Source organism: Oxyura jamaicensis, chromosome 3, assembly GCF_011077185.1.
Source record: "Oxyura jamaicensis isolate SHBP4307 breed ruddy duck chromosome 3, BPBGC_Ojam_1.0, whole genome shotgun sequence".
Lineage (NCBI taxonomy): Eukaryota > Metazoa > Chordata > Aves > Anseriformes > Anatidae > Oxyura > Oxyura jamaicensis.
Window position 1 is genome coordinate 8,541,536 of NC_048895.1, and position 71,346 is coordinate 8,612,881.

The following is a 71,346-nucleotide window of genomic DNA, read 5'->3' on the forward strand; positions in this document are numbered from 1 at the left end:
GGGTCCTCTAATTTGAAATCCAGAACTGACAAACTGTGCCTGAACTCACACATCTATTAGGCTCCCAAGTAATGCATAAGGCTGTTCTTCGGTCATTCTTTCCCTTAGCCAAGGCACATACAAGCAATCTGGATTGAAAAACAAATTACTTCAGCTACCTATGTACAAATGTCTTCAAAACATAAGCAAACATAAGCATACAGAAAAATGACTGGTGCGCTCCAGGTTTCCGTGTCTCTCTGTTGCTTCATATTTACCATATAAGCTCTTTGGAGGAAAGCCTTTATAAAGCCAGTATTTGAAGTGTCTGAGTGTTCAACAATAAGAACTTTAGCCCATGGGCAATTAAGATGCCTACTGCTATGTAGGCTCTCCTTCTGTTAGATAACTCTGAAAAACCCTCTCTCAATAAATAACCCCGGCTTTGTATTTATAGCTGCTGCAAAAGAAAGGACTTTGCTCGTCAGTTCAGTCAGCTGTTCTCTCCAACAATACCTGCCTTTCAGAGATACTCAGACTTCTGAGAGCCTTCTAGTCCAAGAGCTCTGTTAGGTTAAGACAGCTGAGTGCTAATCCCATTTATTCAAAAATCGGTCTTCATTTCAAACAAACAGGGCCTAAGAAACCGACAGACTCACCTTTCTCTTGCTTTGTTTCATTAGGAAGGTTACAACACAGAGACTCACTGCCCTTCTCTGCTGGTCTCAAGGAGCTCTCAACAAAAAGCAGAGACTGAAAACATTTTATCGTTCATCATTTTAGTGATATAACATGTAGGTAACCTGGTAATGTGCTCAATAATACTGAATTCAATGAACTAGGAAATGCTATTCTAAAACCGGGCTTTCAAGTTCAAAATGCTTAAGCTTTGGGGGTTAGAAATTGTAAATGAGGGCAGTTGAACCATGCTGCCACATGTGCCCACGCTCCTGCTGTGCTCCAGCCACGCTGGCACTGTGTGGTCTTTGTTCCTTCATGTTATGGAGGGCAACAGAAGGAACAAGGTGGCGATTGTGACAAATAACCCAGGCTTGAAAAACTTTGAAGCATTTGCATTAAGCACCGAAAAGGATAGAAAAATGAGCCCGCATCAACAGAAGCTCTGTGTGGGTTTCCTGTTCTCTCCTGGTTTATGCAAGCTAAGTTGTGGGTCCCAGCCGTTAACTCTTCAGGTAACACAAACACAGCACTGTGCTCGAGCACCTTCTGCAGTGCTCAGCTCACCTCCCGTTTTGCCACCTGCTGCTGCGAGGATAAAGCTCTGCGGCTGGGGCTCTCCCTCCCCGATACACCTTGCTTGATGGATGAAAATGGCAAGACACTGCTTTAAAGACGGCGTCCTCAGTTTCATTTTGGGCCTATGTGTAAGTAAGGCTGTGCAAAAGCCTCTGCAGAGGAAGCCAGAAGCAGAATGTCAAAAGCAGGAGCTACTTAAGTCATCTACGTCTAGTCACCCCTTCCCATTCATGTGAGATCACATCCTATAATGACTTTCTTCAAAGGAATTAACTCTTCCGAACTGCCTGGGCTTTAGTTCCCCTTGGGAGATTGGCTCTTCCACAACCTAAACTATCTCATTAGCAGTAATTCCTTAGATACAGCTTAAGCTGATGCGTTTTTAGCTTCATTCCATTATTCCCAAGATACTGCGAAGAAGCCATAACTAAATATTTAATTCCTCTTTTCAACATTTAAGCCCTGCAAATATTTCTAGATTTGCATCTCCTTATCTATTCCAGCAGTCATAACGCATGAAGTACACATTTAGCTCAATATTTTTTGAATCAATGATTCCAGTCAGTTTTGTTAAGCTTTTCCAACATAATTCAGATAATGAGCTTCTAGAAACTGAACTTAAAAAGGCACCGACACAGGCTCACCGGGGGAAGCACAGTACGCAGCTTCTGTTTGGCCACGTGAGGTATGTGCGAGCAAGAGCTGAACTCTGATCACACTCAGAAGTTCAAATTCATCCGCTTGCTGAAGAACTTCCAAGATTAACCATCGAGGAAAAGGTCTCAGAAAGAAAAGAGAAAAACAAGTCACAAGCCACTGATGTCCAAAGACCATGTACTTTAATATAGGTGGGAAGTTCTGAAGAAACAAAACACTGGAGTGCTGACATTTGTTACTGCTTGCACCCCTAAGTCTCAGCTTGCTTCCGCAGTGCTGACATCTTTTATTGTGGAAAAGCCTAATGAGAGTCCAACAAGTTTTTCTCGAATATCCTGACCTGTGGCATCCCAATTCCCAGCCAACGATCATCCTTGCTGTTGGCGTCTCTCTTTGGCATTAGCTTCTCCTCTTAGCAAAGACCACTCTCTGGTTAGACCCCTCTCTATCCAACACATTTCACCACCCCTTAGGAAACACGTGTCGTTTGCTATTTAAGCTCTTGAAGAGAGCAACTGTTCTGTTTTACCCTTGCAAAGTTCTCCCTGTACTACTAAGACATCTTTGGCATTTCCACCCCCAACACTCACAGCTGCTGCTTCTTCCATTCCTACAGGGCCAGGGCTGAACTCTGCACATAATACTTACTACCCTTAAGCCGAAAATAATAATAATAATAATAAAAAAAAACACCTTAAACCACAACCATATCCCATGCTACTATATTGATTATAAGACTTCTGCCACCTCCTTCTAAGTTTTGCCACTGACAACCTGAACGTTCTGTAAGCTCTCTACTCTCTTCTCTATTTTAACTTTTTCTAGTCCTTACAAGTTTGAGGCAATGCTCTGCTATGAGCAAACTATGATTTCTAAATTTATTTGCTTCAACAGCAAATTCTCCATCATTTCCCCTATTTTCAAAAGGTCTGCTTGCAGCCTTATAACACACCTTACTACATCCTGTCCTCAAGCATAATTCCCTTAGCTGACACATAAAGGAGCCCCACAATACCAGCACCTCTGTTTCCCAGCAATCTCTGTTAACTCAATTGCATGTTGATTCCAAAATGACAGACCGCAGTAACAGTCACAAGCTACCATTGCTGAGACCTCCATCATCTTTGAGGGCATTTTTACATAGCTATAGATTTCTATGCCACCATTTACAGATGCCCGAAGAACTTGCGTTCTCTCCACATTAACCCCACCTGGGAACCTGACCGTACCCACCAGGTATCATCAAGCCACCGCCAGTCGTTACCCATCTGTTAAGTGCATCTTCATTTGGGTCAGTTAAAAGGCAGCAATTATGAGGGACAGAAGATGTGTACACTGTCATGCTGATGCTCGTTTCTCTGGTTCTCCGGTTCTCCCATGACTATGGGACCTATCCTGAAAAGATGAACATGACCATGCTGTAGAATAAAGCTATTTCTTCTGTTTGCTTCTCTTGAAAAGGTGAGATAATACATAGAAAATAAAAACTTGTCTTTAAATGCTGTACAAAACCACTGATTTTTTTCAAGTTCTCTTAGTATCAACTTTACCTGAGCTTTTACAAGAACTCAGATTTCAGCCTACCCCATTATGCACTGGTCCAACACTCTCAATGCAAATAGCATACTGATGATGGTCTAAGCACACACACCAGTTATTTTCAGGGAGAAAAGTGTCTCTACTCTGGCAGCCTTCCCAAAGGAAAAATCTGCTGGAGGTCCTTAAATGGGCTCAAGATTTTGGATGTTAAAAATGGCAAGGTGAAAAGTCACATTCAGAACAGTCAGTTTGTCTTGCCAACCTAGCATGAAAGTAGATTTTTACTGAATTCAGGCTCCCCCACTGATAAAGGATGAGGCAAGAGAGAGGTACGCTCACTCTAGGCACGCCAGAGCCTCACCTACTCTTGTAGATCTTTCAACTTATTTTTATAATAGGGAAATTGTACATGATAATAAGTCACAAGCACCATTATTAAAAAAAACAGAAGTTCAAAGAGTTAACATAAGAAATAGCGAACTGCTTGCTGACACATGGCTTATCCTCATTGGTATTGTAGTTTAAAAAGCGATAGTTTTGCACCATTTGGCCATATTTAAGCTCTGAGTTACACTTCTCCTATCGCTCTGGTGCCTCTTACAAACCACAACTGGTGATCAATGCTCAGAAACAGACCCAGCAAAATTTCACCAGGCACTTCAGAGACAAACATAGTACGTAACTGTTGGTGTCGTTCCTTGTAATCATTTCAGCTTTTCTTACTCTGCCTGCTATACTGATATTTTACATATAAAGATGGAGCATTTCGATAAAATAAATTCATGAAAATGAAAAATACCCACAGTAACATGTATTTTAGCCACAGCAATTTGTTAAGAGACACCAATGCATTCCTCTCTTCCCTGCATTAGAAATCCTGTAATATATTTTCCATTTATACGTTGTGCGTCTCAAGCATGGATAGCTAAGAAGAACTTTCACACTCCCAATAATCTCCCACATAAATCACTCTGAAACATAAGGAATACAAATTACAATTTCTGCTGGCTCTTAGTTGTTTACTTGTTTATCACTGCTGCCACTAAAAACACTCTAGTCATGTGTTCCTTGTAAAATGAAGCCCCTTATTTTATATCTTTGTCCTTTGTAGTGCTATATTAATATGAGCTGTTGAAAACTCTGCTAGTGATAGGCTTGGATTGTGCAAGCAGTTATTTTTAAAAGATAATAAAATGTTGGTCCTATAAATCCCAAGGTACTCATACTCCAGTCCCAAAGCTGAAGAGTTACTTAGACTTAACTGAGAGGCGTAAAAATGTAAAACCAAGAGGGACAACCTTATGTGTAATGGCTAATATGCAACTACAGCCTACACGACTAAATTATCAGTATTGGCTTGGCTTTTAATCCAAACAAATCCCAGAGTCACACAAAAGCCGTCTATAAGCAGTAAAGCATTTTCTGCATCTCACCACTATCAAACACTGAAGCTGTTCATCCTCGTGCAGTAACTGTGAGCGACTGCACACCCAAGTAGATCACCATGGCTGCTGACCACACATTTCTGCCAGCCTCATCAGTCACTTCAGGATGGAGAGCAAATCTCAGGAGAGCTAAAAATTGATCACTTTGAAAAATCAAATTGGAAATCTTATTCCATTATATTAGAAATAATAACAGAGCTGGGGGAAAGTCTACAAAGGTCATTTAAATAAATGTTTAAAAACATTGACAGCAGAACCACAGAATGGTTTGGGATGGAAGGGACCTCAAAGCCCATCCAGTCCCAACCCCCCTGCCATGGGCAGGGATGCCTCCCACCAGACCAGGTTGCCCAAAGCCCCATCCAGCCTGGCCTTGAACACCTCCAGGGATGGGGCAGCCACAGCTCCTCTGGGCAACCTGAGCCAGTGCCTCACCAACCACAGAGTAAAGAATTTCTTCTTTATATCTAATCTAAATCTACCCTTTTTAGTTTAAAGCCACTCCCCCATTGTCATATCCCTACACCCCCCGACAATGAGTCCCTCCCCAGCTTTCCTGTAGCCCCCTTTAGGCACTGGAAGGCTACTGTAAGGTCTGCCCGCAGCCTTCTCTTCTCCAGGCTGAGCAACTCCAGCTCCCTCAGCCCGTCTACATAGGAGAGATGCTCCAGACCCCCGAGCATCCTTGTGGATAAGCACAGAGGAGGAAGAACTTGCTGCAGTGCAAAGCCAGGGAAGGCTGCATATGACCTCTACTTAATTGAATAAACTAAATAAATTTGATAATTAATTTATGCAAATGCAAGAAACAGATAAAAAGCATAAAAAAAGGTTTGTTTTCCTCCATTACTTCATGAATTGAAAGCCAAACACAACAGAGCTGTCAGGTACAAGAAACTGAGGGCCATAAGTAATATCAACTTGATTCTTTCAGATACCATTCCCTTTATTAAATATCAAAACATCTCTTATTTAGTCAGCGTATTCTAGGCGATTTTATTTGATACCCCCCCCAAAAAAAAAAATATAAAGGTGGTTTTCGTGGATACTAATTTAATTCTTGTTTTCACACAAATAAAGCTTGATGTAAAATGGAGCTAAGAAGAGATCATCCCCTCGTTCTTCTTAAAAGACTCTAAACAGTTGAATGTAAGGCAACCTATTCATTTGAACTGTGCAGATACGGCACATAGAACAGAGATGGAATTACATTAAACTTAATAGGATGCCAAATTCAGAAGACAATGATTAGTAACTGGTAGCCCAAAGAAGTGTGCACAGTAAACAACCAGAAAAGTGCCTTCTCTATAATCCCATTATTACGGATAATGGCCATTCTGACAGAATCTCAATGAGATTCTCATTTTTTGAGACCATGTACAGGACCCTCCAGTCAGGTCCTCCAAATTACAGGACAATAAACAAATATTTCTAATGATAGGCTTAAAAAAAATGAACCTGTGAAATAATGACCAAAATCATAAAGTCTCCAGAGCAAAATGCACCAACACCCCAAGTTCAGCTCCCTGCAGATTTCTACTCTATGAAGAAAACATAGCCTTAAAACCAGCTGACAGGTTTTTACACATTTTATAGAATTATTAAAATGTCAGCACAAACTGAAAGGCTGTCACTGCAATTGCATATTAAATTAGGAAAAGCAAAGATTAGATGGAGACTCACAAAGTGACTGAACTTTCTAAGCTCATGCTCACAACTAGCTTCAAAGCAGTAACTGTAAAGTAATTAGACAGCACTTTTATTACATTATCCAGAGATACAGTCAAAAACCTTTGGGGTAACCTCTGTGTAATCAATTCGGGATATTAACTGTTTATAGTAGAATGGTCGAGGGCTTTGACAATGACGCTGAAATGTACAAACTCCTTCCGGGTCAAGCCAAAGAAAGAGAACAACAAATATAAGTCACGGGAGAAGGGAGAAGGGAAAGGAAGAAAAAAAAAAAAAAAAAAAAAAAAAAAGGATCAAAGCTTGTCATCTAAGCCATGGCACTGCAAGCAATCCCAAAACAACCCCCGCCCTGCCACATGATTCATTCCAAGATCCGTGTTCATGACTTATTACACAATTAGCAGTGGTATGACACCATACAGTGCAATTGCTCCATAATGCAGGAGCCTGAACAACTGTTCATTAACTCGGTCTTCTCTAATTAAAAATGACTCATGAAATAAGCTGCATTATATGACTAAGCTTAGAACAAACCAAAGCAAATTTACAGACACACATGAAATCAAATTTAACTCTATGCAGGATCATGTTAAAGATTTTGGAAGCAAGCACTGCAGAATGAACACCCAGCTGGGAAGTCCCTTTGAGCTGTCAGCAAGGCCCTTCCTCTAGGAAATCCTGCCGTGCTTACAGCAATGACCCATACAGCCAAGCGTACCTAGGAGAAGACACAAAGGAACCCAAGAAGAAAAATATGATGGCTGTCCCTGTTTTGTGGTTCACAATACCTTCCTTACTGCAGCAGGAGACAGCAGTGGGCACCCAGCTTACAGCACGTGTTGGCAGTACCTCGAGCACGTCAATTCAACACTGCCTGAAGATGAGCACCACCGGCACCGCTCCCGTTTGCCAGAGCCATCTGCTGTGCCACTCGGTGCCACGCGGAACAGCAACCGTGCATCCAAAAGTCGGGGATTAGGAGCAACATCCCTGGCACTGAATCCAGCCTCCTGATACGTACCATAAACATCAAGCCTGTACAAGTCAAGGTTTGAGCAACTTTAACAGGAAGGCTCTCCACTGCTTATTTCCACAGTCAGAGAAAACTTCCTAGAAACTTTCAGAAAAAAGCTTCTTCTTCATGGCTCACTCACTGCCACTCTGCACACGGTGTCAAAGACCACCTTCTTGGCTTGCTGCTTTGACCACAGCAGTCCCCAACCTGCCCCGCTCTTCGGCTCTTTCTTTTCCATCACACCATGGACTAACTTCACCAGTTTCTAGGTATGCTCTGGTGTAGTCCCATTCCAGCTGTCCTCCCGCGTGCCATCTGGACAGCAGGGCCCCTGTAACGTTCTCCTGCCACGACACTTGCTGACTTCCACTCGCATGGCATCAGCGTGCTTCCAGTGCCTGTCACAACCGCCAGCCCTCTCCTCTCCTCTCCTGCCACCACGTTTTCCACTCTCCTCTTTTCCATCTCGTTGCACGTCGTGGTTCTAACGCACAGAGTTCCTCCGTGCTACCAAACACCAGACCAGCAAGTCCTGCCCATGCCGTAAAGCCCCGCTCCCTGCTGCCAGAGACCCGCTGTGGAAAGTGAAGCTCACATGCGGAACATCGCTACGTACGGGTGAGAAGCGAATGTGAAACCCGCGAGGGTGCTGGTGACAGGACTACCCAGCACCTGTGACAGCCAGCCCCATCCCAGCGCCTCAACTCCCTCCAAGTGCCCCGAACCACCCGGAACCGACTCGGTATCACCCCTCCCAGCCTGCCGCAGCTTCACCGTCACAGGGCTGCTTTCCCAGCAGCGGCGGACGAGCTCTGCCCGCCGCGGTAGGCCCAGCAGGGCCGGCACTCACCTGCGGTTCATGGGCCGCACCCTCACGGCCACCTTCACCGACGCCATGGCGCATCCCCGCCGAGCCGCTGCGCTCCCGCTGCCGGCCCGCTGCCGCCGGGCCCCAGGCAGGCCGCGGCCTAGCCCATGTCGCTATGGCGACGCCGCCCCGCAACGCCCTGCCCCAGCGGGCCGCTACGGGGGCGCGGCGGGGACAAACGGCGGCGGGGCGCTGCCGCAGCCCGCCCTCGGGAGGGCAGCAGGAGGAGGAGGAGGAGGAGGAGGAAGGGCACGGGGTGGGGAGGAGCGGCCCCGGGTGGCTGCTGTGCCTAGCGAGGCCGCCCGAGGCCTCCTGCTGGGAGCTGGAGGTGTCTGTGTGTCACAGCCCGCCTAGCCGTGGGGGCAGAGAGCTGTAATGGTAACATGGGTGGTGCAAAGCTGCCTGCCACACCGCCCACCCACGGCTATCTGGGTGTATTCGCATCAAGATGTGTAGATAACTATATCTATTACTGGTTCTAGCGTTGGTTCCAGCATCTATCAATATCTATACATCCAGACCTGCCAGAGATCTGCATCCATAAGCAGATCCATACATCCACAACAGCTTGAGATCTGTATCCACAAACAGATCTCCATCCACAAATACATCCACAAAAAAAACAGAGATCTGTATCCATAAATGGATCCATACATTCACAACAGCCAGAGAGATCTGCATCAATAAACAGATCAACACATCCAGGTCCATTCATCCACATTCACGTTCATCCCTACAGATTTCCACTGCTAGCTTTTTTCTCTTCATTTTCTCTTCCAAGCCACAAGCAGACCAGCTGCAAGCAGCCCTCAGCAGGAGCCCCACTGCCACGCTGAAACAGAGACAAAAAACCACTGTGGCAGTGGCCACCAGAGCCACCATGGTCCCCCCTTGTTGGTGCTGGCACAGTGTGAGGCAGGTGGGCTTCATGCGGGTGGGCTCCTCCAGCACTGACTCCAGGGGGGCAGCAGGACACACAGGACACACAACAGGACACACACAAACACATACCAAAAAAAAAAAAAAAAAAAAAAGCAGGATTAAAAGTAGTAATGCAATACATAATACATATTTTGGTTTGTTTGAAGCTGTCGGTGTCTGGAAGCTACACCCAGGACTGAGACATTTGCTGCACGGACACAGTCACAGTCATTGCAGTGGTGTTGGCCTGAGAAGGCCTCGGACCCCAAAACCTTCTCTTTATTGAAGACTCATCATAACAACTGATTGTATCCAAAACACAGGAACGAGGCGGGGGGTGACAGGAATAGGACTAGGGCTAACATGGACTTGGGCTAACCCAGTAAATCAGATAAATGCCACAAGTCCCCACCATCCGCTGGGGAGGTCCCACAGGAGAAGGACCACACTTGGCAGACGTGGCACCGGCTCTGGGAGCGCTGGCCCGTTCAGGGGAAGTTGTGTGGGGAGCAGAGCAGCAGGAACGGGTGTAAAAGAAACAGAGGGAAGGGGAGGCTCCGAGTGGGATGCTAAGAGGGCAAGGTAAAGAGAAACATCAGCTAGTGAGCGGTTAGCATAGGTGGCAGCCAGGGTCATGCAGGCTAACGAGATGACCTAGGAAAAGGAAGAGACAGATGGGCCCCGTGTGTAAAATCCAAAGGTGTCGGCAGAGCATCAGGAGGAGGGACAGAGGAACACAGAAAGCCACAACAGAAGGGGCTTGGAGCCAACACAGCATCTAAGCCAGATGGGCAGAGCGTGGGACTCCCCATGAAGGAACCAGACACATCGCTGGAATTTTGTCGAAAGTTTTCAGGAGGACATGGGAAAAGTGCAACGAGACGACAGTGAATACCACATTCAAATTAGAAACATAAGAATAAGCTAAAAAGTGTGTGTAGATACATCTGTACATGCCTGCATAATAAAAGAGTAAAGAGCAATGGTAAAAATAAAATAATAATATAAAATATAGCTATTTTCAGCATCAGCCGGGGATCCTAGAAAAGTGAAACAATATGTACCCTAATTCGTAGAGCATCTACTAACTGTTCCTGGACAATTGTGCCTTTGCTAGCTCTGACCAACAAAGCTACAAAGCAAGGCCTCAGGTACAAACTTTCATTGACCACATCTCCACACGCTGCTGTTCAAGGCATCCTAAGGCCAGCCGTAAGGGCACGCAATGAGCTTCCCCACCTGGGCAAATCCTCCCATGAAATGGAAAATATTTTCTCATTTCACAAGGAAGCTTCCATTACAGATGGAAGTCAGAGCAGCTGATGCATGTGCAACGCACCCAGCGTAAAGGAGCAAAACCTCCCCGACTGCACTCTGATTGCAATTCAATCCAACATAAATTGCAGCCAAGGAAGCGACATAAATGGTGTGGGATACATTAGTCCATTCAGTACAACTAAGCAGCCCTCAGTTCAATATTGCTCTGGTTAGAGATGCTCAGCACCTTCACTACTTGCCCATCTTTAACAAACATCCACAGGGAGCACAGTTTTGCTCCTTGGATCCATTTCTGTCTCTGTGGCCCTCTCCCTTCTGATGGCTCTGTTCAGCAGTGAGTTAATATTTGCCTTGAAATTCATATTGTTTCAGGCTGACACATTCTCACACCAAGCATGTAACACCTGCAATTTCAGTAATTTTGCAAATTCAGTAACTACCATGTTAGTTCTAGGAGATGGGGATCCAGCAGGAAGTCTGCTTCCTTATGGATGCATCCTGTAATTAAGCTTTTTGGTGGATGTTTGGAAGAAGACTGAGCCTTTAGGGAAGTCACTCTATACACAGTCTGATTCTTATAAAAGTTGCCAGAATGTGATATTTTTGAGGCTTCCATTCATAGATAAGAGTGTGTAGATATCAATGAAAAAAACATAAAGGCACACTTACATATCCCCAAAAGTGCATTAACCTCCTTTACCTGAAAACCTGGTGGAAAGCACAGCTGTCAGTTTCTAAGTACTAAATATTTTACACTGAGAAAATGGTGGCAAACTTCGTAAACCAAAATCCAAACCGAACCCAAGAACACACATTCCCAAGTACTCCTTTATTTCCCTGGCATAAAGGCATTTAGTAAAGACGTCACTTGGATATGGTTAATGAAGCATTTCCAAGGTCCCTCCTTGTGTTACCAGAAAGAGTTTCTGCTACCTTCCACTCTTGGTTTGGAAAGCCTGTTCCACCTGCTGTAGAAATTGGGCTTGGACTTAGAAATGGGACCTTTGGTGTTTCTGTGAGTCTGCAAAGGACTTGGGCTTCACCTAACTCCTGACCATATTCCTTCTGCCCCTGGTCAGTGTAATTGACCTCTTGCCATGGATCTGCTCACTCAGAAACGCCTTCAGGCACACACTGTTGTCTCCTGGGGTTGTAAAACAGGTCACAAAGCCAGAAAATGACAGCCTGGACTTCAATAATGAGTGATGCAAATTCATTCATTCACACCCTTCAGACGCACCCTTCTCCACCATTATGCCCAGCTTTCCTTACTAGCCCAGGGCTTCCCACTCTACTCCCTCTACATGCAAATAGCTTCAAAGGGCAGCAATTAGCAGCTTGGCCAGTGGTGACATCCTACTTGCTGTAATCCTGTTTTTTATCCCATTTAGAAATAGGTTCCTGAGAACAAGGTGGTGACCATGACTTCTACCCAAGCTTGCTGAGATATCCATTCAGCTGAACAGAGGGGACAGACAGACAGACATCTCCCCGTCTTGCGGGGAGCTCACTGTGAGCTCCCCCAACTGCATACTCTGAGCGTGTATTTACTAATTTTGATTTAGAAAGCCAAGCTGTCACCAGTATTGAGTGATTTCACAAAGTGACATGAGGGTCCTCTGTGGCCAGTGTTTGGGAACAAGGTATTGTCTTGTCACAGTTATGGACCAATTCATCAGGCAAGTTATTCTTCTCTTGACTCCTGTGAAGTCTTTGGGGAAAAACACTCACTCAGCTTCCTCCTGAGGCCTGCTGCTCCCCGCCATGGTGAGCCACAGGCTGGGGGTGCTTTTAAGATCTACCTTTCCATGCAGAATTAGAAGTCATTTCTGCCTTCCCCAACGAGACGTTTTGTGAACTCCTTTGTCTCAGGTACAGGAACTGTCCTCCTGGCCAGGCTGCTGGATTCCCATCGTGCTGTCAAGTTCATGAGGAGCAAACAACATTGCCCCTTTCCCAGCTGACATCCTCCTCCTCACTCACCAACGCCATTGTTTCTGTGCACTTGTTCTCCAGCTGACTTTCAGGTGTGTGTTCACACCCACTTGGCACAAAACATGTAACCTGTGCATCTCCCTTTTGAACTGAAATGAAGCAGAAACAAAATGAAGCAGAAACAAATGAAGCAGAAACAAAAGCGAGCAGCATGCGTCCCTCCATGAGGTCTGCAGTGGGTGTGTGGTGCCCTCGCTGCTGTCGCTCTTTGGTGGCCATTCCCAAGACGATGCTTCAATTCAGGCAGGTGCACTTGTCCTGCCTCACTTCTGCATGTGGTGGCTGCCGCCCTGCTCCCTTGGGGGCTGCCAAACTGCTTCATATCTTCCTGGTGGAGCATCCAAATGGAATCCCCCAGTGGTCGAAAAAGAAAGGTTTGCACTCTATTAAGAATTAAACCAAGTGCTGCACGAATCCACATTAAACAAGGAGAATTATCCAATTTCCAGCAGGGCTCAGCAGGCATTTTCAAGTAAATAAGTATCAAGCTGTCAGCTTGAAATTCTCCTTTGGAGCCGTACAGTTTTAATGAGCTACCATCAGTGCCGGATTTTGGCACCTTCCCCCTTGCTCTTTCCTGCGGTTGCCTTTTTGCTCTCAATGAAACGCTGGGGATGGTGATGCTGGGGTCCTTCAGCCAGCCCATCTGCTAGCAGCTGAGGTTGGAGCTGGGAATTTTTGGCAGCCAGATTTTGGTCACCTGGAGCCCCAGCGGCTCAGGGAGAGCAGCAGCAGCAAATGCAGCAGAGGCAGCAGCACCCAGTGCCAGCAGTGGTGGCAGCAACCAGCATCATATCAGGCTGTGTGCCAGGCTGAGTGCTGTCCTGGCCACCATTTGGGAAACCCTGTGAAGCTCTAAATGTTAGTGGGCCCGTTCCCCTCACATCTTTCTTATTTGCATCCCTCCTGTTGACCACTGTGGTTGCAAAACTGATGACAATATACAACACAACAACTCCTGCTCGTGGTTCATCCAGCAGCTGGATGTTGCGGCTGGCAAACACCTTCCTCCTGCCCAGGTGCCCCCCTTCCTGGAGAGCCCTGTGCCCACCACCATGTTCAGGGGCTGCACCAAGACATGTTTGCACAGGAGATCAGCGAGCACAGAGCAGCTGCTGTCCAAGCCCATTTCCACTGCAGGAAGCACATCCACTGGGATTATTTGGATTCCTTGCCAGAGCAGAAAGAGAAATTGGTGGCTGGGTTGAATGGTGTCCTCACTGATACCCCTGATGCAGACCTTTCTGTAATGAGAGAGGGTGCAAAGGGCTAACAGCCATACCGAGCATGGAGAAATGTCCGTGCCCAAAGCTGCCTGAGCTGGTGTTTCTCCAGCAGGAAGCCGGCAGGTGCTTCCCACTGGATGGTGTGGAGGATTTCCCAGGCAATTTCTCCCTCTGCCCCAGGGAAGCAGTGGAGAAGGGCTCAACACTCTGTGCTGACCACTTCTGCCCAAGCAGGAGAAGGACCCACCCCAGCCAGCAGCCCCTGGCTCTTGCACAGAGCTGCAGAAGCAAACCCAGGGGCTTCCTCATCACCTCATCCTGTAGCCAGGGAGGCGAGGAGGAGCTGCTGCAGTGGCAGGAGGGGGAAAGGGCTGCAGCTGAACACACAAGGGGGGAGGCAAATTACTGCCAGTGCAGTATTTGGGCACAGACAACTGATTTTCCTGCATGCAGAAAATGCAGTGCTGCTTGTAAGGCTCCTGCTGGATCTGCTGTTAGTGCTGCAGTAGAGACTGCACCATGCTGGGCTTCTCCAAGACAAGGTGCGTGAGTACAGGAGGCATGAGGGGCGGTGAGATGCTCTGTGGGAGCAACAGGGAAACAAATGCTTCATGGTTCTCACCTAACCAAGAGTAAAGCCCAGTCCCTGGAGCAGAGATCACTTCCTTCAGCTTGCCAGGTTGAGCATCAAGATCAAATCCTCTTCTGGACCACACAAAAGAAGTAGTGATTTATAAATAACCTTTGAATTTCACCATCTGGGAGAATTAATCAAACCAAACCTGGATGAAGCAACCATTCAAACTGCTGGATACACGGCACCATTTCCAAAGTCTCTTAAATTTGACCCAGAGCTGAACCAGAACAGCTCCAGCCAAAGCTTCAAGCTGAATACACTGCTCTACCTCTCTGCTCCTTCGATCTACTGCTAATTGCTTCATTTATTCTTCTGCAAATTGATTTTCCTTTTGCTGCATTTTTCATCTCCCTTTAGTTTCAAAGAATTTTAAACCTACTTCATGTGGGAATAATCACATGAGGTACATAAGAACAGAGAAACAAATGTATATTCATATATATTTTACAGAACAGTTTCCCCTTTGACATACAATTGTCACCTCAAATCCTACCCGTGGAAACTCAGCCTCTCAGTTTCTATTTTGTACTACTAAGGAGAGATGGCTTTGCACAATAGGAAAAGTTCGTCCTGCCCAGAAACTTTTCTCATTACAAGGAGCGCTCAGGAGTTTCACAGAGTACGTTCCAGCATTTTAAATGTATTGTTGGCTTCTCAGAAATGAGCTTGTTTTTGTCCCCTCTCACTTCACTTTCAGTTAAGAAGCCTGACAAGAAAAAGTATGGTACATAGAAGTAGAAATGAAGAATAAGTGGTTGTAGTTGACATTTAATTTCTGCACAGTTGGAAAGAGAAATGAGACTGTCTATTGTTCAATCCATTATTTTTCCCAACCAAGCAAGAACATAGCAATTTGTTGTTTCTTTATTAAATATAATAGGGAGATGTTCTGATAATTTTTCCCTATCAAGTTCTTATTATTTACAACTCATGTACGGTGGCAGCCCCTGAGCTCTCTCATTTGCTGTTTTGTGTTACATCATTCAATTAACACAGGCAATCTGTTATGTGAAAAGGTAATATGACAGTGCTTGATAAGCAAGCCACAGAAATCTCTAATAACTTCTAATGAATTATTGCAATGCTGCCTTTAGAGACGCTCTCTCGGAGGCACCCTGGGATTTACACGACACATTAACACGTAAGCTGTCTCTGGCTGGTGCCACTGAGTTAAGAAGTGTCACTGCTCGGTACCAAAAATAGCCATGCATTTCAAGTCTCTCCTTATAGAGATTAAAGAAAAAAGTGTGAAAAAGCATTTCTATGGAGGAGAAATCCACCCATTTATGCCCATTTTACAGAAATGTTTATTGTTGCCTTCTCCACAGCTGGCATTAAAGAGGGAAGAAGTGTGTGGGGCTGCACAGGGTTTCTTTGAGGCTTTTCAATGAGTCATGAGATTCAGCAGCTAGCTGTTGCCATCTCACATCCAAAGCCTCAGCACATAGGATGCTGGTGGCAACCACCTCATCAGCCAGAAAGGAAAGCTGTGAGGCGCACGTCTGGCCCGCTGGGTCCAGGATCAGCTATGGCTGCTGTCAGGGCATCTAGGTCTAAGGCAGGAAAGGGCCCTCCAGGTACCAGCCCTGGGGAACAGCAGGCTGTGGACTGAGGCCACGACTTGTGTACAGTAAGTTAAGCACGGTGAGGTGTTTAGTGGAGGACTTGTTAGTGTTATGTCAGAGGCTGGATTAGGTGATCCGGGAGGTCTCTTCCAACCTAGATGATTCTGTGATTCCATGAAGTTTCTCTGGAGGCCACAAAAGGTTTGCCTGATGTTGTGCAGAAAGCATGAATTCAGCTTTCATTCTGTATTTCTGATGTTATTTCCGTTCCTACTCAGGCAGAAGCTCCCTTTCCCTTTTCCTAGAAGGGCTGAGGATGTGAATTAGTGAACAGCTTACACTACAGGCTGAGGGCAACTGAAAGCCAACAGCCACTTGAGTCTGGACGCTGGAAGGTCATGGGCACAAAAAGCATAGCTGCCTAAATTTCTCTGTTTGCTCCCTGATCTTTAGGAGCCACTGGAATTCCAGTGGAAATTAAAGTTACTATTATACCCTCCCCCCCAAAAAAAAAGAAAACAACTACCTAACCTACCTAGAACCTAGGAAAATATAAATGGATATGGTCTAAGGTAAAACTCTGAAAATCATTGAGAAATCTTGCATTGACCTCAGTATGATGTGGATCAATATCTACAGGGAAAGACGGAAAGACAGACAAATGCATTCTTGGAATAATGCTCCCTGAGAAAACACTTAGAGGATTTGGATAAGCCAAATTCACTGAGAAAGATCACTCTGAGTTAGTATCGTGCAGATTTTTTTTCCTAATGCAGTGCTTCTACGCAAAGCCTCCTTGTATTTAATGTTAAGATTAGGATCAGTAGAAAAATAGACTGAGTACAGGTCAGCTTTTTGAAGATAAGCCTTATCTGTAACCCCCAGGGAAGGAGATGGTGTAGGCCTGAGCTGCTGAATATGCTAATATCCATAAGAAAACTATTTCAGAAGGTACTTCAAAGACAACACACGCATCTTCAAAGGATCTACGGATTCCACTCGATTGGAATGAAATATTTAGGCTCTCCGGAAAAGCCATTTTCCTGATACTTGCTCATGAAAAATAAACATACCCGGCTTTCTAATAAGGCTCAGAGCAATCAGCGGCGAGCCAAGTCTCCTGCCCAGCGTGGCAGCGGCAGAGTCACACTGAGAATTTCAAGGGACCAAAGAGAAGGCCACAACACAAATAGCAAACAGAGGCAGGCGCGTGGTGACAGATCGCTACCTGGGGCTGGCGAGGGCAGGCGGTCTTCTTCTGAAGAAAGGCACATATGGGGAGCACCAGCGCGAGAAGAGCCGTGGGCTGATGAATGCAAGCTGTGTTCCTGTCTGGGGTAGACAAGGGAGGATTCAGCCCACCGAGGTGGGGGGGAGGGGGGAGCACAAGCAGCCCACTGCATACATCTATCCCTGAAGTTCTTGCAAAGCCCCTGGAGATGTATAGAACTGACTCTGCTTGCCCCCAAAGATAAAATAAACTTCATCAGGCCAAGCTGCCATTGGTTTCAAAGGCCGGCTTGGCCTGCCTAAGGAGAAAGGACCACAGGACTTGGTCTCTTTTGAAAGAGGGTAGGTAGAGCTTGGGGTGCTCTCCAAAACCCCTGCCCGTGTTGCTTCAGCTGCAGATCGGCCCCCACAAAGAGAGCATCCCTTCACGGTGTGCCGGGTACCGAGCCCTCACAATGCACTGCCTGCTCCTCCTCACTCGGCAGTGCAGGACGGATTTTGTTCACTGTCCATGAGCAGAAACAGAGATGTTCAGATAAGGGCATTGAACAGCTCAACCAGATAATAATAATAATAATAATAATAATAATAATTGGGAAGTGGCATATATTACAAAAGAGTGTTTTAGGGAGAATTTAGCAAGAAGCTAAACACTACCAGAAAGCTTTTTTTTTCTCTTCCAAGTTGCCAGTGTTACCCGGTCCTAGTTTCTTTTAGAAATAACCTTTACTGAGCAGAGATTACTTGTTTATTATCAAGTATTTCTTCAACTTGTAACATCATTTGTTTTTAATAATAACTGCAAAGTGCATTGGGCAATGGTTGATGTAATCTATACTCAGATCGAGTCAAACGAAGTATTTTAATGAAACTACAGCTTGTAATTTTGACTTCATTGTGTTTCTTCAATGAGATAAAATTAGATTAGGATCACGCAGACCCGAACACGAAAAACAGGCTTTGTGTGTCAGTAATTGCATATAGATGTCTTTAACATGAATGAGAAGCATGCACGTCCAGAGCAAACACAACCTATTCTTCCTCTAGTAGCTAACATTTCTCTTAAAAAAAAAATAAAAATAAAAATAATGGTGTGGAGATAAATTGTACCGTGCTGCAAAAGCAGTGTCAGAAAGCAGAGTGAAGAACCATAAAACTGCTCTTAATTTCAAGTGTCTACTTTTCCGCTTAGCACCATCTCCCTCTCCGATACAGCACTGCTGGGCAAATCCAGCCACTGAGCTCTCATATGCTCGTGCATGAGCTCCAGCGAGAATCATCGGTTTTAAAAGCACAGTCAGAAAGGTTTTGTTGGAGAGCGGCCAGCTGCATTTCAGTCGCTGAGCTATGGTTCCAGCAAGAAAGCACTAAAAACATTTCTGGTCTGCCATATAATGATTACGTTAAAGAGTCACCACTCTTCACTGGAGTTCAGAACAGCAGAAAAGCTAAGGTACAGGATTTTCTTTTTAGTATTATGTTTAAGTATTTAGATTGCTCTAGTTTCCATGTTCGATATGAGGTATAAGCAGTGCTACAATTATTTAAAGTAATATCACTGTCTTGAGCAGCAAAAAGTTGTGTATAAACACATCAGACACTAATACAGTATTTCAGTGATACCTGACGGCATTAAAAACCTGTGATAGCATTTATGTTGGATATGAGAAGCATCACTGCTGCTATAATGATGATGGCATCCTTAGGAAATTTACGTGGCATATTGTTGTACACATACTTTCAGATGAGCATTGCCAGAGAGAATTTATGTTTTTCCTCCTTGCCTTGGGATAAATATGGTAATATTCTTATTGGCAATAACAATTTATGCTGCCATATAAAACATCCGGAGCACCCACTCAGTCAGACAGAAAGCCCACTGCAGGGGCGGTGTTGCAGCGTGGCTCCTTCTGCACAAGGAATTTGCAGCCCGGACAGGGAAGGTGGGTAAAAGAGGGTGGCAAGAAAGAAGGGAAAAGAGATGCCTGCAGTAACGCTACGAGTCAGCGAGCAAGAACAGAGGTTTTACCAACAACACACTCGCAGCTGAATACCCAGGTCCCACAGATTGATCAGGAGGGCACAGCCACTTCTCAGCGTGGGTCATGTTGGAAAACTGAGGAGCACACCCCCAGCACACCCCCAGCTAATCCCTCCCCTGTTTAACGAGGAGGGGAAGACTGACAATATAACGGCACGTGGGCATTTTATCTCATATAGCAGCCCCATCTGGCATGCTAGGGAAAAATGTGTCCTGCCTCTGAACAAAAAGCAACCTGCTCATGCATGAAATTAATTCTAGTAAAGTACTGAAATTATAGTCAGTGCGATTTTAAGGTGTATTTACCATTCACAGGCTGAAATGAAACTCCTCATATCAACACACAGGCCAAAGACACGATGTTAATCCCACACGGTGAAGCTGCAGCAGTCAGGATGTTCCTGCATGCTGGCAGCAGAGGAGAGGCGGGCTGCACCGCTCCTGCTCTGCCCATTCCTCCGCTCCCAGTGACCAGGGGGCTCTGCTGGCACTGACAGCAGGGGCAGCACGAAACCAAAGGGCCTGCTTCAAAGTGAGCACAGAAACAGGGAGGGAAACAAGCAAGAAAAGGGTGGCTGGGCACCTCTGCAGCAGGCAGTTTGTCCATGCTCTATCACACCACTGAATTTAGCACAGCAAATGGCCTTTTCCAAATTAACGTAGATAGACTCTTCCTGAGTGTGGGACCTTTAGCTAGCAAGTTAAAGACAGGAGGGATTTGACACCAAGTGAGGATCCTTAAGAGCCTAGGAAATATCAGATGCCTTGGACAGTGACAGTGCTTGCAAGCTAAGTAAGGATCCCAATATTCAGCCACTCCATTTGTGACACAGTCCAAAGCTATCTGTCAGTTATCAGTCCCCAAAGACGTCCCTTTGAGTGATGGTTGCTCTATCACAGACATCTGCCAGGCTTCCACCCACCACAAAGTCAGCTCAAGGTCAGATTTCATCCCCTGCTGAAAGAGTCCCTCCTAATGGGGGGGTAGTAGGGATCCATGGCAAGAAAGCGCTTGCTGTTAGAACGGCAGCAGCTGTACCCATTACCTGTTTCACAGGGCCACCTGTTTTCCAGGGAACCATCTCACTTTTTCCCTGAATCTGTTTAGACGAGGCCTCTAACACAAAGGGAAACAAAATGCTTTGAGGCTGTTTTGTTCTCCATTAGAAGCTCCCACCTGATGGACAAGCTTTGCCTCTTTCATCTCTGCATTTTCACATCCCGTTGGCTGGAAAGGTCAAAATGCCGGGCACATTCGCTCAGGCTCCTTCCCTCCGAAGCTGGGCAATACCTCTCACAAGATTGGTTTTGCTTCTCTCAAGAGATACATTTACCAGAGGTTAGGGCACTTTTTTTTTTTCCTCTGTTGGAGATGATTGCTATCAGCACTGGAAGAGCCTCCCAAGGTTGCTAAAAGGAAATGTCATATCACAGTATCTAATTTACAAAGAGATGCTACAAATAGCCTCTGTGCGCTACCGAGGAGCTGCCTTTCACTGCAGCATTCACGACTTCTGAATTATCTTTTCAGGGAAGTCTCATTATTTATTCCTTAAGAGGTGCTATTTGAATAATTAAGACCAAGATGTCGGCCTGCTGCTTTCAAAATGACGGCAAGTAAAGTCAGCAATGATAGTCCAGCTGCCGAGGGGAGAGACAGCTCTCCGGGGTGATGGGCACTGTTAGCTGCAAGGAGACCCGCAGCTGCTACCGACGCCGATGTCCTTTGCCCGCGTACTGATCCAGCTGAACTGTGCTTTCGGCTGGGTATTTATAAAAGATGTATGGAGTCATTTTAGAAAAGCCATACACAAAAATTGCTTTCCCTGAAGATTAAAGAATAGGAAGACTAAAAGCAGCCTCGGACTTTCATTATAATCAGCCCTTTGAACTTGCAAGAAGTCTCCTGCAGCAGATTCCAGCAGAGCCCAAGGACACTGGAACTTTTCTCTATTTCTCAGGGCTTTTCCCTGCTTTGAAAATCCCAGCCTAATGACAAAAGACGTGAGTTAGAGAAAACTGTTGCTTTAAAAAACATACTTTCAACTTCTCTGTAGTCTTTGCCACAGCTGACTATACTTCCTACACAAATTTAAACACATTTTTCTGAATGACTGCTAAAAGACAAAGGAGACTCAAAACCTTACTAGAATTCATTACCCTGACCAGGAACGGATGTTAGTCCTTTGAAAGTCAGCAGGACAGCAGAAAGTTCCCTGTATGGGACAGACCATTAAAAAACTACCGTCTTGAAAATGTAGATGTGAACCTCGTGCCTTTCCCACTGAGCAAACAACAGGAAATAAGGCAGAAGGAAAAACAAAAACCCTCCATATTTTGGTAAAATCCCATACATTACAGAATCACAGAATCGTCTAGGTTGGAAGAGACCTCCAAGATCACCGAGTCCAACCTCTGACCTAACACTAACAAATCTTCCACTAAACCATATCCCTAAGCTCTACATCTAAACGTCTTTTAAAGACTTCCAGGGATGGTGACTCCACCACTTCTCTGGGCAGCCTATTCCAGTGACTAACAACCCTTTCGGTAAAGAAGTTCTTCCTAAGATCCAACCTAAAACTCCCCTGGCGCAACTTAAGCCCATTCCCCCTCGTCCTGTCACCAGGCACGTGGGAGAACAGGCCAACCCCCACCTCTCTACAGCCTCCCTTCAGGTACCTGTAGAGAGCGATAAGGTCGCCCCTGAGCCTCCTCTTCTCCAGGCTGAACAAGCCCAGCTCCCTCAGCCGCTCCTCGTAAGACTTGTTCTCCAGGCCCCTCACCAGCTTCGTAGCCCTTCTCTGGACTCGCTCAAGCACCTCCATGTCCTTCTTGTAGCGAGGGGCCCAAAACTGAACACAGTACTCGAGGTGCGGCCTCACCAGAGCCGAGTACAGGGGGACAATCACCTCCCTAGCCCTGCTGGCCACACTGTTTCTTATGCAAGCCAGGATGCTGTTGGCCTTCTTGGCCGCCTGAGCACACTGCTGGCTCATATTCAGCCGACTATCAACCATCACTCCCAGGTCCTTCTCTGCCTGGCAGCTCTCCAACCACTCACCTCCCAGCCTGTAGCTCTGCTTGGGGTTATTGCGCCCCAGGTGCAGGACCTGGCACTTGGCCTTGTTGAACTTCATGCAGTTGGCCTCGGCCCATCCTGTGACTCCCATTACATCCTCATCCTGTGACTCAAAGATATTTTCTTAATTCTGCTCACACAAAAGCCTATAGAGAAAAGCCCTGTCCTAATTGACTAGGTCCCTCCTTTGCCTTTTGTAGTAAAAATACGAGCATCTCTCTGCTTATTAACCACTGCTAACACCTGGAGGTCCCTGGTCCTTGTGGAGGCAAGTCACCATGGCCATACTCCCCACATCTAAGCAGCAACCAGTACAAATACTTTATGCACAAGCACAACACCCCATAAAACTGCATCCGAAGCAGCAGAGGACATTTTTCAGAGCTCTGGGGTGATGCTGTTGTTGGCTGGGGTTTTTAATGGTCTACATTTCTAGAAAACTATTAGTGAAATGACCTTCCAAAAATCCCTGCCAGCCTGTGCAGGCACTCATGTTTGCAAATGATAGAGATCTCGTGTCTGCGAAACACAGGATTAATGCAGCAGCCCCGTATCCCTATCATCAAGCTGGCATTGCTATACTTTCATTACAGTTTCCTGGCAACAAAGCACCCAGGCACTTTCATGAATGCTAACAATTCTTATTCATATAGCCTCTAGACATTTCCTGAGAGCCTTGCAGAAATGAATGAGCGTATCAATGTTATCAGCTCCTGGAATATCAGACTCAAACACAAATCATGTGTTGTTTTTTTTTCCTGTACAGGGAAAGCATTATTAATGTGATTTTATCTAAAAATCACTTCTGTTTCTTTCTAGACACAGATTTTTGGAATCATAGCATATTATTTCACCCAGAAATATAACAATACCATTTCTGCTCCAATTGTGAAGAACAAGCCTGATTCTATCAGTACATTTGGCTCTATCAGTTGGATAATTTGATTGTTGGATTTTTGTCCTCTGAGTTTACAGGATGAATGTGTGGTCATGTGAAAAGTCTAGTACTGGGGATAGAAGACATTTATTTTAGAAAGGAATATAATCAGTATTTCCCTTTCTAAACAGAGGAATCATTTCATTAATAGAAAGACTAGAAGACAAAAAACAAGCCACTACACTTTCCCTATCTGAGTGATACCACTCATGAGCCTTTTTAGCACAGAACTAAGGTAGAAGTAACTAAAGGCAGAAAAGCGGGTAGAGTCACTTGTGTTTTATATACCATTGTGAATGCACAGTAAGAGAGGATTGCTCCCTTGCCAAGCAACTTCTCCTTGAAGTCCAAGCAGGCATGGGATGAGAAAGACCAACAATGCATAACATGCAACTCTCATAAGCACTTTCAAATACACATTTGTGTTCTCAAATAGAGCAGACTTTCTTCTTTTCCTTTCCTCCCCGTAGTCAGCTGCCATTTCGGAGGCTCTCCATTGAGCCCAAATCCTTGCAGCTGATATGCAGAGAAAAGGAAGGGGCAGAGCCCTCCTGCAGCGGTGTGATGGTACCAACTGGGGCTGCACAGAAAGGTTCTCGACTCTCTGCCGTGCCATGGACTTTGCTGGGCACCAGCAGCTTTTCTCAGCTGCAGTTGTTGGCTGAAGCAGTATGCATCAGCAAGCCCTTGCTCAGTCTAGGAAACCTGAACAGATTAAAAAGCCAAAAGAAAATGGATACCCAAAAGCATCGCCTGTATTAGGACAAGTTTTGAAGGACATGGAATAAAAGGCAAAGAATACCAATCCTCATTCGTGGTTACATAGAACTTCTAGCAGTATTTTAATATGACACTTTTCTCCTTCATTCCTGCTTTCTTGCTTGTCTCAGGTTATGCAGAGTATCTGCAGCCCTCTGGCCCCAGATGGACCTATCATTCATCCTCCACTCCTTCCAGCCTTCCTCCCCAGCCCTAGTGAAGCTTTAGTTAATGCTGCAGTGCTCATTTAACAAATGAACACACTCCGTGTGCTGTGCCTGCCTTCCCCAAGGGCTTGCTCATGCCTAACTGCTGTCAGTTTTCCAGCACGCAGATACAGAGAAGATGCATTGCACGGTCGCATTATCAAGAAAAAAACACTATTGACAAAGAACCAATACAGAGGTTTGCACTGAAGCTGCCAATATTGTTAATACTTTGAAGTCCAAAGGCAACATTTGTTTATCTTGGGGAAGAATCTGACCATACCCTTGAACAGACAATTTGCTGTGCTTTTCCCTCTGGCAGCTGGCTCTTGTTTAAAGTAGGGCCAAAGAAACCTTTTGGGTCATTAACGTTGTTCTATGACTGTCTGCACAGGGAGTTTTTCCCCCAACGATTGTTTTCTCGGATAAAACTGTCCAGGTAGTGAGAAAGTCTGTGAGTAATGTGTTTCAGTCACACTTAGCAGATATAAAGGGTTAGCAGTCCCTTTATGTAATATATGGCTCTGACTGTGTTAGCCTAAAATGAGTTTAAGATGGATTCCCTGAAGAAACGGTTCAGGGCATATAATCTGGCTGCCTAGCAGTATTTCTCAGGGTGACAGCATCCCTAGCTGATTTACCCAGGCTTAGTGGCTGCGGAGCCAAGTTGCACCAGGACATTTCCTGCATATAAACAGATATCCCACCAAAAATAAAAAAAATAATAATAATAAAAAAAAGTAAGTTTTTATTCTTCAGAGAGTCCTTCGGAAGCCAATCTCCAGCAGATGAGCCATGACACAATTGTGCCCTGCATGGTCTTGGTACACAGGGGCAAGAGACGACACCTTTACAGCCACAAAGGACTGGGGAAGTCACACAGGGCGCAGAGACGTGAGCTCTGGGCACCTAGGAGCAATATTCCTCCTCTCTTCATCGATATACCCACTTAGGCTAAACAACAGGCTGCTCCCTCCCCAGCGTATGGATTTCTCCATTGCGAGACTGCTTGAAATCGAGAGCTCAAGGTCTGCTGAAGTCTGAAAGGGCAATGACAGTCCCAAGTCTCGTTTGCTGCTTAGCTATAAAGAGCAGGAAAGGATGCAGCATGATAAAGTCCAAGTACAACTGATTACTCTCCCAGACATGTTTTGGACACCAGTTCCCACTCACAGTCCCTGTTTTGGGGAGATTAGAGGCAGAGTTGCCAGAGCTGAGAAGCTGTGGGCTGTCCCTCCCAGGGCTGTTTGCAAACCAGCATCTGGTGCTTGGAGGGAGACTGTCAGAGGGAGGCTTTGCTGCGAGCCCAAGCCTGGTACAGCAGAGTGGGAGCAGAAGTAGATTTGCGGCTTTATTAAACATTATTAATAGAGTCTAGGACTGACTACAGCATTTTCTGTGGAAGAGGGGAAATTCATTTTCTGTGAACCAAATTTAGGTTTATTGTTCGTTGGGAATGTTTAACGCTGTTTTATAATGCCATGTTAGCAATGACTATCCCATAACCAATAGACTAGTTAAAACCTAGACAAAAAGAAAACCAAAAGGTTTCACAATTAACAAACAGAAAAAGACTACACAACTCTACATTTTTAGGTAAGAGATTTTATAGAACGTGGAAGAGGTAGCATTATATTTCTAATGCTATTCCAGGTTTGGGGGTAGCAGTGTGTTTTAAGGCAGTGCCACCCAATAGTGCCACCTTCACTGACAAACTCACAGAAACAGGCTCAGCTCTGCCTGCTGGTCCCGCCCTGTAGCTCTCAGGGGGAGGAGATGCAGGGGTTGAAGTGGCCGCTGGGCCTGTCACTGGGGTTATATTGGCATTGGAAGCAGCTCGGTAAGCATAGGCCAAGCCCCAGCACGTTGCAGTGGATGTCTGTGGGTCTGTGGATGTCTGGTACTGCCAGGGTGATGACACACCTTTTTCAAGCACTCTACCTGTTTTTTTTTAGGATTTTTCAGTTGTTCAGGGGTGAATTTCCAAAGCACTGGAGGTGCCCACTGCTCTAGATGCCTGCCCATATCCTCCCACTCTCCCTGCCACTCCTAACTATCCTGCCTCAGGACAGATCTCTGGATGACACTCTTAAGTATTTGTTTGACCTTCAGACAAAACCCGGAGTGCATCCAGGAGACGTAATGGTAAGAACATGCTGGCCTGAACATCCCAAGGATATTCCAAGTTTTGGAAAGCTACCATAACTCTCCTAGAGGAGAAGAAAGGGAGAGTGAACAAGTGGGAAAAAACATCTTCCCCCGACTCTACCTCAGAAATTGTTAACAATTGCACCTTTCACACTTTTTCTTCAGGGAGCCAGTCTATGGAGGGGCCAGGGGGAGACGTCCAACAATAATTTCTTTCTTTAAAGTTATCTCCTTAAAACTATAACTTCTAGTAATATAAAGGCTTTTGACTTGCATATTGTGAAAACAGCATTTCTTTTACGAACAGCACATTCTCACAATTTCCACTTTGTGAAAGTAATGATAACACCACCAGTATCTATCCAAATCTGTTTCTACCTACTACAAGGCAAAATTTGAATTCACATTAAGGTACCTTTTTCACACAGCCTTTTGTTCAATCTTAACAAATACTTAAGAACATTCTTCAAAGTCAGGCTTACCGGTATGCACTTGAGCTTCTGAGGTTGTGTTTGTTTGTTTGTTTGTTTTTTGTGTGTGTGTTTGTTTGTTTGTTTGTTTTAGGACTGGGAAGGGAGCTTAGAATCCATGCCCTTGTGGAATAGGCTCATCTACCTGGCTTCAATGTTTTATCACTAATAGAAATAACCTGAGAAGGGGCTTAGTGGTTAGAGTTGACCTAATGAATTAACTACAACAGGTGCACAAGGGTCATATTTCTCTTAGTCATTCTGTGAGGAAAATCAGTATAGAGCCTGTTAAAAAATAAATAAATAAAAATAAATAAAATAAATAAATAAAAGAAAATCACCTTAAAGGCAAAATTGCTATCACAGATTTTCATCTGTCTGATCATGACAGATAAAGAACGTAGCAATCAGTATTCCTTCTCTTGACATTAATGTTATTTAATTTGCTTTTCTGAGATCTCTTCTTTAGGCAGGACTTTTCAAAATCCAGCCCCAAGACCTCTGACTACCGTATTTACTTAGGCAGCGTATAAGCTATCCCGTATAAACGCCAGGATGCAGATCCTCACTTACTAGTCAGAATCACAGAACCACTAGACCACCAGGGATCAGGTCAAGGACTGGGCTGAAGGTTTGGGCTTTAATTTGGTTCCATGCCTACATTGCTCTTTCCTGGCAGGTCATGGGAAGCAGATTGGCTGGCTTGCGGGAGCTTATGTACACGTGGCTTTTAGCCTGCAGCCAAAGTGTTCCTCTAGATCTGGAAGTTTGAAGAGAGTTGCAGTCTCCAAGCTCAGATACAGCCACTTATTAGTCTGGCGCAACCGATTTTTGTGTTCCTTGCACTAGCTGTTCCTTCACCTCCTCTCCAGACACAAGGACATATATCTCTTTCATGCTCCTTCATTAGTAAACAACCCAGGACAGATTAAAGCCTCTTTCAAGTCAGTAAGATACCGGGCTACAAAGCTGGTGAAGGGCCTAGAGGGGAAGCCGTCTGAGGAGTGGCTGAGGTCACTTGGCCTGTTCAGCCTGGAAAAGAGGAGGCTGAGGGGAGACCTCATCGCAGTCTACAGCTTCCTCACCAGGGGGAGCGGAGGGGCAGGCGCTGATCTATTCTCTTTAGTCACCAGCGATAGGACCCGTGGGAATGGTGTCAAGCTGAGGCAGGGGAGGTTAAGGCCGCACACTGATGGTCGCACGCTGGAACAGGCTCCCCAGGGCAGGAGTCACTGCACCAAGCCTGTGGGAGTTTAAGAAGCGTTTGGACTGTGCTCTGAGTCACATGGTCTGAATTTTGGGGTAGACCTGTGTGGTGCCAGGAGTTGGACTCAATGATCCTTCCAGGACCATTCCAACTCAGGCTATTCTATGATTCTATACCCGCCTTTGGATTCTGTGAGAATTCAGGCCCTCACAAGTGAAGTTTCTTCTGAAGGGTGTTTCTTCTGAACAGGAGAGTTTGATTGCCCGCTTGAAAACTTAAAGGCATGTAGTAACAGAAGCAAAGGCTTTTGTACAGAAAGTACCCGAGGCATAGGCTACTTTTCAGCCTGCAGCAGACTAGGGGTAGGATATTACCATTTCAGACAAATATCATCTACGTAGCGTGAAGTGTTCCGGCATGCTTACAATCTGCCAAAGGCCAGAAAACAGGACCTTCATTTTAAGACTGTATGGAAAAGAAAACAACAACAATAACAGAGAAGGGACTTTTCCTTCCCCTACATTTTATTATTATTTTGCAACTCTTTAAGGTGTCCCCAAGGAATTATGCCCCCCCCGCCCCTCTTCCCCGCCCTTCCAAAGAAATAAAACAGACATTGTGGCACAGAGGTAGAATTTCAGGTCACACCAGAAGACATTCTTCTCACTGAAGTGTAGTTAAGCCCCACAAAGTGCCCCAAAACCTGCCAAAAATAATGTATGTACAGGTTAGTTTTACATGTTAGCATTATTTACTTGTCTGGTCTTGCATTCAGGGCTTGATCTATCTGGGGGGGGAACATGTAAGGCCGTGCAAGGTTGTTTGGTTGTATGGCTGACAACGTAACTTCAAGATTTTGAACTGTTTGTACAGAAGCAAAATACAGAAGAGCACAGTGTCCCCAAGGGAAACGTAGAAACTACCTGTTGCTTCTCAGGTTTTAAATTTTCCCTTAAAAGGTGTAAGCACCTATTAAGGTGTACGAAAAGGCGTAATCAGCTGAGTACAATTCTTACGTATACGTGAACATTTTCCTCTCCAATTTCCAACTTGGCGTGCAACATTTTTCATCATGCTCTTAGATCAGGATTCTGATTCTAACAATGGTTCCTAGTGACGAGAGAATGAATGGAACCTCTGAAAACGGAACCAGTGGAACCTCTGAATGATTCCAGAGAAGAGAGAAGCAAACCAGTCCTGACTGCTTTGAATGAGATGGAGGTAGTCAACAAATGTAAATGAATAAAATAAACCTGTAGGAACGTTTTCAAATAATTGTCATTGTCCAGAAGCTTTAAATTGGTTGAATCCTTGAAAGTTAATGGAAACTCAGGTTGCATCACTGAATTTGAAGTAGTAAGACAGACTTGCATCATTGCAGAGCCTCAGTCTCAGTTTAAATTGGCACTGCCTCTAACTTCACAAGAATGGAAGAGAAAAGCACATCTTTCTACATTGTCAGCTACTGGCAGACTTAGAAAAAAAAAATAAAGTTGTTAAAATTAAAAAGTAATGTTTTTTTTAGGACATTTCACCAAATATGTAATATTGAGTAGTAACCAGACAACAAATGAAAGGGAAGATGAAACAGTAGAAGGTACTTGCATGGCCTTAATTTACATGGCAATTGACAACAACCACAATCTGCACTGATTTAGAAGTGCCTGACACCATTCACCCTTGAGACAGAAAAATGGGATTCCCATATTATTTAAGGGAAGTGCAACCCCTCTCAAAATATGAGAGTCTGGGGTACACGGGTACACTACTGAGTACTGAAAATCTTAAGACTAGGCAGCACTGAACTCAACTGGGAAGAGAGGATGAGTCTCTTTGGATCTTCATGTAACAGATCTGGCTACAGCAAGAACCCCCCAGGATCCTTCCAGAAAAGAAACTCGTATTTTAGCCCTAAGCAACTATTTTTAGAGACAGGCTGGTTCTTTTTAATTCAGGGTCCATTTCAGTATCTTCAAAGCTAAACAAATGGTTGACTGCTCTGTTGAATCATGTTCCACGTGGAAAAACTCATGTTCCTATTAACATAAAGAGCTTAATGTCTTGCCTCTGTCCTAAAGATGAGTTTTGGATTCAAATGTACCCCCTCCAAGAGGAACAACTACCTTTACTTTGTGGGGCTCATGATCTGCATAAGAGATTTGTAACTTCAAACTTCATGTCTCCTCTAGATGAAGGGAGGAGGTTGCAGATGTACAAAAGGGCAAAACAACTTCCAAAAATACATTGCATTGCCACAAATCTACTTTAACATATTCCTGCCAGTGCTAAAACTCCTTTGCAAACCACCACAGATTAGACATTAGGGCTAAAAAGCGTGGAAGGCATTGTTTAACATTTGCCTGCATACTTCCAACTCTGTGAGCCAGTCAGGCTGAGATGACAGCTTGAGGTCCCAGCTGTGGCTCAGGATATGCTGTGCACCAGAGAACTTCCCCTCCGTAAGACGCCTTGTTCAGGAATTACATACTCTGTGACCACCTGACTTTTAAAGTTCCTTCAAAATATTCCTAGCGTTGTGTGTTAAATCACACTGCCGTAATCCAGAACTTTTTCAGCCACTGTTATTGACTAGAAAATACTTGGTTTGACAATTTATGGATCTGGGACAGATCTGGGACAAACTGTTGCTATTCACAATAGGTCTCCCTCCAACCCTGATGGAGTAGCAGTATTAAACACCAGCCAGCCAGCTAGGCTGGCAGCAAAGTCTTGTGTTTTTTCTTTTTTGTTTGTTTTGTTTTGTTTTTAGATTGGTTGGAAACAGAAGTGCTGAGGTTACTAACAGACTAACAGGCCAACTGCTGTTCTTACGCCTGCCAACAGAGTGGTTCCAAAGAGCGTTTATCAATAGGGAGATCTGGGACAGATCTGGGTTTTCGTCACTGCTACTTTTCTCTAGAAAGATTACAACAGCTACATGTGGAATAATTACCTTCCAGTCAGAAAACAGGAAAATGTTATTTGATTTAGGATGCTGGCTGCTGAATATTGTATAGCCTTACTTTGTAAGCAGAAATGCAGCGGGAAGGATTGTCTTAATCCACCTGCACACTTAATTTTAAGCCAGCAGATCCGTACATTCATAAATATATCCAAGCACCTGTTCTCATTTCATTCTTTGGAGGTGGGAAATTTATTCCTTCAGAGGCAAAAATCTCATCTCACGGAGCTAAGATTTATTTCTTACGTTACTGAAGGCAGGACAGCGTAAATCATTGCTGGAATGGAGTATTTTCAGAAGCTAACACACACACACAGCTGCTCCAGGGTGGAATTCTGACGGAGAGAAGATCGAAGCCCCATTTGACACTGCTCTCGACCTACACCATATATATATTTTTAAGGGTATGTGGCACATAAGAACCCTAACCGTTGGAAGGGGCTACACCACGCTAAAGCTAAATGAGAAATAGGCACCGAAAGGCCCTCTGCGTCCCAGCATGGCTGCAAACACGAGGCAGCACAACATGAGCAGCCTTTTCCACAAACAGCCAAGCTTTAGGAACACTAGAAGAATTTATGGCCTGCTTGAGTCCACCAGATATGGTAAATTTACAGTTTTAAACTCCAGTACCGGAGATGGTATGATTTACCATCAGCTCCCCAGTGCTTGCTGTTACTGAGAACTAAATGATTTAGGTCAATAAATGTTTGAAGGAATGAGACCATCAAAATAGCTCTCAGGCTTTCTTAGTATCCACACAGAGAACTGGCAGAGCTTCAACACAAGCCCAGGCAGAACTTGTTAGAGAGGCTTACTACTGCTGTTTCTCTAAGCTGCAGGAATTATTAAGCACAAGACGTATAATAAACAAGATTATTTATGGCTTCATAGCTTGATGCTGGCATGGGTCTTAGCAATTTCAAGGCTGAGCTGGCTTGAGAAAAAAAAAAAAAAAAAAAAAAGCTGTGGAAATCTGAGAGCTTCTTTACAGGATCTTATGGTCCATAAAGCCTCACACTTGATGCTGATAGCAAGCTGCTAGTGCTGTGAAAACGTCAGCTAGGAGCTAGGCAGAGTTCCCTCACTTAGGATCAAGGTGATAAACTCTCTGCTTTGGAGCCCCTCTTTCAGGACAAGCTTGTCTCTGTTTTGTAGTCAATCTGTATTTTCAAGGGGAAAGATGCCCTTCCACCCAGGGCATACTGTATTTTCTCCTCATCTATGGAAAAGTTTCTTCAGCAGTAGAGCAGCAACAATAGCTGCTTGAAACCACCATACCTAGCAATTGCTTTAGTTTCCAACCCAGTAAAACTGCTTAAAGCAGCCTAAGCTTCCTCATCACCTCCTTGTCACAGCCTACCCAGGCCACCACAAACATCACCCCTAGCCTTGTACTTCCCATTCGTTGCCAGCTCAGAGGCACAGACAACGTCTGCAGCACCCATTTGCACATGATGCTCCTGGCTCCACCATCAGCAGTCCCTCGGGTGTTTGTAACCTGCATCACAGCCCTCATCACATCCCTCCCAGGTGTTTGGCTGCTTGTGCTCAACACCAGCACTGACATGGTGTGGCTGTGACTTTGGCTCAGACTGCTGTGACAAGGGCTGTCTTTGTGTGGGAGGTGTGTTTAGACCCAGTCTGTTGCCTCTGGTCCTTGCCTGAGCTGTGGTGCAGCTGTGTCTGGCCAGGTACCTCAGATCCAGACCTGCAGACTTATCTGAGACCTTTTCTTGTTCCTCACTTGTCCACTGCTTAGCGCGTAGTGGCCAACTCTCACTGCTGCTGCCAGATCTGCTCGTCTTGTTCAGGCACCATGGGACGGTGCCCCTGCTGGGCCTTACCGTGCGTGGTTCTTGGGCTTGCCCTTCTTCGTGATCCTGCCCTTGCTGCTCCCTGATAGCCCGAGCCAGACCCTTGGTCTCCATTTCCCTTCTAACAGGCAGCGGTGCCTTCCCTGGCTGCTCCCCCAGGAGCACGGGGCTTCTTGCACCGCCTAGGCTTGGCTCTGCAGCAAGTCGTGCCCTGCAGGCAGCTCCCAGCCTCCCACCTCTGCTCCTGGCCGGACTTTGTGCCCTGTGAGAGCCCATCCCTCTTGTGCCCAGTATCCCCTGTGGGTGCGTTGCACAGAGAAACCATAATTCTGTTTCTTTTCCTGATTTTGCCACCAAGAAATCCCTGGCGAGCTGGGAGCTCATGCACTGGGGAGATGCTGCAAGAGTTGTAGCTAAAGCTGCTTTGTATCAACATGGGTACAGATAGTGAAGAATTGGCTATTTGTGAGATTAAGGAAAAAAAAAAAAAAAAAAGAGGCAACTTCACGTAACTCTGCAGATAAGTCTTGATTTCATTATACTGCAGTGTTTCCTGTGCAGTAGGATTCAAAAGAATTTAACTTTAAATGCCAAAATAATGTTAGTCACCTCGCTTACACTGTACTAGTATGCTGATTCCAGTAAAACTAAAAACTTAACCCAAACTGAAAGAAAAAGGAAAGAAAAAGGAACTCTGCACTCTTGCAGAGTAATAAAACCAGTGCTGCTGTTCTTCACAGCAAAAAGCTAGCAAGGACAGATGATGCTGCCACCAATCACTGCCAATAAAAGGGAAACCCAAGCACCCTAATTTGGAGCCATCTGCATGAAATTAAAAACACCACCCATGCTTCATGCTTTTCAGTATGTTAGCATGCCCCAGTGAATTGGGAATTACCATAACATTAAATAGAGTAAATGTGAGGAATTCTCTGTTCTTCCAAGGGTGGTGTTTAATATACTTGTAATTTCTGATTTATTTTTTTCTTACAGGAATCGAAGTAGTCTAAAAGCTGTAAGTTAAGAAATGCAAAGCCCTATACCTGTCAGGAGCAACAACTGGTCTGAGAAGGGGAAAAAGGCTGTCTGATAAAGGGAAGATCAGTCTAGAAAGTGTATGGCCACAGAAGAAACTAAATGGTCTGCAAAGGCTTTGGTAAGTTCTCCATAAGAACTTATCCTTAACATAAGGATAGGGACCCTTTCTTTCTGCTTTTTATTTTACTTCAGGTGGGTGGGAGGAATTAGAGGAGGCAGTTGTTGCTGGCTTCCAACAGCCCTGACATTAATTGAAACTTTTAGGTACTAATATAGCAATGGTAATTGCTGTCATCTGTTGAACACTACTAAATTGAAGAAACCAAGCTGAGATGGGGAACAGAGTAATTAATTCATTAGTGAGCTTGCATGGGGGCTTTGTTAAAGAAGTTTGTTCCGTGACCTGTTGAGTCCCCCTCTAAGTTCAACTAATTTTTAAATTTATTATTTTTTTTTTTTAGTATGGTTAATAAAGCACAAAGGTGAAATGTAATCTTGTCATAGCTTATGCTGGTTATAACTAGCTATGAATGGTAAGAATCTAAAATTTAATTCTGGCTCATTTAACCATGATAATTAGTTGTTTCTTTTAAAGCAATGCAACTGCTTGCTATTGTCATAAAGTAGACTATCTTATAAAGAAAGTGTTTGTTTGTTTGTTTGTTTTTTTCTCCTGTGGGCTTGGTAAGGTGGAAATGTGATGTCAAGAGAAAAAGCAGAGCTTTACAAATTATAATCAAGATAGAGCACTCTTCTTCTGAAGCAATAGTAGTAATTGGTTGTGATGGTGTACTCTGCTCTTGGTTGGTGAAGCTTCCTGGACTAAGTCACACAGAAAGTGAAAGACTTATCAGGCAGTGTATTTAATAATTAGAAATATAAATTGCTAATAATAAATGTCAGAGGAACATATGGGGTTTTGTTTTAGATCAAGCAGTAATAACTTCAAGCATCTTTTCAGTGATTATGAAGCAGCCTTATTAAGGGAACTGCAGTACATTATTTTCCTTCTGTGTGGTGTTTTGGTTTGCTTCTTTTCCTACCTCTGGGTGTTTTATTGTCCTCCAGACAGGGTCATCTAGGTCTTCTTCCTGAGTGGTTACAGTTAATTCAGAACTTCACTATGTGCAGTTCAAATGATTCTTTTCCAAGTGCCTTGCCACACGCTTGTCAATACTAAATTTCTTCTGCCATCATGTTGTCCATTCCCTTTGCTTTGTTAGTTTAGAGATCATGTATCCTGAGCCTTTGAGCAACTCTCTGTAAATCACTGCAGCCTCCTCAGCTCCCTCTGGCAATTTACACTAGTGGATGGCAGTCAGCGTAATGGCACAGCAGCCACTGATTTACAGGACACAATACCTCCTATTTTGCACCTTCCAATTGAATATAGATCTGAAAGTTGCTCAACCTTCAAAAAACCTTTTATGCCTTAGATGCGAGGTTTCACGCAGAAATGAATTTCATTGACTCTGCAGATGCTCACACCACTAATGTACATTAGTGCTTGCTCGGGAATTTCCTTATTTCCTGACACTTTGTCCATTGTGTCTGTCCGTTTTCCAATGTTTAGCAATGTGCTCTATTATCATACCTGACACAGCAGAACAGGTCAGTCACAGGGTGGAACCAAAATATTAAAGACAAATCCAGCCACATCACAAAGTATTCACATGCATGCTTTGTAGCATGTGATTATTTTTTTTTTTTGCCTCCACATTGGGACAAAAATATTCCTGTACTGATAAATTTGAGTAACTATTTTAATGATTCTACAATCTTAATGAAACAAGATAACTGCCGTGACAAGTTTGAAGCATTATTTTGCGTATCAAAGCTGTGAGGACTGCATGACGCTTTAAAACCAGGAGTGAAATTTCCACTGTTCGCAGCTCTTAGTTATTGTTGTACTTTATTTTGGAGGAACTGCTTTTAGAAAAAGAAGAAAAAAAGGATTTTTATTACAGGTGTCATAACAAACAACAGCAATAATAAAGAAATGCTAGGTTTCCTTGACCTTGAGCAAAGGGCAGGAAGAAGGAAGAGCCATGGCTACTATACTAAGATTTTTCAAGAACCCTGTCTTCTCTGCTTTGCTTCTCCAGCACTGCTTGACAGTCTCTGGAAAGCAGCTACCTGTTAGAGTTGGAAGTATGTTTCCAGCACATTATACTGGCGATGGATTATAACTCCTTACTAAGTTGCTGTGGGCATTCTTGCTAAGAAACTTGGAATAATTTTTACAATATTTCAAGCTTTCAGAGACTTTTAAACAAGTAACTGCTGTAGTGAATACAAGAGCATTGTACCTCCCTGGAGATTAAGAAAACAAAAGTAATCCAAATAAATCTTGGGGAGGGGTGGGGGAGCCAACCTGAGAAATGAAAGTTGCTTCTATTGAACCAGCAGTTAGGCTGAAATCCCACCTGAAGAGCAGGAAAGGAAAGGCACAGCTTTCTGCTTTATTGCATTCGCATTCTGCAAGAATAAATCAGCAGTGCTTATAGTGACTCTGAGCATGTATGAGTGTGGCACGCTGCACTGGAAGAATTATAGAAGTCGTGAATTCTTCCTTACTCTGTGTCAGGTAGAGGTTTTTTGTGTGTTTGTTTTCTTTAGTTTCTTTATGAACAGTTTAAAGACTTTAAAATAAAGTCATTTATAATAAGTCAATGTTTTTGATTCCAGGAGAAAATCAAATTCCCCTAGCTACATTGATTCAATAACAAACAAGTAGTTTTGAACTTTTTTAGTAAATTACGAGTTATGTGGATTGTATTGCTGTCCAACACATAAAATAGCACATAGCCTCTCTGAAAACGTTTTTTAATAAATCGTTCATGCTTGGACTCCAAAGATATTTTTTGTTAAATATTTATAAAAAAAAAAAAAAAAGAAAGACCCCAAAGTGGACCATAAAACGTGCCTTGAACTGCTGTCTATTATCATTTTAATTTGTGATGTGTATATATTGCACATTACCTTTCTATGGGCACTGTTTCCCATACCATGCAATGCTATTACACAACTGAAGGTAATGCTGTTCTCTCCCACCAGTAAACCTCTCAATCAAGTGCTGGTTTTTTTGGTTGCTTTTTTTTTTTCCCCTATTAACTCAGTTTAATCTATGTTGTTCTCTATAAGCTTCCTCAATACCAGAGTTTCCTCAATACCTGATTTTTTTTTAATCAGGAAAACTCTAGGATCTGGAACTAATGTGTTCACTTTTCCTGACAAGCAGCTGAAGCAACAGCTCCCTAATAACCCTGTCTTTTTACCAAGAGACGAGTTTCAGTGTGGACCTTTCCAAATATAGCTTAATTTGAACACAAAGTCTCTTACGGATTATAACTTTCCCTGGTAACTTTTTGACATGCAACCAGGTTAAACTTTCACGACTTGAAGTTGTTTCTGGAACAGACTGCATCATTGTTCATTCATAGGCACAAAAGTATGCAGCCTGCAAAATTATTCCAAAAATTCAAAGGCTGCAACCTCAATCTGTTCTCTGTTTATTTTTCCCCAGGTTCCATAGCCGCAGGGATTTCAAAAGTACTTTCAAGAAATGAAATGTTCAGATAGTTTAGATATTGAAAAGGTAATCGAAAAACAAATGTTAGCTAATGGATGCTTGTTAAGAGGTGTTTTTAGGTGTTGTTTCTCTTCGTTCTCCACAGCTGCTCCGTCACCTGTGAAGACACGAAAATCACAGCTAGGTACGTTTATCACTCTATCAGAACATAATAAAGGGAGAAGCTGACTGAGGAAGCCCCATTTTCTGTCAGCTTCACCCCGGGCCTGAATCACCCCGCGCAGCTCCCCTCGCCCGCTCTGAGGGGCGCCAAGATGGCGGCCGCCCACCACCCCCGGCCTGGCAGACAGGCGGCCGCCTTGCCCCGCCCCGCGCATGGGCCGCTCGGCGCATCGATCGCTCCGGGAGCGGCTGCCCCGCCTGCGCGCGGCGGCGGCGGCCATTTCGGAGGGAGGCGGTGAGGGGCCGGCGGTGCCCGGTGGGTGCCGCGTCCCGGTGCCAGGGCGGCTCCGGGGGCCGCCTGGGGAGGGCTGGGGCTGCCCTGTGGGGCCTGCGCGGCGCCCTCGAGGTGGAGGTGGAGGCGGTGGCGGGGGGGGGGAAGCGGCGCGGGGCCGGCCGGTAACGGCTGTGCGTGTGCTGTGTTGTAGGCGCGGTGCGGAGGATGGACATCAGGCCGAACCACACCATTTACATCAACAACATAAACGATAAGATCAAGAAAGAAGGTACCGCTGCTCGGGGAGCGCTGCGGTGGGAAGGGGCATGGTGAAGGGCAGGCCGGGGGCTGCCTGCGGGGCTGGGGCTGAGCCCCCGGGACCCCGACGGGCGTCCTGAGATACCGCTGGTGGGCCTCGCCTGTCGGCATCGGTGCCATCAACCAACGTGTAGTGCGTCCCTGCGTTACAGACACCGCCTCACAGCTACTCCAGCTTCCTGTGGAGGAATCTCAGCTCCTCAGTGTGCTTTAAAAAGAACAAATAATAATAATAATAAAATAATAATAATAATTAAAAAACACGCCTTTATTTGGCTCTATATTCATTGTATAGAACCAGAACCATCCGTTTTTTAATACTCATGCTTAGCGCATAATCTTAAGTGACAAAGGTAACTTAATTGTAGTTGTTTGGGTTGAGTGGCTGGACCATGTTCTAGCCCTGCTCAAATGCTTATTCTGGGTGCTGCAGGGAGTGTTCTGGAAAGGGAACCAGCTTTGCCAATAAAGTGGTTTATCAAGATGGTTCTATTTAATAAAGTAAACGTTAAGGATTTATTTGTAGCATTTTAGGTGCCCTATAAGCTAATAAGTGTCCATTATTAAATTGTTTGGCTATAGTTTTTAAATACAGTAGTTCAAATTACCAATAAAGCCTGCAAATCCCATATTTAAATACATTTTAAAGTTATTTAAAGATAAAAGTTTCAATAAGAAAACAAAAAATGCTGATAAAGCAAGTTGCATTCTTGTATTTTACTATGTAGCTTTTGGAAGGTATCATACTTCACAAGTTGCTTTAATTGGCTTCCTGTTGATTTTGATTTTTTTTTTATATATAGAGAGAGAGCTGTAGTTTGTCAAGAGCAGCTAGAAAAAGTGATATTGGGCTGGTATTACCAGGTCTCAACAGCAGTAACCAAGAGGTAGTGCTCTTACGTAGCTGAAATATTTCAAGTGTAAGACTTGTCAGAATAATTATGCAATATAGAGGTTATATTTAGCTTAATTGGAGAAGATTAAAGTTTAATTTGATGTGTCAGGTGACTTGAAATAATAAAAATAAATCCGTGGCAACTGCAAGTTACAGTGTGATCATACAAAAATGTATTTATATATAGAATATGAAAAATACTTGATGTGCTTGAAAGAATTGATTAAACAGTTAGAAACTAAACTTCCAAAATTATTTAGCCTTTGATTAGGTCTTTGCAGTGTTCTTAAGTCATACCTCTTTACTGTTGCATGTGATGGTATTGATTTGCTGATCGGTCTTTGATGGCTGTAATACATCATACTGGAGTGTGTGTGTTTGTGTATGTGTGTGTATATATACGTATACACAAGAACGTGTATTTGTACCCTCCAGTAATTTTTACTGTCGTAGAAAGTTAAAATGCATGGAGGAACGGTTTCTTTGCTAGCTGAATGCTTGTGATGTGAAACCAAGCATTATACACCAACTTGCAAAAACTGGGCCAATTAACTTGCACTTGTGCAGCAGTTCTAAGCTCATATAAGTTATTACTGTGAGATCAAGGGGGCAGAAATCCTAAAGGACAGCAAACTCTAGAAGCAGACATTTATATGTAACTGGTTATAATCATGTGCGTTTTTTTTTAACGTGTCAACAGAGCTGAAGAGGTCCTTGTACGCATTATTCTCACAGTTCGGTCATGTGGTTGACATTGTGGCTTTGAAGACTATGAAGATGAGAGGACAGGCTTTTGTTATATTTAAAGAACTTGGATCATCTACCAACGCTCTGAGACAACTCCAAGGCTTTCCATTTTATGGGAAACCAATGGTGAGTTATTTTGTTCTTTCTATATAACAAAAATTTATTGTGGTATGATGCAACGTTTGGGTATTCGCACCTTAAGAATCAGCTGTCACATATAATTGTGCTGTTATTCAGTGATGTCCTCTCTCAATTAATAGATACATTTATGCAAGCTTGAGGGGAGACTGGAGAGACAGTAGTTCAAGTACAGTGAGGCTGAACTTATCATTTGACTGTCTTAAATGATGGCTTTATGTTTTTCTGTGGTAGGTTGAAGTTTCAAGATCTGAAGTGCTTCCAGCTTACACATCATGTCTTCTGTTGAACAGATAAAATTCCTGTAGTAATGTTCTTGAAGTTAGGTGCTTTCTGTTGATATGATAATTATTGGTTACTCTAGTTGTTCGTAGACTGTGATGCTTCCATTTTGAGGCAACAGTGGGAAGGGTGAAGATCTCTAGTTTTACTTTCCAGAAATTGCCAGGTGTGTTTGGTAATATATATATTTTTTAAATTGTTGGATAGTTTTGTGTGTGCATACATCAGATTAGCAAGCCAAATGACTGAATTTTGGTATCGCTTCAGTGATGCAAAAGCACTGCTACTCAAGAAAAACTGATTTAATAACGTACTCGATTACAGGCAGAATGGCACAACAGTTGACGCGTTCCTGTTGTTGCCTGCTTGAATAACTACGCATCTCCTAATTCTGCAGCTATGTGTGGCACAATACATGCAAATAGCCCACTTCAGTGATAGATGGATATATTAGTACTGGCTTTTAGCTCATGGCTTTGAGTGTTAAGGAGTGCACAGGCTGTTGTGTTGCTGAGCCACAAGATTGTTTCATTAACACTTTAAAATTATCTAACAAAATCCTTAATGAGGAATTGTACAAGCTTAATTCTGTTATTTGCCCTTAAAGAGCTTTGTGCTCTGTAAAATGTAATAGGAAATAAATTAATAAATAAATTGAAACTTCATAAGCTTTTGGACATACTTTCCTCTTTAAATATTGACGGCAGCACGCATACTACATCTAGCAACATAAAAAAACGTAAAAAAACATTTGGCCCATATAATTCTGTATTGAGGTAGTCTCCAATAAGTGGTAAGATTGTAAATGTATGCACGCATGTGTACACATTGACATATGTAACGTTACGCCAGCTGTAAATTTCTAACTGAATCCATTTATCTCCCTGAATTTGGGAAGCCTCTGTCAGAAAAAATAATGCAGTTGTGCTGACAAAATTTATGCAATTCAAGTTGAATTAAGGCAAGTACTTCTCTTTTTTATTTGAGTTTTACTGAACTCATTTTTCTCTGCAGAGATCTGAGAAACTACCATGGAGTCTTAATGCCTAACACCTCCCTTCCTGCCCCCAAGTGCTTTAAACCCCTCAGTTTTTTAAATAGCATCTGGTGGCAGTTTTGTTAACTGACGTTATATAGCTTTGTACAGCTGTTACCTTGATAGACATTAAAAAGGTGCCATTAGCTGATTAGAGTTCCGATTCCAATGAGAGAGGTAAAATTAGTAATTTATTCTCATGAGTGGTCCATCTGAGTTCTTAAAAAGTTCTTTAGTTGTGATCAGAATTAATTTTGAGGATTATGTACTCTGTAAGCATACCTACAACTTATGAGTATTTTTAATACAAGAAGTTTCTACAAAAATACTATGTCAGTAGTGCAAGTAGAACACAGTCAACAAAGTTGCTACAAGATTTTAAGTATAATAAACAAAATGTGTTCTTTTTTCTTTTAAAAAGCGTATTCAGTATGCAAAAACAGACTCTGATATCATCTCTAAAATGCGTGGTACTTTTGCTGATAAGGAAAAAAGGAAGGAAAAGAAGAAGGCCAAATCTCTGGAGCAGTCAGCAAATGCAGCAAATAAGAAGGTTATCCAGGTAGGCTGTTTTTGTTTTAAAAAAAAAAAAAACAAGAGGGGGGGCAACCTATTTAGGTTTTTCTTCTGAAGACTAATGATTGTCTTTCTCAGTTCTGTATTTCTCAGTTCTTTGAATTGTTGTCTGTTGATACCTACTGTGCTCTATCACTTACTAGTGTTTAAATGCTTATTTGCACTACAGACGCTGTAGAATGGCAAATGGGTAAAAGGGAATAAGATTACCCATTTACAATTAGACGGGAAGGAGTTGGCTTGGAATATATCTCCAAAAAGGGTTGTCCTGGCATAAACTAATAATGTTTAGTCACGTATGTCTTCAAGTTTAGTAGAAAACACCAAGGCACAGGATTTGAATACTGTTACCTCGCTGCTGTTCCTGTTAAGACACAATTAAGAAGAGATCAGAGCAATCATAGAAAACATTTTCCAAGTAGAATATTCAGTTTTCTCACAATTTATTCAAAATCAATGGTTATACACAAACCTTCTAGGAAGAATTAATTGCTTCTATTGATAATGGTAATGGCTTTAAGCTATACTTTGTAAACTGGTGTCCTCAGTGGAGCATCTGTTTTTTTTCCTACTAAATGTGTCCTGTCTAGGCTTTCATTTTCAGAACAGCTTCCTGTCTTGTAAAACTGAATTTTATGATGTGGAGAAGTAGTGATTCTGCTGCCATTGCCATTAGTTAGATGTTTTTTTCTTTTGTTGTCTGGTTTTGGGGTTCAGTGAAATGCATGTGTTTTTGTTTCCTTACAGCAGGTATTTCATAAACAACGAATGTTCCTTGGATTACAGTTTAATCAGTCAGAACAATAAACAAAACACACTAGCCTTAACATACTGCTTGAGTTGTATAGAAACATGGTGATATGTGTTTATATATTTCTAACCAAATATCTTTTAAAAACTATTTTGTACTTATTTGCTAGGGAGCAACACAAAATTCAGCCAGTGCCCCTGGGACTTCACCACAGAATCAGCAGGTAATGCTTGTTTTTGTGACCAAATCTGTTAAAGATTCTGAAGCTTAAGAACTAACTGGGTTTCTAATCAATATATTTTAATACAACACTATAGTAAAACCAGTGTTTTGTGTGGTTTTCAGTTGCTCAAAGAAACTCAGTAGTTCAGTTCTACTGTAGATGAACAGAGTATTTATCGTGGCCACCAGCTGCTCTACCAGAGAGGGAGCTGTGGAAGGCCTAGGTTTGTCACTTCCCCCACAGGTATCTTGGATGGCCTGAATAATCTAAAATGGCACTATGGGTAGTTGTAAGGCACCTGGTATAGTGGAGTACTGCAGCATCAGCTGTTGAGCTATCAAGTTTAAATAAGATGTCTAAGAAAATATATTAATGTGATTTTTTTTTTTTGTGGAAGCAAGAGATCCTCTAAATTTTTATTGCTGTGAGATAGACAGTTTGAAAAAACACATGGGAATTTGTCTGCATATTGCGTGAAGGTATCCTAAAGCCCAACTAGCAGTATTCAGAGTAAAAACTGAGGATGCGTGAGTCTTAGTTCAAATAATAATGCAGATCGCAGAGGAGCGGACAGCTGTGGATAATCTGCTGAGTGTTGTTCTTCTGTTGTTGCAGGTGCCTGATAACCCACCGAACTATATCCTTTTCCTTAATAACCTGCCTGAGGAAACAAACGAGATGATGCTGTCCATGTTATTCAATCAGTAAGTTTTGAGTTATTCTTTGAATCCTTCTGTTACCTTTATACTTTCTCAGTTAGCAAGTTGATTTTTAGCAAATAAGAGGTTTTGAAAGTATTTCAGTTTTCTGTGTTACTGCCAAGATTACAAATGTCAGGTCTGATGTCTTGGTGCAGAAAACAAGTGCAATTTTCTTTTTTATTTTGAGTTGCTTTTGATTGTGTAAGTTATCTATTACCAGTCTGCACTGGATTTAAGTTAGTGACCAATATGAAACACTTTATGATATCAGGAACGGCTTCAAAACTAGCTTTAGTTGACTCTGCATGTGTGCAGGACTGACTGAATTACTTCCACAGGGTAATCCTCAGGTCCATAGTTCTGATGACTGGACATAGAAAAGGTGTTCAGTTGAATCTTTTATTAGTAGTAATTGTTATGCTAGTAGATATGTATGGTGAGGTCCTACGGCTACTGAAGAGATACAAATTATCAAACCAGGAAATAATATCTGACTCTTTCAATTTCTTTTAAAGGTTTCCTGGATTTAAAGAAGTGCGTTTAGTGCCTGGGCGCCATGACATTGCATTTGTGGAGTTTGAAAATGAATGTCAAGCCGGAGCTGCTCGAGATGCCCTCCAAGGATTCAAGATCACTCCGTCTCATGCTATGAAAATCACTTATGCCAAGAAATAACCAGACGCTCTTTAAAGGACTTCTTCGGATTGATTTTTTTTATCATGATGATACTTTGATCAGCTAGCATGTTTGCTCTTCTCTGCAGAAGAGATAAGACTGTTGTGTGAAGTGGCCACCACCGTTGGGCCAGTTGCAGGACTTTGTGGATCTCTTGAATAGTAAACTTCTGTGCTAAAACACCGTTTTTTATAAAATAAATTTAGTTGATGCTGTTTTCAAACTGTGTTTTTCCTTGAATTTGTCTTTCCTTGAATGTGTTAGGCTTGCAGGGCCAATTACTTACATTGATTTAACTACTTCTAAGGTGGCCTTCATTTCTCAAAAGTGAATGCTGGAAAAATAGCTGTCTCTTCAGAGCAAAAAGCATGAGCAGGTATACTAAGTGTCAGCATATTCAGAATGCAGCACTCAGTTTTCAGTACCATTATCTGAAGTCTTAAGGCAAGGCATTAAGGCATTGTTTGTCATAAGACAAAATTACTCTCACTGAAAAGCAACAGATTATCATTGGAGTTTTTTTTTTTTTCCAGGTTCTGGTAGAAATTGATGAGAATTTGATAGCATTGTTCAACTTCTTTGGTTTTGTCTCCACAGTGATGGCTGGTAATAGAAGCAAGCGTATAGAGGGCCCGTAAAAGTTTACTTTTCCAATCCTCCATTATTTACCAGTGGTTTTAATAAATGGTTTAGGAAGAGCTTTCTTACTCTTTAGAAAGACATTGCTGATATGCCTGACAGTCTGACAGGTTTTTCAAAATGCGTGTCCTAATATGTGTGGTGGTTTGAGGTCTCTTCCATTCGTTTAAAACAGTTAAGGGGTTTGTTGGACATGAAATACACTACGTGCAGAGAATTAATCAGATGCAGTATTGGGAGTTGTAACTATTATGAATATTTGCATGGAAAATAAATTGCTTCAAGAGCTGGAGTGCTTTGTTGAGGTGAAGGAGGACCTAGAAATATATTTTAGGCTAAGAGAATAATGTAACTTACTTAAAGTATTATTATATTTCTGGTGGAACAGTGAGTTTTGCGTGGTGATGTCTAGAAGCATTTCTATCAGACCCTTAGAGATCCACATTTGAGAGGAAGAGGTAACACGATGTGTTTGTGCTCGTCATTTTGCACCATTCCTCAATTTTTATTTTTTTCTCTGTGAGGTCATTAACTACCCTTTCAAAGATGTAATGGGACAGAGTTAGCACGACTTCCTTCAAAAGTGGTTCAGGCAAGTATTAGAGTACCTGATGTTAAGACCAGAAACTACAAGGAAGAATGTCCAAATTCGCATATCAGCTACACTGCAAGCATTCAGGCTTTTTTGTTTCCAGAGTAAGTAGGTCAACTGGAAAAGGAGGGAGTAAGCTGATGGCTGTAGCTTTTCCTCTGTTACCATGACTTGATGTGTTGTGGAGGCTTAGTTGTAGCTGTTGTTTTTCTCAGTTTGTTCTGAGATGATTGGGATCTGAATTAAGACTGTTCTGTGGACGAAGAGCTGTGCCTGATTGCTTTTTATGAAACCTTGCAGTAGTCCATATTTTGGCACATCCACACAATTTCTGAGCAAGTGCTGTTTCAGTGCATCTGAAACTGCTACATGAAACCTGTTTTGCACAAGACTTGCAAAATAAATTGATCTCTTTCTCAGATGACACTGCAAGATGATGCTCTTTCCAGTAGTCCTATTAATGTCATATTTCCATGTATGCATTTTTCATTATTTTTAGCGAATTCACAAACTTAGAGCACTTGCAAGTGAATTTCTTTGTGCACCTGTGAAGAGTAAAAGTGATTTTGTTCTGTCATTAACCTTGTTTTTTTTTTCCCTCTGCAGTTGCAATTTTGTAGGTATTAATGATGCTGTTCTTGCCTTCCACTATTTCATTTCTGTGAGACTGCATTGCATAGTGCCACACTCTACCCTGATTCACTTAGAAGGGTTTGTGTGGAGCTGTCTACAAAAAAAAATTAAAAAAATAAAAATAAATGTATGGGAGGTTGGAGGAAGGAGTAATGGGCTGGAAGGTTAGAGGAGAATGTTGTTAAGTCAGCTGTAATATAAGGGTGATGTTAGAAATAGCAAGATGCTCATTCTTTAAAAGTTGGTGTGTTTTTTTGATGATAGTTGTCTGAAAGATGGCACAGCTGGTAGCTCTTCAGGCCTTGTGAATCACAGAGCACTGATGGACTGGACGGCCATTTGGGGAATTCACACACTTGCTTTTGGTCACTTCTAAGGACTGATCCAAACTAGCTTTTTGTAGCATGACAGCTGTGATGTGAGCAGCTTACAGTGTAGTAACTGAGGTTTTTCTGTGTGTGTGTATGTGTTCGCATCTATTTTAATCATAATACTCCTTTCCTTCTCCTTACATATATGTTATGGTGAGGTTTGGGGAAGTTAGATCAATTCTGAATGTCCTCTCAGGCATAACCAGCACCTTTTAAGTCAGCTTGTGGCACGGTATGTTTTTAGGGTCTCGCATCTGCAAATCTCAAGTGCGTTGAGCTGTGTAAATAGACGCGAGATGGCCACTACCCTGGTACAACCTGTTTGCCCTCTTTCTGTATCTGCCTGTGGAAAATAAGTCTTGCCTATACAAGTATGCAATGCTTGAATTTTAGGCCACTGATTTAAATGTCTGACTTGCCAAGCCTTTTTACTGGGTTACGTTTGCATTTATGTTTTAGGGTCCTTGTAGGGCCTGCCTGTAGGCTGTAACAAGGAAATTTCTGTTGTGGTGTGTTCATGGTCCAGTGAAGACAGTTTGTCAGTGAGCGTTCATGAGAATAAAGGACTCAAGGATTTGAAAGGATGTGATTTCCTTTCCTGCTTATCACAGTCCAACTTAATTTTTCATTCTCATTTTTTTGCTTGAGGTCTCTGCCATCACTGCAGAGACAAAGATTAAGCCTATGGATGACTACCGGAAGGCTTAAGAATGTTTAAGTAATACAGTTGCTCATTGAAATGCTAACCCAGAATGGGTTTGGGAAGGGATTCTGTTTTGTAAGTGGAACCTGAGGCTTTCTTCCTGCCTGCAGCTCCTCCTGTAGCAGTGGAATGTCCCCTTGATCCCTTCCCATTGGCCAGGGATGTTTGTCCAGATGTTTGGTTCTTCCATAAAAGATACAGATTGCTTGACCCAGTCCACATTTGGGAGGTGCTGCAGCAAAGAAAAAAATGACACAACGTGCTTATATGGTTATCTTACTTTTGTGTCTCAGATTAATGTATCCCCTTGTAACTGGAATTTTTATGGACAAACTTGCCAGCAAGAAGCTGTGTGCTGATGACGACTGCGTCTGTAAGTAATCCTGCTTTCATTGAAATTACAGGAGAATATATTCTGAAAAACAATTGTGGAGCTTGGATGGAGTTTGACAGAAAACTGCTGTGCTTATTTAGCTCATTTCTAAATTGGTTTGTCAATTTAAAGAAATGTGGGAGGATTGATAGAGAACATCAAAGCCCATTTTACTGAAACAAAAATTGTAAGGGACCTTTTTCACTTGAGTGAAAGGTAAGTGTAAAGAGGACGACTGTGATTCCCATTCTGATGAAATACACATTCTTAAGCTGTTACTTTGCTTACCAGAGATGGAAAAATTAGCAGGACAAATTCTTGGCAGACAATTTCAGAATAACCTACTTTTGTCTGTAGAAGTAGTTTAACATGTGTGCATCCACGGGCATCATATATTTATATTTCTCTTTATAAAAGTATGTCCTTAAATTCATCCAGCTCATTCTTGATTGTTTTTTTTTTTTTCTAGACACCATTTCCCTTGTCAGAGCAGAAGAGGATTATAATGCTCCAGACTGCAGATTCATTAATATTAAAAAAGGGCAGTTGATTTATGTTTACTCAAAACTAGTGAAGGAAAAAGAATCTGGAGAACTCTGGGCTGGAAGTGTAAGATGAGATTCTTGTGTCTATGAGCAAATCAGAAGTTGATTAATGTGTACTTTTGTCATGAAATGGATGCTAGTGTGGGTTTTGATGTAACATCATGTATATTATATATATATATATATATATATATAAAATAAAAATCTGGATAAACTGTAGGTGGTATTTACTCCAAAAATGCATGCCTATGTTGGAAGTTAATTGTTCATTTCATGCGCTGGTTAATTGGAGAACTAAGATATCTAAAACCAGAGTAAGAAACACTGTTAGTAACTGCTTCTGACTAAATTATGAACTAGCTTAAACCAGATGAGGACGGTTGTAAGGTACCTAATTATACATCTCCTTGCTTGAAGGTTTATGGAGAACAGTATGAAGACCATATGGGGACAGTTGGTTATTTCCCTAGCAGTTTAGTCTCAGAACAACATGTCTATCAAGAAGCAAATAAGACAGTTCCTACAACGGTAAGGAATTTGCAAAAGCCCAGCTGGCTGCATAATTATACTTGGCTGTGTAATGTTAATTTGCTGTAAAAACAAATCATAATTGTGGCAGTTGATTGTAGCATATCACAGATGCTTAGGGATGCAGTCTTTGGGCCTTTATACAGGCAAATAGCCTCAATAAAATCCTAACATAAGCTCTGATATTGTAGACATCACAAATGCTGCGTTGAGGCCTTGATCCTATTAGAGTTCCTATTGCTTTGAATGGTGCTGCTTCAAGGCCACAACAGCCTGTTACCCGAGCTTCTTGCAATGTGTTGCAAATGTTTTTTTTTGTTGTTGTTGTTGTTTTGATCTGGACGTTGTGCTGCATATTTTACTAACGTGTCCAACCCCACTTTCGATTAATTGTGCACATTGATTGCCATTTTCATAGAAAACTTTAATTTTACCCTCCTGAACATCTCCCACTTCAGTGAGAGACCATATGTGAAAACTCACTTTTCCATTCTTCATTCAGAAAGACATTTTTTTTAGTTCTTGTTTTTACTGCAGCGGTATCACTTGGGTTAAAATGTTAAAAGAATTAAACTTTGTATTCAGAGTACAGGATGTGTATGAGAAGAGTATGCTTGCTGTCTGATAGCAGAAGTTCTTAGTACATGTAATAAAAAGTTTAACTGCAAAGCCATTGAAAACTTATAAGTAGGCTGCACTTCTGAAAGAATGGTTCTCCCTGATTGTCCAGTAGTATGTCCTATAGCAGGCAATGCTTAATATTACTGAAGGTCTGAAACACATTTCACAGAAGAGTGGAAGAGGAGGGTCCTTTCTCAAAGGCTGATGTGGTCTGGCTTATGAGTAACATTACTGGTAACCTATATCTGTGCTTAAAACAGATTGAATGGTAGGTTTCCAATTACTACCTTCATTAATATTGAATATTTAGTTACATTCTATTTTGAAGTGTACAGCAAAATACAATGATTAGTGCGTCAGTCTTGAAATCACATACCGAGTCTTTAATCCTAGCTCTGGATTACTAGGTGGGTTTCATTAACACGGGAAATAAGCAAGATGAAGAACTTCATTTCACATTAATAGTTGCTAGGATTATTAATGTCAGACAAGTTTTTATGAGCAAATGCAAATCTTGAAATAAGTGATTGATTTTCTTTACGCTGTATTAGAATATTCTGAATTTGGCCCAGAAGCATTGTAGCAATTAGTCACAGAACATGAAAGAATGACTAAAACGTGTTTCTAAGTTCTTTACTCAACAATATGACAGCCAGTCTGCTGAACGGCAAGCTGAATTGGAAGCAGAGGCAGGTTAAAGTGATGTCTTAGCCTGCAGGCTGGCTGAGGGTCCAGAATGGGACATTGCCAGGCTGCAATGCAGAACTTCAATTGGCAAGTAGAAGTTCTGCATCCAACCCTCCTGCAGAACTAAGGACACTGAGCTCCACAGTCATTTCATCCTTATTTCACATTCTTGCTGTGCAGGAACTTTGTGACAAAAGCTTGTAGCAGTTCTTGTCCTTGTTGCTCTGTTCTCGGTTGTATGTTGCAAAACGTGACCTTAAAGGGTCTGACTCCAGGATTACATTTAAAACTGTCTACAGCACATCCTGACCAATCTGTATGGGCAATACTGCTCACTCCAGTAACTTGTCACAGCTGGAGTCAATGTATGCCATTGGCTACAGACCCTCCTAATAAATTACTGGGATTGTGAACTTCTGTCAGCATCCTTTTTGCCATGTTAGGTAATCCATGCCTATTGGTGGCTGTTTCAAGTGATAAGTCTTGGAAGATGTTTTTCCCAGTGCTGCTACTTCTGAATTGCACTGAATACAACAGACTCAATACAATAGACTGTGTACTACAAAGTGGTGTTGGATTGCCTGCCTTCCCTCAATCACTTAAAATTGGCCATTTGCTAGCTAAGATTAAAGTACTTTTATTACCAGTAAGCATCTGCTCTGAAACAGCTCCCTGTCTTCTGCTTCCAGGGAACAGGTACGTGTGATAGGTTGGGCTAATGTATATGTTGCTCAGTTTCAGCACCATGAGGTGATGATTCTGTACAGTAGAATCAAGATGAGATCTACATGGCTATGTAAAATGCTAGCAGAAAGCTAGATGAAAGCAATATGCTCTGAAAACATATCGCTTGCTGGAAGTTTTCAAGAAAAAAAAAAAAAAGGCATTTTCTTAGTTGGATTTCTCTGGAGGAAATGTAACAGCCTCAGTCTGTTTAAGGTGTCCTTTTTGTGTGTGATTAGGCATAGTTTAAGGATAAGAGGTTACATAAAACTCTTAATAAATCCAAGCATGGATGTGGGAATACAAAACAAAAAGATAAAGGAATCATCTGAAATAAGAAAGAACATGGTATTGCCTAATTCACTTTAAAGATTTATGGCAGGAACAAATCATCCCAACTACATAAAAGGAGTTGAAAGAAAAAAAAAAAAAGACGTTTTTCTCCAGAATTCTGTGAAGTTAATTTATAGAGAACATACTTTGAGTATCTTACAGTGTATTCAGTGTTTGCATCTACTTATCTACCTTTGGGGGATGATAAAAGAACATTAATCCTTCAGTAATCTCAAAAGATCTTTCCTTTTAACTCTTTTTCAGGACATTGATTTCTTCTGCGAATAGTGCTGAAGATGACTAGGTTATCTCTAGGGTGCTACAAGAAAAGCTGACAAAGAAACATGGACCCCCTCACTGAACACATAGTTTTTAATAAATGTTTATAAGATAAGTGGTGTTTCAAATGCAAAAGTTAACTTCGAGGGAGTTATTTGGGGTAGGAGAAATGGTCTCGTAGAGGACTTATTGTTTAGAAGTTTTTTACCTGCATATACTTCGCTTGTTAAGAAACCTAATAGCCTTTGAATTATTGTGTCTGAGTGGCATAAATATGCTATATATAAAATTGGATGTGCTATCTTGACTTGCATTTTCCTGACATAGCCTTATACTATGTATTAAATAAACATTAAAAATATGTTCTGTTGTTGAGCCATCTGTTAATCATTTTTGTTGCAAGCACTATCCTCCACTGAAGAAACTAACAGAAACTAAAGGCTGGGCTTTACTGTGTCTTAGAACAGTATGTTACCAGTCCTGGGTGTTAACAGAGGGCCTGCTCAAGCTGGAACGATGGCTCTGGGCTGCAGGATGCTCTGGGACTGCCCAGGGCCTCCTGCCACCCGAAGGGAGCACGGTACCCTGAATGCCTCACGTTTCTTCTCACCACACTAAGCAGTGAGGTAGAAAACCTTGCTGCCTCCCTAAGCATCCAACGCACAAGCACTGTTCTTGCTGTGAGAAGAAGGGGCGGCATCCTGCTGCTCCGTCTGTCTCCCCGGCTCTTATTGCCAGGGCCGGGCTGACTGTCACAGACAGCCTCACTGCTGGAACTGGGTGAAGTCTGAGCACCTCTTGGTTTAATTTTTACAAATAAGCACGTTAATGGTGCCACAGAGCAGAGGGGCGCACCCTGTGCGAAGCACCACTGGGCACCTCTTCTTGCTGTATAAACCCTGGGCTTCTCTCAGGGCCGCCACTGTCATCACAGAACCTTCCAGAAGGGCAGCGGCACTTGGCACCCAGCGGCACGGCAGCCACTCAGAATCCGCCGCTCTCGCTGCCATTTTGCCACACGCCTTGAGGGGAGGGAGGGGGGCGCTGCCTGGGGGTAACGCCCAACATGGCTCCGGGCCTGCGCCTCGCCCCGGCCGCCACAAGGCGGTGGTGCCAGGAGGCCACCGGCTCTGTGTCCTGCCCCAGGGGGAAAAGGCGGCCGTGTGAGGAGCCGCTGGGGCTGAGTGCACCCCAGAGGGGCAAGAACTTGTGTCACTTGTAAGCGTTAAACGCAGCCTGGGCTGTGAGTAGTGTTGGTATTCAGCCCCTATGCACTCAGTTCAACCTCAAAAAATAGAGGTTTTAGGCGAAATTTCATGACTATGGGCAGGTTGAGGGAAGAAACATTTTAGGGTTAGCAATATTTGTATTTCTCAAAGACCTCTAGAAGCATTGTCTGCAAACTGTGAGGCACATAGTTACTTTTTAAACCAACAAAACTGTACGTAATTAATTTTTAAGTTGGGTCATTCCTACTCAGCACAGATTTCCAAACAAGGTGTTTGTATGCATTTGTTTTAGATAGGCCTAATGCATGTTACCCTGGGCATGTGTTAGAAGCCACGAGTACATGAAGAGTAGACGGAGCAGTAGGTGGTTGCAAACAACCAACAAAACAGATTCAATTGCACATGAACAAAAATCCTGAGGTGATGTTTAGCATTTAACATTTAGATGTTATTGGAAAATACAAGTTTTTCCCCAACTTATCATCTCAGGTAGTCCATTAGAGTTGCTAACATACCCAGTTCTGCATGGATGTATAAGAGACAGCTGTTGAAAGCTTTATATACGTTTCTCCACAAAGGCACTATCCCGTCCTCTTCATTTACAGTGCAGGAGCTCCAGGCCAGAACTGGACTCTACGTGGTACAAGATGAGACCGGTGTTTATAACCCTAGACATTGCACGTAATCCTTAACCTGCGTCCTTGTAAACAAAAGCTTGCAGACATGACTGGTTTCAGCTCCTGGTGACTCCACAACCAGCCTATGGATGCTTCAGGACAACACCACAACTAGGGAAGAGAATTCTTACTGAACAGGATAGATACAACAGGGAGTAGTTATACATACGTTTTCCTTTTTGAGCTTGCACAAAGGACAACATTTGGACTATCAGTGAAAAACAACCTGCAATGTTTTTTTTTTATTTATTTTTATTTTTTCCCATTATGGCGAGTCTGAAGCCTTGGATGGTGGATGGTGGCTCAGTGGCTACTCATTTCTTTTTGCCTTTTCCCTGGCTGTCTTTAGAGACACTGTTCTGTGGTCATCTCTTCTGTGCACACACACAAAAAAATAATAACAAAAAAAAATCTGTAGGCTTGCAATAGGCATCAAAGTCTGTCTTTGCTACTTGAAAACCTAATTCAGAGCAAAGTTAGCTAAGGGTTCCTTTTGTGTGGAATTCTTAAAGCACCTAGCTGTGAATCAGCTTTGTACTGATGAAGCTACTTGTCTACTGAGTTCAGTCTCTAATGTGCGACTGTTGGATGGTTTCCAATTTAATGAAGCTTTATAGCACCTTTTGTCGGCACAATGTCATAGGTATTTGTTTTATATGTCCACTTTGTGTAAAACTGTCATCTCACAAGCATTGGTGACCTATGCTACAGTCTGAACTCCGGTATGACAGACTAGATAAATTTACAGCTTCATCATGTAACTTATTGGCTGGATCCTTTTTTAAGTTGTCTGAGGGAGAATTGTGACTTCATTCACTAGTCACCAGGGATGTGATACAACAAATGCAGCCATTCCTGATCTTTATGGCTGTTGCCTCTCTGAGGGCTAGCTCTTCACTATATAAATGCTGCATAGAGATAGTATGTTGGGTGGATTCACTTTGCAAGAGATGGTGTCTCTGCTCAGAAGGGTGGAGATGTTGCAGTCTGACATACTCATCTCTCTCAAGAGAAGACGTGTCTCCACTGTTGTTCATTCACTTAAATCAGTGCTTGGCTCTATTTTCAGTATGACATTTTTCATTATTTTATTGCAAATTTCACAAAGTTTGGTAAATTAATTTAAAATTCCCACTGTTGAGGCATGATTATTGCTCGAGAATCTCTCTTGTTTTTAAAGCAAAGTCTAAGTTTCTGCCCTTCACAAAGATGTGGAAGTGTGACAACCATAATCTTAACAGCACTGGCACGAAAAGTAAACAAAATGATCCCAGACTTGTACAATGAGATCTGGGGGAGGAAGAAATGACAAGGGAGCACAGGATGTCTGCAGAAAACTTTTGAGTACTTGCAGTTGGCATCACTATTAATGTAAACCTGACAGTTAAAGATCGATAGTTTTGACACTGAACACAGATCTGCTTTCTGCATTTTGCATTCCTAGGTGAAACTCGTTTCAGAACAACACAGCTTGCCATTCAGACCCCTAAGTGTTCATGCTGTAGCGTACCTGGCTGAAATAAACAGGAACTGACTTTCAGGAGAAGGAGAGGAGAATCAATATTATGCTAGCAGGCAGCGGAGGATGCTTTTGATTTTCTAGTTTTTCTTTTTCCCCTACAGTGATTATTCCCCTTGCAGTTTCCCTGTAGAAATCACAGCAATTTCTCTACTATTGTTTTTTTAAAATGTACAAAATAGCTTACACGCAGTGTGTGCTAGCCATATGACAAGACCTTATAGTCTATTTTCATTCGTTTTATCCCAGCATAGGGGAAATACACTCACAGCTCGTGCTGTGTTTCAAGTTTTGTGTTTAAACAAGACCGTGGAGGACTCTTGATGTGGCCTTAATCCACCCTGCTTAACTTGTGATCTCATGGTATCTATTTGGGTGGCGATCCAGCAGCTTTGAAACTAAAACGTGTATTTCTCAGCAAGGCTGGTTTTGAAGAAGCGTAACACCCCCTCAGTCATTACCTGAAGTAAAAAGCTTGTAATTAAGAAAGCCGCCCCGCTGCGATGGGGTTTGCTCCTGGTTTGCGGCGGGGAGCAGCGTTGTTCGGTGAGCGCAGGGTGACACCTCGCGGCTCGCCTGCTCAGCACCGCAGCGACATCCGTGCCGCCAAGGGCCGCCAGGGCCAGGCTGTGCAGTCTCCTGCCCGAGCAAGGCCATTGGAATCCACGTCAGAGAGCTCGGAGTCCTGCCCAAACCTGAAAACCTCCACGGGTTCTCATTCCGGCATGTAGTTATTCTTATGAAAATTATTTTCCTTATCTAAAACCTGTTTTTTGTCTTTTTTTGTTTGTTTGTTTGTTTTTGTTTTGGTTTTTGTTTGTTTGTTTTCCAATTTCTGTCCATTGTCCCTTTTCCCCCACAGAGCACCTCAATAAAGAGGCCAAATGCACCCTCTTAATAAATCCCTTGTAGTTGCTGGGGGCTGTTTCATCCCGGGAGGAGCGAGTCCAGCTCCCCCAGCCTCTCCAATGGTGTTGGTGGCCCCGTGCCATCCCAGTGGCTCTCTGCAGAACATGCTGAAAGTACAGCAGCTGGCCAGGCTTATGGTTTGGCCTGCAGTTAACAATAAGGAGTTTATGAAGGGTTTAAACAAACTTATCTAATTCTTACTTGCGATGGCACTAACGTTTTACACTGGAGATTTTCTCCTAATTAAATACACTGCTTTAAGCATCTTATTATCTGTTCTGCAAATGATAAACATGCCTCAGGGCTTATGAAAGATGACAAGTTCACTAAGGGCTTTCCTGCAATGTGTTTTTTCCCACAGAAAAATGTGTTCCTGCAACCACAGTTTTGTCATGCCAATGCACTCTGACAGCGCTAGCACTGTGTGTTCCTGAAGTGCAGCTGGCCCTGTGGCAGAGGCAGTGTGCGAGGCGCCTGTGCCACAGCGTGGTGGTGTTACCAGCATGTTGGCCAACTCAGCGCAGCAAGCTTCAGTGACAGAAAGCAGCAGAGACGGTATGTGCCGAGTTCCTTTCTGCTCCTGGGTTGCAGCATGAGGGCTTTGGAGGAGGGTAAAACTACATCCCCAGCTGCCCTGGTACAGGCTAATGAAGGGCCCGTTGCTGCCCTGGCTGGGATCGAAGGGTGACTACCAACAGCAGCTGTGAAAATCACCACCCTGGAGGGAGCAGGGGAAGGCAGGGGCTATGGACATAGGCTGAGAATGGGGCTCAGGCTGACAGGTAATGTGAATGCAGGAATAAGGGAGGATGACAAGTGGTGTTCTCTCACTTGAAATGGGGTTGCCTGTGTTCTGCTTCACCTGTGCTCTTTTTTTTGCAAGAAGTCTTTCTGATGTGAGTTTGAACCTTTCATGACTGTGAGGTTTAGGAGCCCCTGTTACAGAGTATTACAAGAAGTAGTACAAAAAGGATTTTTGTGCTGGGCTTAGCTGTGAAGTGAGACTGTGGGTGCTGCTAGGCTGTATCTCCACTAGCAAGTAGCATGACCCAAAGCATAGTGAGAAGTTTAGCTGGCACTAAGGTCACAAAATCACAGAATTGTAGGGGTTGGAAGGGATCTCAGAGATCATTGGGTCCAACTGCTCTGCCAAAGCAGGTTCCCTGGAGCAGGTTGCACAGGTAGGTGTCTAGACAGGTCTTGAATATCTCCAGAGAAGGAGACTCCACAACCTCCCTGGGCAAATCCATGATTCTTATTCTATACTGGTGTGTGGGTTTTGTCCAGTCTGGTGCTGTGGCCACGCATCCCTCGTGATGGAACGTGATATGTGTTCCTGGTGTTAAACCTCTAGTTGCAACATGTTCTTGAAGAACACAGTAAATGTGTGGTGAGACTGTTCTGCGTTGCGCCTTAAGAGGAAATGGAGGAGAGGTTTTGCTAGAATGGCAGGCTTGTGCCTCAAACCAAAATGCTAGTGGGGCTGTGCCAAAAGGTGGGAGAGGAATGCTTTAAAAATACTTGAGGTGGCAGAGCTGGCGGAGGTAACAGTAGCTTCTTCATGAGGAACTTTATACCTCAAGTGGAACAACTGGTGAGAATTGCACCTGCTTTAGCATATGTGTGACAGAGCAAGGTAAGGAAAAGAGTAACTGGAGAATATTGCTAGTCTTTGGGCCTGAGCTGATTCTGAAAATTGTGCTTGCTATTAGACTATTTCTGATTTAGGCTGGAAGATTCTTAGTTGTTGTTGTTTGTTTGTTTGTTTGTTTTGAGGGTGGAGGGGTGCTGAAGGAGGGATGATTTATCTTTAGCCACATGTCTGCAGGGTTTTCTTCTCTTACAGCCTCCCACTCTTTCTTTGTTGTCTAGAACCAGTGTGATATGGCTTTGTCCTCAGCCCTCAAAGGTGACTGATAGACTTATGGAACTAAATGGCTTTTGGGTTTAGAAATAACTATTATTTTTTTTAGGAGTGGGTGGAAAAAACGGCTTTGGAATGAATAGTGTTATGTCAGTACAAATCACAGGAACCAGTGTGAAGCTGATTGCTTTTCCTGCTCAGACTGAAATTATACTGCCAGCCTGTGAAAAGCAGGAGCTCAAAATATATGGTATTAGGTAAAACTGTATGAATGTTTAGTAAATAGCACTGAATATATATGTGTATACACATAATATTGGAGTTCTTCAGCATCACTTAGATGAAGGTGTCAATGTCTCTGAAGACTATAAAATGCAAAAGAACACCCAGCCTTGAAGAACAATTGCACAGATTGTAAAGCTTGTCATATGCAACAGCGCAGTGAGAATGCAGTTTAAAGGCAGCTCTCCCCTTTGCACTGTAATGCTTGTTTTGCTGTGTGGTTCAGTAAAATGCTGCCTGTTGTCAGGCCCTCAAATAGCAGTGGTAGTGTTAAAATTTGTTAGAGGACTTCCAAAAAATTTTTTTTTGAGATGGGGCAGATTGCCTTAACAGGACACTGCTGTGCTACGTGGTGATTTTTTTTTTGTTTGTTTGTTTGTTTGTTTTCCAGGAGTATATGAAATTGCCTAAGGGATGTACTAAGTTTGGGGGTATAGTACTCAGCTCTACTGAAGTAGATTTTTTATTCCTCCCACATAGCATATCCTTTGAATAATAGTATGGAAGGGAAGCAGGTCCATCCCCTAGTGTCTGTGAGGGGAGTATAGCCCACACTGGTCAGTAGTTTGCTGCTCTGCTGATCAACACCTTTCAGTGATTTTTGGATGGCTGAAGGTTGCTCAAGTTCGGGCTGGGATTTTAGGAAGCAGAGGTGGAGACTGCCCTCTGCATGTGTAATAACCTAGGGTCTGGATACTCAACCACGATACAGCAAATTCCTATTTCTAATTCCTGGTAGTTGAAACTCTGACTAGCTGTCTTCACTTCTGAAGATTACCGGGGCAGCTATTGGTGTCAGAATTGGATGGTTTCTAGTTTTCGTGCAGAACAGAGAAGTTTCTCATTAAGAAAGTTTCATGGAAGGAAAACATCAGACTTCCTTCTGAGTTCTAGCATATTTTGAATCTCTTCAAGTTGAGAGAAATATCCAGTAGCTGTTTAAATGCTTGGCTTCTTGAAGGTGGTGTAAACTACCGCTCTCTTCTTGTTTACACTTCTTTGTGAACAGGGACACTCCTTGGTGTAAACTAAATGCGTTAGCTTGGCACCTGGGTTCTTCTACCTTAGGCAGACTACAGCGATTAGAGCTAAAAAAGTGAAATCGTAAGCACCGGTCTGATGTACCGTCAGTCTAGCTTTGTATACTGTACAGCATGTATTGATGATGATGCCAATGAAAACATTAAATTTCTTTGCATTGTCTTTTATATGCAAATGGATCCTTGCTATGTCCCACATGCAGTTCTGTGATATCCCTAGAAGGAGAAGTAGTAGAGAAATTGTAAGTGTGTGCTTTAAGGGTATCTGTAAATATCCCCATCTTTTCCTATTGCCTCTTTTTTTTTTCTTTTTTTTTTTTTAAAAAAAAAAAGTCGCCTGTGATTGAAAATGCAAAGCAATATTGAGAAGAGGGATGAGGTAATAACTTCTTGGGGATTGTAGCAGTATGCAAAATAATAGCAGAAGCAGAAGATGCTAAGTCACAATGAAATCTTTAATGTGTCTTCCTGGTACTGTACAATTGGAGCTGCAGAGACTGGCAAAACTTCTTGATTTGGGCTGCAGCTCCTCTGAAACTCTTTAAGTAGAGAGGTTAAGCAATTCCTGGAGGAGCAGACCTTACTCAAGTAGTTGAGATCTGTAATTGGTTTCCATTTCTGCTACAGACCTGTTTCCCATGTCTTTGGCTGTATAGTTAATCTGACCTCTTTCTGTGGTGTTGCCCTTTCACCTTGGTGTACAACCCATCTTGCTAAAATTAGTATTTTAGCCTTTTTTTTTTTTTTTTTTTTTTTTTTTTCTGAGTAGGAGACAGTGAATACTAGAACCTGGGCTCAGTTCTCAGGGGTCATGCTCTATCTGCCATGGTCAGGGACCAAGAAAGGTGGCTGTACCTCAAAGCAAGACTACAGCAAATGTAGCAGACTACTAATACAGAAATGTCTTGGCTCAGCTGATACTGATGTGGGTGAGAGAACTATGGACTGGAAGGAAGCAGTGAGAGACTGGATGGCACCGGGACAGAGAGAAGACTTGAACACCTCAAGAGCTGAGAGAGGCAGATCTGACATGGGAGAGGACCCAACTTGGGGGAACAGGTGTGAGAATCATGGCTGTGCATTGATGAATGCAGCCATCCTGAGTTAGGTGACAGGTTGATCACCACGCACCAGAAATGATGTCTTTGCATTTAGTAACTCTGGATGGATTCTTCTTTTACAAGCCTGCTTGGTTGCTTTTCAAAGCTCATCCCAGCTGCCATGGATTAATCTACCTGCAGTACATTTGTGCTGTTCCACTTTGTGTTTTGCAAGAATACTCAGCATGTACCAGACTTAGTTCTACCTCAACTATGTCAAGTTATGTTGTTCCAACTGTGGCTCAAAAATGCCTTGCCATGAGTGACATTGTGCCTAGTGTAATCAGCCCTATTTTCAACCCAATGAACAGCTTTTGCAGAGCATTGCAGTGTTGTAACTTTAATGCCTGCAGCTTGTTTTTAGCTAGCTCAAGGATATCTTCCTTATGCTGCCTTTTACAGTGTAGACAGACTTGTGGGTCATGCTGTTAACTCAGGAGAAAAGGTCAGAGTGTTGTGGTCCAAGTGTCACACTTTTCAACAGGGAAAGCTGCTTGTACAGAGAGAGCCTTATGTTATTAAATCTAATCAATGAAGGGAAGACTGTACAATCTCTCTCCCTAAGGCATTACCATCCCTTTTTTTCCCTGGGTGAGACATGGTTTTCTGCCAGAACAAGTCCAATATCCTCTTCCAGCTTCTGGTTGGTACTGTACAAGTGTTAGCAGATGCTGTGTGTTCTTAAGGGCCTGAACTGCTACCTTTTGTTCCAGCTACACAGCTCTCTTCACAGTACCTTGTTTTTTTCACTTGTTTTAAGGGTGAGAGGAAAGTACAGGAGCTAGTAGCTATTCATGGATACTTGGAACAACCATGGTAGTAAGCTAATAAATCTGTGGTTCAGGCTGTTAAGCTGGCTCATCTGTTGCTGTCTGCAGCACACATACATACGTGCATGTGTATACTCATAATGTGCTGCTGAGCAAACTCTTCCATGTGTTTAGCTTCATTTGTGGGGGCTAAACAAAACTGGGCACCAGGAAAAGATTGTTTTCAGTGTTTTGATTGTAGAGGGTTTATACAACTTGAGTAAATCTTAGTGTTAAGACACTTAGGGGAGTTGCTCCAAATGTGACTAGGGAACATAAGGAGTATTGCAGGACATCTCTGGAACTTTCTCAGAAAAGCCATGTTGCACTAGTACCTAGCTGGTACAGTTTATGGACAAGTTTAAAAAAGTGTCGTGGAAAAATCCTTATTTTGACTTCCTGCAAATTTATATACTGACAGTTTCCCACCCTCTGCCTGTCAACTAAATACCCCTATAACCATGTTTGTTGCAAAAACAAGTGATGGGTAGGCTGCTTTAAGTGTTCCTCATGCTGTGATTTCTGCAGTTCTGCTCTGTTCTACCTTGAGCTGATTGTGGTGTTTTGGCTCTAGCTGTGCTGAAACTTAAATCTGGCAGTAGCGAGGCCCCTGACTGCAGGGTGCGAGCAACGGCTTTCTCATTTTGTTTAATTTGGTAGCTCTTGATGGCTGGCATTGTGTGAAGAGCAGCTGGTATGATTGGGAAGATTGGCAGCTTTTAAAGCCTTTCTCTTTGTGGGAGGTGCAGTGCACCATGGGTTCGATGTCTTCATGATGTAATGGAGCTCATTGCTTTGGTTTTCAGTTTGTATTGATTGCAGTGCAACTTCAAGCAGCAGGGTTCTGTGTACTTGCTGCATGACACCATGGTCATCTCAGTGTGACCTGCCATGAGGTTTCCACTCACAAGCCAGCCTTGTTAGTTTCTTCATCTGCTTGCAGACACACAGGTCTGCTATTTCTGAAATTATGGGGTCAGCTGCTTTGAAAATGAAATTTTTGTTTATTTATTTATTTATTTTTTCTTCAGTACGTTCTTTAAACACAAGATGAAGGTGCTTGTAGTTGTCTGTTCCCATTGAGAGCCTGGAAGATACATGTAAAAATCACCCACTGCAGGTTTTGGCACCCTCTCCTGGGGGGGTAGAGAGGGGGATTACACCTTGCACCCTGACATTAGGGTTGTGGTGACATCATCAGAACAACCATTGCTACCTTGTCTTTACTAGGGAAAAAAAAAGGTTCAATGACTAACAGAAATGATGACCTAAATAATTTTGCTACCCTGTGCTTTAAAGAAGACTTAGCATTCATATCTTTTTTATCATACTTGACAACGCTATCAAATTTCTTCTCCAGTAATGCTAAGGTGATGTAAATGAAATCCCTATTCTAGTTTTTAAGGACATATTACATGTCCTCTGATATCCACAGGCAAGGAAAGGTTGTTGGTCTTGTGTCAATGTCAATAGTGCTTCAGTAAAAACTGCTGTGGAATACGACAGAACCATTCTCAGTCCCCTTACCATGCAAAGAGCCAGCTTCCTTCAAGGCACAGCTTGTTCTGCACATGCCATAACGTGAACAGTTTCCATACCAAGCCCTTCTTTGCCAGTACTTGTGTCAGTGGCATCCTGTAGGTTCTGCAGTCTGAACTGCAGTAGGAATACAGTCAACCCCTCTTTCTAACCTCAGGCATATCCTCAAATAGGTTTGCTTTAACTTTCTACATCTGGCACTTTTTCTTAACAAGAAGTGCCAAAATGGATGTGTGTGTAAGCTGACCTCTTCTACTTTTCTCGTAAAACACCTCAGGGGAGAGATTGCAAGTGATTGTACCACCAGACAGAAAACTAAATGCCTTCACAAAGATGGCTGCAAGCACAACTTTTAGCAAGATTTTACAGGTAGTGTTGGCCACCCCTACTAATTTTTCAGAAGAAAGCTTTTGTTTGAATCCTGCCAGGTACTTTTTAAAAATAAATTGTTCTTGTTCCAGATTTTAAGTGATGAAGGAGAAAAATCAGTTGAAGGTAAAAGCTATTAGTGCTTCAAAAGGGGGGTGGGGGTGGGGGGGGGGGAACACGTCCTGCTTCGTCCCTGTTGAAACGTTGAAATTGCTCTGTTTTCCATGTATAAAACAGAACCAGAGGCACTGGAAAATCAGCGCTGAGAAAGGGCAGACTGAAATAGGGTGTTCTCCTGCATGGAGGCATTGATTATTCATGATCTTCGCCTACTGAGACTGCAGTGTAAATTGCTAATCCAATTCTTCAGAGACTGAGCCTTAGAGTAGAAGTGGTTGGGCTTGGTCTGTTGCCACAGACTGTGGTGGAGCTGCAATGATACCTTTGTCCTGGACTATGATGTGCTCAGGTACAAGATACACCTCTTGGTCAGCAGTTCCTCATCTTCTTTGAGGAAAATGGGTAAGGACTTCATCCTACAGCAGCCTTCTGCGCAGTTAACACAAAATACACAATGAGGAAGAGAGTTTTTTGGTTGCTGATGACTAAAATAGGTTGTTTCGGGGGCCTTCGTTTTGAGGCAATATTCAGGAATATGTTAATTTTTTGTCATCTGTTCTGTGACATGTTGGCACCATTATCCAACTGTGAGCTAGCCTGAAGACTACTTTACAACACTGAATATGGTTATTGGATCAATTTGGTCTGGTTTGCACCAGAATAAGCTAGTGATATTCTCCATTGTTGCTGAAGAGTCATAACATTTATTAAACAGGCTGTTTGTTTGTGATATGAAGTGCCCTAAGATACATTTTCTGGACTGTTTTTTATCTCTATGGCTGCAGAGACTGTTCTAGTAAGACTTGTGGAAGTCAGCTTTATTTCAAGTACTAGAACATAGGAATGCCCTGTGTTTTCCACAGTCACAAGCAACTTAGCTACAGGCATAATGCTTCATTTTGCTCATACCTAAGATTCCTCTGTAATGCTGTCTGTAGTCTACCCTCTACGGAGTAATACTGTAGAACAACTGAAATCACAAATGCATATCTGCTTTCATTAGAGTAGCTGGATTTAGTACTTGCCTTGAGCTCTAGGTGGCCTTGTTGTTTAAGTTTAGAGGCCTAAACATCTTTCTGGGTACAAACGAAGGTCTGAGCCATGTAAACTTAATAGCTGTAGACTTAATAGTGATGGTAGTGCTAACTCAAATGCTGTTGGAAAACATTATCAGTATGTTGTTTTCTCTTTGTAAATCCAAGTGATGTTGGTGACTGAGCTGCACTGTCAAGGCATTCTATTTTAAATTCTCTAGGAGCCAGTATTAAGTGAACTTCTGAAGTTATAGCTTATGAATTTGAGTAAGCATAGCCCTAGAGTGGGGAAAACACAACTGGTGGTTTGCTCACAGACTAAAAGGCTCCTGATTCCAGAGCATGGGAACCTGCAGATGAAGGGCACCTAATCCCATTTGGTCTCTTTCAGTCCTAGACAAAGCCGGACCCAACCCACTGAAACATTTTATCTGTTTTCCTCACTCAGCCTTGGTCTGACATTCCGGACACAAAGATGTAGTGCAACGTTAAGGGTAAGAGCGAACTTCCAAGGGGATGTGCAGGCAAGGGCTGCAACAGAAGGGCCTGCAGCAGCATCATGGAGCTGCGATGGTCATCTGAGTGTCAGTGACTTGTTGGTATGTGCAGCTTCAGCTCTCTTTCTAGAGGATCCCACACAACTTGTTTTCTGCTAAGGCTTGTATTTATTTTGTTCAGTAGAACTTGATGGAGCTGAAAAAGCAGCTTTCTCTGTGAGAAGCTGGAAATGGCAGTTGCTGAAGCTTTTCAAGACAATGCGTCCTGGTTTCAGCTAGGATAGGTTTATTTTTTCCTCCTAGTATGGAACAGAAATCAGTCTGAACTGGTATCTGAGAACAGAGACAAAGTATCTTTGGACACAAAACCCACTAGCAAAGGCTTGCTTTTTAATCTTTTACAGTAAGCGGGCTGCTGAAGGTTCCTTGCTCTAACCTGTGGCTGCTTTAGAAACACTTTGCAGGCTCCTGTAATATGAATGGCTCTGTAATTCCTAGCACTGCACTATTCTTCTGCTTGTAAAACTTGCAGAAAGTCTACTTCCTTCATGTGCAGGTCTGTCTCCTCCAGCATCTATCTAGGGGAAAGGGGCTTGGAGGTCTTCAGTTTAAAATAGTTGGGCCTAGGTATCTGCTACTTTATTTTATGTTCTGTCTAGCTTTCCTCTGTGATATTTTTTTCTTTTCAGCCTATACTTTTCCTTTCAGCCTGTACTAATTATGTCATAGCATCAGTCTCAGCAGCACTATTGATTTTAATTCAAGGACATTAACTTGGTCTCTGCAGTATAAGGGCTGGTAAGCTTCTTATAGATGGAAACATCTCTTAATGATCTTTCCATCAAATACCTATTGCAGAAGGAAGCCTTTTAGGGGATATAGCAAGACCATAGCAGGATCCAGTTGGGCACCCTTCTGTAACTGTGATCTTGCCCCTGACAAGCCCCGTACAGCATTCCTGGAGCAGCAGTGGGAGTGGGTGACTGACTGGGGTCAGACCCCTACAAGCTGTGGCCTCTTCAGAACAAGAGAAGTAGCTTTTTATAAATAACACATTTGATGACAGAACTGTCTGTTGGCTTCACTGCTCATTTTTTTATTCTGTAAAAGGGATTCAGGAAAGGGGAATGTAGACTCCAAATATTTCACTGACAGGTGGAAGCAGCTGGGGATGTTGCTGGGTGGGATGGAGGAGACAAGGAAATTGTGGTGAAGTGCTCTGGTCTTGTAACGCTTGAGTGAAGCCTTAGAATGTTGTTATCCAAAATGCTTGCATTTTTTTTTCACTTTGTTTAAATTGTCCAAAGCCTCCTCTCTGACCATCTCACTAATCCCACCTGAGATTAAAGAAACTTGTCAATGGCTATCTGCATTTGATTTAGCAAAATCACAGTTTCTTAGAGGATGAACTGCCAGTTCCTTTTTTTTTTTTTTGGTAATGTAGTGTCTTATTAAATCATTCTTTTCAATGTCTTGCATTAGTTATGTTTTTATACAATACTTTTTCTTTTGATCTATACAGGTTTCCACTGGTTATTTCAAAGTCCTTTTCTATTTCCTTTGTAGTGGTCTAGGATTCTGCATACACAAGCAATGTGATTTTTATTATTATTATTATTGCATGTCAGTGAAATGGAAATAGCTTTCCCTGAGGGATGGTCTAGAGATGCTGGGGAGGCCAAGTGAGTGAGGGGAAAAATCACTGAAGCCATTTTACAAGTTACTTGCATCCTGCTTTTGGAAGTCTCCAATGTAAAAATCAGTGAAGGTAATACCCACAGGTCATTGTGTATATATACTTGATCCTAGATTAGGTTGTATTTATATAGAAAAACAAGATTTTTGACATCACCTGCTATAATGCTTGAAAGAATTGTCTTCAGCTGCCCTTCCTGTTTAAAATCGTTTGGGATAATAGCAGATTAAAAGCACTTGTTTAGCACTTCTAGTGCGAAGAAAAAAATATTGTTTGCAAGGAAAAGAGTGATTATTAAACCTGGGCTCATGAAAATATAGGGAAGAAAAAAGACAAGCAAGTTCATGGGGCCTGAGAAACGCAAGGGAACAAAACTGAAGATGAAAAGGGGAACAGCAAAGGGAAAGGGAAAAAAAATATTTTGAATTGGCATGTTCCATGAAGGGAAAAAAAAGCCTTCCCACTTTTTCTAATCATTCATAATTTTGTTTTTGTTTAAGGCTGGATCTTGAAATTCTGAAACAGGCTTTAAAGATGTGTTTTTCAAAGCATGTAGCAATTGCATCTGGAAGAGGAACAATGCAATGTAGTTCTGTAGAAAAACAGATTGGTCTCTGTGGTCCAAGTCATATGAATGTGGGCAGAGAAGACTACTTCTTACATAGTAGTTCCAGGGTTGGTTGGTTTGTTCTGTAATCTAAGCTATAATTTGGAGTGACACATTACTGAGGTTTTATTTAGTGTAAAAATATTTACAGTTAAGTGAAGGGAAATAATTCCAAGATATTGGTTGATCGTGTGCCTTTTTGCTTTTCTGAGAACACGTCAGCCAATTTATTACAGTATACTGAAACGCAGGTTTGCTGCTGGGCTGTCTGAGCTGCTTAAGCAGCCATGGTGGGCCCTCTAGTGCTGACTGTTGCACGGAGAGGGGTGCTCTCGCCTTGCAAAAAACAATTGCTGCAGACAGAGTGGGCATCTCAAGCCCAGGTGTCAGTGTGGAAAGTTCTAGTTTGGTCCAGCAGCATAAGGCTCACAAGGCATCTTCTGTGACATGAAGTGCCACAAAATGCAAGTCTTTGCAGTAAAAATCAACAAGAAGTCCTAGATGTCCTTGGTTTAATTAAGATTCTGGGGTTTTCCAGTCTCTTTTCTTTTAACTGTATGTAGCAGTATCCCCGAGCAGCATTACTCTTCTAAATGCAGGCTTAATGGCATCTTGATTTTGAAAAAGAGCGGCAATTCTGTTACAGGGCCGGGCCAACGTGTAGAAGACTAATTCTCTAATTATGAGTGAAAATGGCAAACTTCTGGTTTGATGCTGTGGAAAAACTCAAGTATAATCAGTTGCAGTGTGCTGAACAGTTACTGTTGAATACTTTGGGGGGGGAAAAAAGTTTGTGCCGTAGGGTAGAGTGCAAGTTTCTTGTTTTCTTTGTTAATCGAAAGCTACCTTTTAGACTTGTAATCATTTCTTAAGGCTTAGCAGCTGTGATAATTGGGCAATGTCTTTGCATGCAGGAACTGCTAACCCTACAGTATTCTATGTACTTATCCTCCATACCCTGTGGATATTTTGTTGTTGAAATGAAGCTGTCATGCACGCAAGCAATATTTATGGCTAAGTAGAAACATCACCTGGTACTTTTTTTTTTTTTTGGGGGGGGGGGGGGAGGGAAGTAGCTTTGCAATTAAAATGCAAGTGAGTTTTGCAATTCAGATTGCTCTATCATGCTAATTTATGATAGAGCCATCTTCTGTCTTCACCTGTGCTTTATCCCACACTGTCTGTTAGCTAGCTTAGTATTGATTTTTCCCTGAGTACACAGGAAAATACTAATGCTTTTTTTTTTTTTTTTTTTTTTTTGGTCAGGATAATGGACTGAAGCATTCAGTTAAGGTCTTCTGGTGCTAACTTGCTCATCTTTCTTAACCAAATTAAAGTTAAATCCATGTAGGTCCATGCTGTAGCAGCTATGTGCTCCTGAAGATTACATGAAAAAGTTCCATCTGGCTGAGCTACCCATCTATTGCCAATATCTTTTTCCTGAACATGCCAAGTCCTGTTTACCAAGTCTGCCGAGTGCCTACTTGGCATGCATGTGATTGTGAGGACTGTATTCCCGTCATCCTCAGTGCTGCAGAAAGCAGAGCCCTTTTCAGGCTAGCTGGAGCTGTCTATGGTACAGACTGGCTGCTGCTAGTGGGGAAGTTTTATTTTTGGTCCTCTTTCACACACTGCTCTGTCATCCTGGTATGTGTGCGTGTACCAGCATCGCAGCTGGGATCCACTGAGTGTGACCAAGGTGGTGGCTGGAGTGGGGTAGATCATGTAGGGACTGAAAAGGAGACCTTTGGCTGCTACCATTGTGCACTTCTACTAAGAACTGTGGTTGTTAACCAGCTGTATGTGTACTACCTCCATGATTTGTAGATAGTAAAATATCATGAAAGGATCACTGCAATGTTGCAAGGCTTTCAAGTGCCTCTTGTACTCACTCTGGTCAACTCCAGAGCCTGATACACAGCTAATCTTCCTGCAGCTCTTTTGTTGCTGCTTCACTGCCTTCTTGGGCTCCTTTGGGAGCAGCTTTGCTTGATTTATTTAAATATAGCTGAATGTGAGTGCAGCACTGTGTTCACCACTTCAGGGGCGCAGGGTGCAGTGCCTCTTTATTTACTGGCTGTCTGCTTTTAAGGGCTTTTTTGGTGAAGTCACTGCTTTCCATTTTCTTGCACGAATGGAAAACAGACATTCCCGTAGGCAAGACTGTTACAACCAAAGAAAATCCTAGGGATTCACCCAACGTAGGGGCTTGGAGGGGATGGAGTGTTAGTGGGTTAGATGTGCAGCTGGTCTGTCTAGTGATAGCAAATAGAAAGGTAACTTTGAATAGAAGGGCTCTGATGCTTGTTTTGTGGAGTGCAGCCTTCTGCCCTCTTTCCCTTCTCCATTTGAATAAGGCTTGCTTGCACCTTCTCTCTTCTATCTCCGGTTTCAAGTTAGTACCAACAGAGAACACCAGCAAAAGAAAGAAGGTGAGGCAGGAGTTTCAGGCTTTAGTGCCTGGGAGAGAGATGAAAGAGGCTGGACTCTGTCCATCTTTTGTTCAGAAGTGTGCAGAGCTGTGTGGCATGAGGGCTCTTGGGGCTGTGGGTTGGACATGGACTTTGTGGCTGCCTGCTTCTATCTTGGTGACCTTAGGTTTTGCGCTCTTGACTTTGACACAGTCACTGCATTTCTAGGACACAGAATGAATTCTCAGGAAAGAGTTTATTTTGCTCAGTCCAAGTTATCAATTGTCAGTGCACTAGATAGGTCTTCTAACAAACTCAAGTTCATCTCTGCAGTTATTCAGCTGATTTAGATTATTGTGTCTAGGTGAAGAACTTTCTTCTGCAGCTGTGGAGTGTCTAATATGGTATTGGAAAAGCTTCTGTCTTCTATCTACAGAGATTTTTTTCCTTGCAGTATCGCATGCTGTTGCCCCTCAGTGTTCAAACTCCTCAGCCCTGTGCCCAGAAACTTTTGATGAAAGGGAGTGATTGATCTTGGACTTATATATGGACAGTTATATGGGTTTAAATGCAATGTCAGTGGCTTTGAATAAACCACTACAGACATTTGAGGGTCAAGACAGTGTTGGACAGACTAGTTTTCTATACAAACAGTTAAAATGGCCTATATGAGTAAAAACTTGAGATTAAGTGAAGCATCCTGCTGCTTATCTTGAGCTGTTTGTTTGAACAGCAGGTAAACTGCATACAAATAGTTCTGTTTAAATCCAGTTATACCCACTTCCATCCTGATGTGACCCTTGCATGTAGGGAAAAAGAAGGGCTGCTGCCTCCCGGGCTGTCAAGACCTCGTTAGATGAGGTGATGCCAAATATATCAGCAGCATGGCACTGAATGGGTGGCTAGCTGCTTTCCATCCCGCGCTGATGGGCCCTGACAGCTCATACAGTTGTGTGTAAACAAACCTCACAATTAAAATGCACTTATTGATCTGGTTGAAAGAAATGTGTGGTTTTTCTGAAGTCTGGAACAATAGTTTTTTCACATGAATTCTATTCCTGGAGATGGATATGCAATATCTCCTTCCTTCCCCCCCTTAAGAAGAGAAGTTTAGGCAGTAATTATAAAGCAGAGAATTAATGTTGTGGGGGAAGATTAATGATTCCTTGCTCATGCTTTTACTTGACAGCTGAAAATTGAGAAGACAAAGGTACAACAAAATGTACCACACACCTCTCTAGCTGTTTGGCAGCAGGGCCCAGGCCACCTGTTGATGGTGGTATAAGCAGTTCAATAAAAAACAGAGAGACCAATGTGTCAGGTGTGCGAGTTAGATTATACACAGTTTTGAAAGCGAGGAGACAAGGAAGCCAGTCAAGAGGATTCCAAGATAGGTGTAATTTGAAGTAAGTCATCAAGGAAAAAAAAATAAGAAAGGGAGATTGTTAATGGGAAACTGAGTAGAGAAAACTGGTTTTGAATTTTGTGGTGGGGATGTAATGTTGAAATCTAAAGTGAAATGTAAGGGATGAGTATTCAATGCCAGCGTTGCATCTGGGTTTATCAGGGAGAGGGAATAGGTGTGTTGGCATGTAAGGCAAGACATTGGAGTTGGTTGTGGTGAGTCAAGGCAGTGAGACAAAGGGCTGAAGGTAGAGGTGGTCACATCCGGATGGAAGTGAGGATAACTGTACTTAGACAGAACTATACAGACGTCTGGGAGAGCTGCCCTCTACACTGTGCCTTGCTGTGTCTCAGGCATGGCTTGGAGAAGATGACTGAGCATTGGCACAACATGTGACATGGGGAGGTTGCTGTAGATGTTAGCTCTGTCAGGAGGCAATTTCTGTCTCACTTCACTGGGGAGGTGAATGCTAATCGAGGATGACTTTAATCTGTTTCTGCACCATGAGGCAGAAGGTGACCAGACCAAGGAATGGGGGTTATTGCAAAAATGCTTCTGTTAGAGTGAAATTTCTGGTTTTAGTTCAGTGGCCATGAAAATCTTTGTGTGAATAAAACCATTCTCACAGTAAGAGTTGCAAGCCATTGGTAGGTTTCATTTGATTAAAAGTTGAACAAATAGTTTGGCTTCGCTGCATTCATATCAGTGTAGAGCAAGGTCAAGCACTGTTTCAATGGCTGAAGCAATGAAGCTGTATGTTTATTTCATAGCGTGAACTTTTTTTGGGAGGGGGGAGAGGTGAGCAAGGCATCTCTAAATATAGCAGAGGACTTTGAGCAGCTATGTCTATGATCACTAAGCATATTGTCTCTATACATATTCTGTTACATTCTTGTGCTACATGACAGCTATTACTACTATTACTACTTTC

The 71,346-nt window shown here is 42.8% G+C and overlaps 3 protein-coding genes across 11 annotated transcripts in view; 2 read left to right on the plus strand and 1 right to left on the minus strand.

Moving 5' to 3' along the window:
* The window catches only part of KIF16B (kinesin family member 16B), a 142,744-nt gene extending 134,081 nt beyond the window's left edge, over positions 1-8,663 (minus strand). For 3 of the 9 annotated variants that reach the window (XM_035320233.1, XM_035320230.1, XM_035320236.1), the window contains exon 1: positions 8,435-8,654. In XM_035320233.1, the coding sequence (XP_035176124.1) occupies positions 8,435-8,481 (47 nt within the window). In that variant the 5' untranslated portion in view covers positions 8,482-8,654. Of the gene's footprint in view, positions 1-8,434 lie in introns of all 9 variants that reach the window. The other 6 variants (XM_035320232.1, XM_035320231.1, XM_035320228.1 and 3 more) reach the window with 3 other exon arrangements.
* Positions 8,664-38,139: 29,476 nt separating this feature from the next.
* On the plus strand, positions 38,140-44,504 carry SNRPB2 (small nuclear ribonucleoprotein polypeptide B2). Its single transcript, XM_035320237.1, has 6 exons — positions 38,140-38,228; positions 39,853-40,025; positions 41,777-41,917; positions 42,852-42,905; positions 43,521-43,609; positions 44,122-44,504. The coding sequence occupies exons 1-6, from the start codon at positions 38,165-38,167 to the stop codon at positions 44,279-44,281; spliced, it is 681 nt and encodes a 226-aa protein (XP_035176128.1). The 5' UTR covers positions 38,140-38,164; the 3' UTR covers positions 44,282-44,504.
* Positions 44,505-44,647: 143 nt separating this feature from the next.
* On the plus strand, positions 44,648-51,654 carry OTOR (otoraplin). The gene is made up of 4 exons (XM_035320238.1): positions 44,648-47,592; positions 48,062-48,201; positions 48,555-48,665; positions 51,294-51,654. Exons 1-4 carry the CDS (start codon positions 47,469-47,471, stop codon positions 51,315-51,317), a joined length of 399 nt encoding a protein of 132 aa, XP_035176129.1. The 5' UTR covers positions 44,648-47,468; the 3' UTR covers positions 51,318-51,654.
* Positions 51,655-71,346: the final 19,692 nt, after the last annotated feature.

Bases quoted from the DNA above. Each gene is read 5' to 3' on its own strand.
- SNRPB2 (XM_035320237.1), top strand. From the start codon at position 38,165: ATGGACATCAGGCCGAACCACACCATTTACATCAACAACATAAACGAT. The intron at 40,026-41,776 runs GTGAGTTATTTT...TCTTTTAAAAAG, and splicing joins CATTTTATGGGAAACCAATG to CGTATTCAGTATGCAAAAAC. The intron at 41,918-42,851 runs GTAGGCTGTTTT...CTTATTTGCTAG, and splicing joins CAAATAAGAAGGTTATCCAG to GGAGCAACACAAAATTCAGC.
- OTOR (XM_035320238.1), top strand. From the start codon at position 47,469: ATGACACAACGTGCTTATATGGTTATCTTACTTTTGTGTCTCAGATTA. The intron at 48,202-48,554 runs GTAAGATGAGAT...CCTTGCTTGAAG, and splicing joins GAGAACTCTGGGCTGGAAGT to GTTTATGGAGAACAGTATGA. The intron at 48,666-51,293 runs GTAAGGAATTTG...ACTCTTTTTCAG, and splicing joins ATAAGACAGTTCCTACAACG to GACATTGATTTCTTCTGCGA.